The sequence below is a fragment of the Stegodyphus dumicola genome, chromosome 4 (genome assembly GCF_044657685.1).
Source record: "Stegodyphus dumicola isolate Sdum_Otavi_A_Nest chromosome 4, ASM4465768v1".
Taxonomy (NCBI): Eukaryota; Metazoa; Arthropoda; class Arachnida; order Araneae; family Eresidae; genus Stegodyphus; species Stegodyphus dumicola.
The window spans coordinates 232,457,000-232,529,088 of NC_140771.1; the positions used below are offsets into that span (position 1 = coordinate 232,457,000).

General features: G+C 33.8%; 1 pseudogene; it reads left to right on the plus strand.

Moving 5' to 3' along the window:
• The first annotated feature begins 29,400 nt into the window (after positions 1-29,400).
• Positions 29,401-30,353, plus strand: LOC118193768 (ran-binding protein 9-like; annotated as a pseudogene).
• Positions 30,354-72,089: the final 41,736 nt, after the last annotated feature.

A 72,089-nucleotide genomic window follows, 5' to 3' on the forward strand; every position in this document is an offset into this window, starting at 1 on the left:
AATAGACACGTCTGCCTCAAACAATTCAATAATGATCTAGATAAATTTATTATTATTGCTAGTACAAGATCCAATTTACCCACTACAACTTTTCTTGAATGGAAAGCTGCACTTATAAAAGAATTTCAATGTTTGCTTTTCAAGGCGCCTAATTTCAACTCTTTACACAATAAAAAACACCTGGAGGATCTCATTCAAAAATTGCAACATAACTTTATCATCACAAAGATTGACAAAGCAAGCAACAATTTTAGTATTCTTTGACAACACTTCTACTACAACCTTCTGCATAAAGAGTTAAATAACACTTGCACTTACCAAAAAATAACTTCCAGTACTCAGATTCTACTAAATAAATTTAAAGCACTACATAAAAGACTTAAAATACAACCCCAGAAATATAACAACAGGTTTGCAAATCTCTATGCCTTACCGAAATTTCATAAGTCTCCAATTAAATTCAGGTTCATAGCTAATAGTACTAAAAGTTATCTCAAAGAAATAGATTATCTCTTTGCGCAAAAACTTCGTATGATTCGTGAACTAATCAATAACTATGATTTTAAAGGTTTGCATTGCAACTGGATGATCTCTAGTAATGAACAAGTTATTAAAACTCTGAATTCCCTTCAAATAGAACATATCCAATGCTACGACTTTGAAAACCTTTATACATCTCTACCACTCGAAGAAATTTTTACAAGTTTACTTGCTCTTCCAGATTTATTTCCTCAAATTTCTACCATTCTCAGCAACGAAAAATGGCAGCTATTCCTTACCAGCGTTCTCTTCAATAATTTTATTCAGTTTGACAATTACATCTATAAACAAGTACAGGGAATACCTATGGGCGGGAATTTTTCAACTTCAGTTTGTGAATTATTCCTGTTCACTAAAGAACTAACCTATGTACGTTCACTCAGAACGGAAGAAAGTCTCTTTTTCCAACACATCTATAGATATATTGATGATGTCATAGCATTTAATAACTACAACAAAATAGAAAACGCTAATATCTACCCTGCTTGCTTAAAACTTAATAAAACCAATACAGAACAGCATGATATAGTCTACCTTGATTTACATATTATTGATTACCGTTTTATTAAAGTTTACGATAAAAGAAGAGAATTTAATTTTTCCACACTTAAACTCACTAACTGGAATTCAAATATTTCCAAAAGAGTAATAATCAACACAATTTATTCACAGCTACTTAGAATGAAAAGAATTTGCAATACTGCGGATCACTTACAAGAAGAAATACTATACTTCGTAACTATTTTAAAAAGTAACCAAATACCACATAAAATAATTAAAAATTCCCTGACCAAAGCTGGCATTAACCTTACCTAATTATAGATTTTTTGAGTTAGATAATGATTTTTTATACCTAAAGCTACGGACGGTTTAAGAAGGATGACTAATTCAGAGAATCTATTGTAAAAATGTACAGATAATTCTTGTTTATTCATTCTCTTTCCTCCAAAAAAATTTTGGCACTTTAATCTTAAATACTATTATGTACATATTTTTAAATTTAAATTTCTTTAGTGGCCAATTTTACTGCTTTTATTAACAAATCGGGCTTTTTTCATTTTTCATAGTAGCTTGATCGCCCGCTAGCTTGAAGAATTACGACTTTTTTAACATATTACTGTTTTTTCCTTTTTCTCATGCTTTAATGGCCAAGTTTTTATAGTTTTAGCTGAATTTGCCATTTTCACTTCGAAAAATTTTTTTCCATCCTTCTACAAGCCAAGCGCCATTTTTTGAGCTCTTCACGCGATTCACGAGGTTTCCGGCCCCCTCCGATAATAGGAGACGAGTTACAGATAACGAAAATCACTTCGCATTGGCTAAACGCCCACAACTCTTCGCTCCCCCCTACCTACGTCATCCAAAAATAAGACGCATAAAGTTAGCAGCCATTTTACTACATGTTTTCAGAGGGACAGCTTTACATCGCCAAGGTCAGTTTTTTGTTTCTTTTGTTACAACTTTTTCTTGGTCTTAGCAAGACCAGGTTGTTCTTTTCTCAATTTTTTTTTTTTTTTAAATTTTATATTGATTATTAACTACAGGTTTCCTTACAGTTTTATAAAATCTACAATTTAAAAATTAAATTGTTAATCTTTAAGCTTGCAGGCCCAGCCCGAATGTATTTGTATTTTTAGGACTAATAGCTCATCGCTATTTATTTTCGTTTTGATTTTAATTTTAGACTAGATTTAGAAAGTTTGATTTTGATTTACATATTTTAACACCTTAATGTGTCTTTCTAAGCGGACGCGTCGGGAAATTGGAACAGAGAATTGAGACTATTAAAATTTCCAAGACACTTTGTCAAAAAATTTTTTAGCGTAAAAGTTTCAATTGTCTGTTTCGGCGAAACGCGTAATGGGGTTAGCTTGATTCGACGTTCAAACAATGAAATTTCCCTTGAAAAGCCTGTTTGGATATCGAATTGGGCTAATTTACCATTTTCCGCTTACTTTTTAACTTTTTCTGTTATTTAATTTTATTGTATTTATGTTTTACATGTCTAATGATTTGCTTTTCATGTGTATTGATTTTTGAAAACGTCTTTAACCTTTTGGAGCGGCAGCTCTTGGTAACTTTTAGGCGAGCTTTCTACAATTTTTATATATATATATATATATATATATACAGTTTCGAATTCGTGCTGCTGTGAATGGATTTATGATACAGACAGATCAGAGAAGCTAAGTTTGGGTTGGGTTCCGTGATGGAACAAAACATATTATTTTTGAAATTCTAGGAAAAGAAAATTGAATTTTTTTCGCTAAGAAACTTAATTCCCAGTACACTAAAAATTGCATAAATTTTATTTTTTTAAGAAATAAAAAAAAAAAAAAAAAAAAAAAAAAAAAACCAGTGAACTTAATTAAGTTCATAGACATGGAATACTTAAGTATGCTTAAGTAAGATATGAGTAGGTCCGACAGTTATTGCAAATGCAAAACAGCTAAAGAAAATTAACATAAAAACAAGATATTAAAAGAAGTCATTAAACATTGAAATAAAAGACTTAAGCTATGAAAAGTGAAGGAAAATATTTTCCTTAAAAATGCCCAAATGACCCAATCCCAAATGTTTAAGATGTTGCAAGAAAGGTGCAAATGATAATAAGCATTAAAAATGAATGAAAAAATCTTCAGATTTAGAAATTCAGAAAATTAAGTTAAGAAAATAGAAAATCTGCTATTTATTTACTTTTCTTTACTCAGAGTTTTTTTTTCATAATCAGGTACTTTCGGCATACTTAAGGAAGCACACTAATTACACTCTTTGACTTTTGTCCCATTAAGGATACTATTTGAGATAATTTTATTTATTTAATAAATAAGTATTTTCCTCCAGAAAATCCGAAACAACTTTTATTCTTCAAAACAGATTTAGAAAGAGCAATGGTTTTGGAGATTAAAAATGCAAAATTGTGATTGCCTTGAAATGAAGTGGTAATTGACGTTTTTTTAAGCAGTTTGATTTGAACTAAAAAAATTAAAGTAGTTTGATTCAGAGTTTCTGTAAGTACACTGCAGGCCATTAAATTTAATACACCAGATACAGAAGCATGTAGAAATGGGTGGGACTCAGAATTTCGCCGTTAGTCATACAGTTATGGTCCCAGCGTATTAACTGTTCACTTCCGTCTCGATATTGAGGGAGAAGAACCGAGGGGGCATCCGAGGGTCTCCCATTCCTCTTCTCTTCCCACTGTCTTCTCGAGAGGACATTCCGCTAGTCGTGTATTTTGAGTGTCTCCTTGCCGCAGAGACACTATACGCTTACAAACATCTACATCTTCTCCAGAATTCGAAACCGGTCCCATTGGTCATCCTCACTAAATGCTCATCATCATCGGTAATTAGGCATCCTCACTAGGCACTGCACTACACCGGCTAGGCGGCAAATTGCTACACTGTGAAGGTGGCATGCAACAAACGTCAAATTTGCATGACAGGTATTACACACTGAGAAATGTAAATGATTAGCTCATGCATCCAAAGCAGGTATGAGTAATGTCATCTACATTGTATACAAATGAGAAGATTGCAAGCGGGATTCTCATTTGAACATTGTTGCTTTTATTAAGGTCACGCTTCGGGAAACCCTTCCAGCACGTGTCAGACTTCGACCGCGGCAAAATTGTAGCCTACCGGGACTGCGGTTTATCGTTCCACGACACTGCTGCTTGTGTGGTTCGGGATACTAATCAGGCGAATGTGGAATCGATAAGTCCAGGAGAGCGTTGCTGGATCTAAGCAGGCCAGCTTAGTAATCGTCGAGAGAGCAGACATATTGGCTTTTCGGTCTGGCGAGATCATGCAGTATTTAGATATACTGAGTTCAGGAATTTGTCTCGTATGCAGGAAGAGAAGTGTCTGCCCGGAGAGTACGTCGAAGACTGCAACATCATGAACTGTCAGCACGCGACCTTGTTGCTGGTTTCCTTGACGCTATGGCAAAGACGGACGCGCCTACAGCGAGGCGATAAACGACGACACTAGACGCAGTGATACTACGTCGTCTTTTCAGACAACTCCTGATCTTGCGTACAAATCATGATAGACATATCCGTGTGCGGAGGAGAGAGGAAGACAGCAACTGTCAGATTGTATTCGTCATTGTCATACGGGCTCAGCGCTTGCCGATATTATAAACACATGCCGGTCACCATATGGCAGCTAAGGTTTGAGAGTATCTGAAGCCACTTCAGCTAGTTCTATGGATCTAATTAAATTAGGTGCAACTGATTTTGCTTATACGAGTTATAGTGACCTGTCTATTTAACTCTGCTAAAATTCGCAGTACAGTTTTATTTTAAGAGGAACCACAGTCTCTATTTTAAAGTGCTAAGCTTGCAATCTTAGCTTACCTTTTGGACAGGACTTCTCCATAATTATCTAGACCGGCTAGGATTAAACATAAAATGATAGTAAAGATGCAAATTTAAAAAACAAATTGTTAGTCGATATTAAACTAAATTGCCCAAACCTGTCGTCAACGTAGTAGGTAATATGGACAACCACATTTCTGACTTGTTAACACGTCTAGCCTATCTTCTAAGTCTGCATGACACCAACTTTCAACAAGATAATGCATGGTCTCATGTTTCCCGTGCTGTTCTGATTTTCCTCGATATAGAGAGGGACCGGCTGTTGCACTGGCCAGCACGTTCTCCAAATGTGTCACTGAGAACATCTGGTCATGTGTTGTCGAGTGATTGACACACCACCACTCACCAGCTACTGCAGTTGACGAACTCTGGCATAGATTCGAAATCGCATGGAAAAAAATACGATATCTGACATTCAAGTCTAGCCAGATAACAACCAGATGGGAAAGCTCTATCTTCCCATTATACTATACATATATAATAAATAAGATTCAACTATTATTTGCTTTCCTTTTTGGTGTAGTACGTTTAATGGCAGTGTACTTTGATTCGAAATGATGATTATTTTAAAAATCTTCCATTACCTTAAACTCGCGGATAATATATGCCATATCTTCTGAAAAAAAAAAAAAAAGAAAAGAAAACTTTAAGAATTTTAAATGATATATCAAAGGCATATTGTAGTTAAGAAACTAAGCGTCTCATAACTGATAAAAATGTGCTCTATTAGCTAAAATATTCAAGGTTTAGAACATTACATTATTTTCAGTTAGAAAAAAGACTTGAGATCACTTGGCAAAAAGACACTGAAGGTGTAGAATCTGACTTAATTCACTATTCTGTTAATTTCGAATGTAAGCAAATATGTAATGTAAGCTCTATTAGGCTTAGTCGCACAACATTTAAATTGTTGAAAATTTTATGACTATTGCATGCAGATTAACTAAAGGCCTAAAAACCGTAACCGGAACATAAGAACAACATAATTCAATCACTTTTAAAGCAACAAATGCACAATTTACCAACATAAAAGAATAAAAAAAATGAGCTTCCCGAGCCGAGTAAGAAAGTGGGTATGTACATATATACTTTTGGTGCGGCCGATTTGAACCAGAAAGGGAGGTGCACAACTACATGTTATAGCAGTTCTATATAAAAAATTTAACATTCTGAGGTTACTCATTTTTGAGTTACGCGAGATACAAACATACTTAATTACGTAACGATCTCACGGAAAAAACCCTTATGAATCCATTTTAAATCCATTTTCTAATCCGTTTTGGGAAAAACCCCAAAACTGTCCTTAGGGACAGATGGCATTAAATCGCATTCGATAGCGGTCAAAATGGATCATAAAACGGAACTCGATAGCGGTAAAAATGAATATTTTTGTTGAAATATGGTGCGCGAAATTTTTCCTGATTACAGTACTTCCTTTACTTCGTACAAGGAAGTAAAAACAACGGGATATTTTTTGAACGTCAGAACTTAAAAAAAAAAAAGTTGATGTAACTTCGAATTTTATAATTATTTATAGAGGAATTTATACAGGATTTAGAATTATTTTTAGAATTATTTATACTTATAATGCATTAACGTTGCAGTTTAACGTGGCTACATTACACTTAGCTCCACAAAGCATTCGAATGCATTATTTTACGAAATAAAACTTGAAACTAAGTTCTGAAGCTAAAAATTATTCTCCAAAACCTGAAATGTAGGAAAGAAGTCAAAAACTACATGAAACACAATAGAGGCTTCATCCCTAAAGTGATTCAAGTCCATAAATTAGTAATTTATCAAAATAAAACTGAAATTCTTTCGGTCTTAATTTTGCCAATGATTTTCAAAGTAATAGTATTCCAATCGTCTTTATCAATTCAAAGGTATAGCTGATCGTCCGGACTGGAAAATGTTTAATTCAAAAATACGTTAAATTATTATTAAAATTTTATAGTTGTTCTAAATGTTTCCTAATACCTAAATCTATGTTCTGCTTCGGATACGGTTCGGTAGAATTTATCATTTATTTTTAAAAGTTCGGTAAAATTTTTCATTTATTTTTAAAAGTTAGGTAAAATTTTTTATTTGATTTCGAAAAAAATAATGGCTTAGGGAGATTAATGGTTTAAGTTGAGTTCAATTTTATTTTCCTCATTAAAAAAGTGCTTAAAGAAGAATTTTACTCATTATTTGGAAAAATGCGATGCTCTCCATTTTGTGATAACCTTTCCCACATTATTATGCATTACAGGAAATATGCATTTTTTTAATCAAGGTGCCCAGCAGTGTCTTAAGTACAAGAATTTTTCTTGCTCTTACTTTTAATGAATAACTTTTAAAAGTTCATATGCATATATATATATATATATATTCCAATATGCTAATAAATATATAAATAATTTCACGAATTTCGCATCTTAGAAGAATGTAGTTTTTAGCTTAGTTATCGTCTGTGTTGTCTGCGCTTTGGAGAAAATGGAGAGAAAAAGAAAAGCAACTAAAATCCAAGAAGTTGGTAGAAAGCATTAGTAGAGGAAGAAAGCACTAATGGAGTCGGAGAAAGCTTGCAGACCGTAAGGCTTTTAGGAAAAACAAAGTTCTGAATTAATTTCCGGAAGTGATTATTAATCTTTCGAATTCCTGAGACATCCTCGCTTCGAGAAACTATCAAGGGCATTCAATTTACATAATTATTAATTAATTAAGTACAACACGGTTGTTGATAATTTCAAAAGGCATCTTATTTGCAACTTTTGGAAATACATCCCAGGAGCGAGAAATATAGATTTAATGAAAAAAACTCCTCTCTAAGCACAAATGGGTGAATGAGAGAATTTTTACAAGAAAGCATATAGTCATAACAATGATCTATTAAAAAATTTCATTACCTATATTTGTCAATAATCGAGATGATAAATATATACTAAATATGTATTATCATTATGATAGCATTTCAGTAATTTTTTAGAGATATTAGGTTATTTCAGAAGCAGAAGATGTAAAAAATGAGCAATTACCTCTTCGGGACTCGAACCATGGACCTCTGGAATACGCGTCCAGTGTGCAGACCACTACACCACGAAGGCACGCTAAGAAGGCGGGAGAAATACCCCCTTTTAAAGGGCGAATAGGGATTAGGGTGAGCCAGTTGCCAAATCTTGGTAGTAGAGAATCATCATCCACCACCTTTTTAGTTCGGGCGCCACTATAGAGACATAAGGCTATTTTGGAAGCAAAGCAATACCCTCTCCGGGACTTGAACCACGGAACTTTCGAATACGCGTCGAGTGCGCTGACCACTACACTACGGAGGCATGCTAAGAAGGCAGGAGAAATACCTTATAACTTTAATAGAACTTTCCAAAAGAAATTCGACAGCTTGCGTTAAAACTCTGTTTATACAGGGTGTCTCAAAAGGTCATTGCCAAACTTAAAATTCTGGTTTGTCATACCATGACAAAGAAGATTTAAGCAGGAACTTGTGTCCGAAAATACGAACTCCGACTGCTAGAGGGCAATATTCGCAAGCGTTGAGGGGAAGAAAGAAATGCTGTCAAAAGAGGTGTTAATATGACTTTTATTAAAGAACTTAGTTAAATTATAGAAGATATTCAAAATTCCTTCCATTCACCACAATATATGTTTCATAACGTCGACGCATGGATTCACAAACCCTTTCAAGACGTGCAGGTTTGTCCCGGACACGTGCCTCCACTTCCGTGATCCTGGCGACGAAGTTCTCCACTCAAAGCAGGAAAAAAAAAAAAAAAAAAAAAAAAAAAGCAGGATCTCAAAGCAGAAACTGAATGTGGCACTTGCATGTTAATTTAATTTAAGGACTCCTTTCAACTCGATGACGCCTGACGCCTCGTTCATAGACCAGCGTTCTTTAGAACCACAGTGCGACTATACTTCCAACCAACCAGCTCTCACGAAAAATCTAAAATGGCCTAAACATCTACCAAAGGGACAGGGCATAGAAATATTTTCTGATGGCTCCAAAGTTTCAGAGCAAGTAGGTGCAGTTTATGTCGAGTTCAACAACAATACAGAAATTCACTCACCACGGTTCAGACTTAACGAACACGTCTCGGTTTTGCAGGCTGAATCCTTCACTTTAAAGGAGGCAGCTGTCTGGACAGGCAACACCAATTTTCCATCCATCAGCTTCTACACGGATAGCATAAGAGTCCTACAGGCTCTGAACAAGAATGGCTGGCAAGATTTCGAATTCTCATTAAAAGAAGCGCTTTTTATCCTGTTTTCTTCCAGACAAGTGTATCTTTTCTGGGTACGTAGTCGTCAAACCAACCCAAGGTAACGAAAGTGCAGACTCTTTAGATAAAAAAGCCAAAACTTACCCTTTCATCGGTTCAGAGGTTCCACTCTCCATAGTCGCTGGCAAACACAGGATCTTCTGCGCCTTTCATGTGCATCTGGCAAGCTCACTCGGCCAACTCAGACACCGGTCGACACACCTACTCAATCTTTGCCGTGGTATCCACCAAGATGCTCAAAACAGACTTCTATCTATACCAAGCTTTCACAAATCACGGAAGATTTCCCGCCTACCTCAGCAGGTTCTGCCATCAAAACGTCAAGTGCGCCTGCAGTGTTTCAGCTTCTTCAGCAGACGTATGACATTACATCCACTACTGTCTACCCATTTCTCCCATCAGAGCCTCCTTCCTCAGCTCCAGGGATCACATAGTCTCAAACACCGTCTTCAGGGTTACTATGGAGACAGCAAGGCGTCAGAATCATCATAGAATACGTCTATTCTAAGAGAAACATAATTGTAGCTTATAACCAGGTCTAGGCACCTGACGAAATATAAAAGCAGCAAGCCTCCATTCATGTATACATGTAAATATCTCTAAACTAACTAACCCTTTTTGCTAATTTTGTACTACTAACATACCCAAAATATTGTACGTTGGAACACCCAACAAAAGTAATACAGTAATGTTAAATCTGTTTATTAATAATAAAGTTGAAAAGATAAACAATCGAAAATCGGTTGCTGGTGCAACCATCAAGATGACATGATAGACCTGTATTGCTCATTGAGAGGTGAAGAAGGCGGAATAATAATAAATAAATACCGTCATAACATCATCATCGACATAAAATCAAAACTGATTTCTAAACTACCGTTTCGATCCTATGCCGGTGGATCCTACGCCTTACGATCTTACACATTATCGAATCTGTACTGCATTCCCTACTGCTTACTCTGGATCTGAAGCTTATCTAATTGTTTTGCAGCCAGTTCATTTTGTACGTTAGAGCAAAAGGGTCAACCGACATTGAGAAGATAGAGTATAAACTCATTTGTCTCCTGAAAATTTTACTTAAGAGAACGCTGTTGTTTTGATATTTAGAAAATTATTTTTATGTTCCATTAAATTAATTCCTTCTGCTCTTCCTTCATTTCTACAAGAATTTTAATCCATAAAACATAAAGGACATAGATTTTAATAACAACTTGTAAATAACTTTCATATCAATCACTTTTAATATCACTTTCATCAGCTTACGCTTCAAATAATTTATTAAATGATTGACGAAAGCTAGAATTTATTTCGTTAATTTCGGTAGGAATCTGCTACGGTTTAAGAAAAGTAACTGCTAGCAACTTACATTTGCGCTACGCTATCCTAAATTGCAGGTAGCTGGTAGCAATTTAGAATCGCGCGAAATTTTCGAGAAAACAATTTTTTCCACATGTTTTAAGATACGGCAATGTTTCTACTGCTGAATTCAATATGCAAGAACCGTGCAAAGAACTTTATGCTACACAATTGAAAATTTTGCAGAAATGGATGCTTTTTCATGAAGACTGAGGGAAGACAATCGACTATGAGGGGAGGGGTATACATGACCTTCTTTCCATATTTAGCTTAAGAAACACATCTCTCTTAAGTGCGTAACAGAAGCACAGGGTATTGTGATTCAAGTGATTTGATGCCTCCTATGATTCTGATGAAAGCTTTCAACATCCTTTTTACTCGCTGCTTTAAACTTAGTGGGGAATAAATTTTGTCGCGAGTTCAAGATGTGAAGTCTTAATGATGCATTGCTGTCTTTGGCATCACATAACTCCGAAAGCTTATCCATTATTTTCAAGCATTGGGAAAGGCCAGGAAGTTTTAGAAAATATTCGTGAAAGAATGTCATTTCAAATGGTAATATTAAAAGTTCCAAATTAGTTTAATGTTTGGTTTCAGAAATAGGAAAGGATCTTATGTTTAATTTTATTTATACTTTTTCTTTCTGTTTCTTCTTAAGAAGAGAAATACCATTTTTGTTTTTATCATTAAGAAATTTTCCACTCAGGTATCGAATCTGAACCACTTATATTCACTACTTTTACAAAGCTGTTCATGAGGTGTAATTTAATCTGTAGCAGATCACGATACAATTTTCATAATTAACAGATTGATGATATTATTCTTTGATATTATCCTTTAGAAAGGTTCATTCAAGTTGTATTTGACAGGTAGTTTTCAGGTGTAATTAATCTTATAATTATGCTAAACAATTTGCTTAATATATCTGCTGCACATTTTCGAAATAAACTACAATATTTTTATTAATCCAATTTAATTTAACGAGATTAGTAATTATTTTAAAAATGCAACGTACCAGCAAATATTTCACTAATATTTTTCATATTAAATCTCTGGTAGAAGATTTTCCACATTGTTACACATTTCTTTCACATTAATAGTTAAAGCTAATCACAATGACAAGAAATATTTTCCGTTATTAATAGTTACAATTTATGCTTAAGAGCTCATTGGAAATCAAGAAAGGAATTTCTTTTCTTCTTCTTAGTAATCCCCGTGATCTAAATCATATCAGATTCATGAGTACATTCGTTTTTATGACTTCCAACGCAAAATTAGGTCAGAAAGAAGTTTAAGATATTTAAACGAAGCTTAAAGTCATAAATAGGAGTAAACGTTTCTTTTTTGTAATCAAATTTCAGTATAAAAAAAATCTAAAAGGTTTCAGATTTTAAATTATACACAAAGGGGAATTTTTTAACATTTAGTGTGCTACCTTTATTTATTATTAGTCCAAAGGGGCTTTGTCCCTGAAGGACTATTGTTTTCGTTTTGCAATTTTGCGTTCGTTCACTATAAATGTCCGTTTCACTTTTCAAACTGTTGCCACCAAATCTTAGAGTCCTGCATTATATTTGAAGAAATTATATAATAAAAAATCTGCATAAATGTATGCCTATTTCTCGCACTGGGATAAAACAACCGTACATAGAGCCATCGAGTTTTGAATGACGTAATCCTACTGCATATATGGGCATGTGGAAGCCCAAATTTGAAATTCGGAATTTGTTTCATTATCAATATAATATTTTCTAAAACTCTAACGAATTTTTGATTAACAAACTCAAGGATTTCAAAGCGAGCAATGGCAACGTTGTACAGAAAAAATATTTTTATCTCCAGCGCGTGAAACTGCGTATCGGAAATTTTAAAGATACGTTCAGTTTAAAACTATTTTGCGATATTGCTTTTGAATTGAATTTTATGGTTTAAGTGCGATGAACGTGATATTTAATAAATAAAGGTAACAGACAAAATGTTAAAAAAACGCCCCTTTGGACGTAATTAAAAATTTGAAACCTTCCAGATTTTTATTTTATTTGTGTGTTTGTGTTTATTTATTATTTTATCTGTTCTTCACACTTAAACCATAAAATTCAGTTCAAGAGCAATATCGCAAAAAATAATTTTAAAATGAGCATATCTTTAGAATTTGCGATGCACAGTAATGAGATAATTTTTTTTTTTTTTTTTTTTTTTTTTGTACAATGTTGCCATTGCTCGCTTTGAAAACCTGGAGTTTGTTAATCAAAAATTCCTTAAAATTTTACAAGGTAAAATTTTATGTAATTGATAATAAAACAAATTCCAAATTTATGTAATTGATAATAAAACAAATTCCAAATTTCAAATTTTGGCTTCCAGGTACCCATATTCGCAGGAGTATTACGCTATTCAAAATTTGATGTCTTTAGTTACCGTTGTTTTATCCCAATGCGATAAACATACATTCATTCAGATTCTTCATTATTTAATTTCTTTAAATATAATACAGGTCGATAATATTTGGTGGCAACAATTTGAAAAGTGAATGAACGCAAAATACCAAAACGAAATTAATAATCCTTCTGGGAAAACTGCCCTTTTGGACTAATAAAAATTCAAAATATTCACACACTTTTAGAACGTAAATGAGTACTTAAAAAGTAAATTCTCGAGTGCTAGCACTCAAAAACTGTAAGTGATGTTATCAAAAGTATCAGTTCATATGTATAATTAGCGCACATAAAAATATTATGGATGAAAATATATGGGATGACACGAAAATATATGGGATGAAAACATTGCCGCTCATCTCTTTTGTATATGATATCACTAGCAAAAATGCAAAATAGAAGCATCTACAAACGCAATTTTGAACAAAAATCAGTAAAACCAAAAAGACAGAAATATATATGATCAAGCAATGAAAATCGATGTAAAACTTAATCCACCTTTTAAAGCACATAGGTTTTTTTTTTTTTTTTTTTTTTTTCCCTTAAATGATCATCATATATGCATAAAACAATTGAGCATCGGTACTTGTGATGAGGATTTGATTCTTTTCGGGAAAGGTTGACTTTATGGATTTTTTTCCCCTCTAATTATTTCCTTATATGTAACACAAACTAGAGCTTGTGCATGCCCAAAAAAAATTTTCACAAATTATTTTCCTTTTTGCAGAGAGCCTTAATAAGCTGTGCAATAAACATTAACTTATATATTTACGAAACACCCATTCTTACGTAAATCATACAACAATCTGATTTGAATTCTTATATAGTTTAATTAAAATCTTTTCACAATTCGTTACGTCCTAAAGTAATAAACTAATTTCACACTACAAAAACTGAACTTTCGTGAAGTTTTTATAATGCAGCTTTTTATGTAATATTACATAAACATACAGAATTCCAGAAAATATTTACATTGTTAATATAATAATTTATGAATATAATATTAGTAAATCACATAAAGGCGTAGAAAAGCAAACAAAAGGCATATCGAAAACGATTTTTACTTTTCGATTTCGAAACATAGGACTTTTAATTAGATATATTCCTGCTAAAAATTTCTACTTGTATCTAATTACGAAAAATATAATATCATAACTACACGACTTTCTTGTTCGGCCTATTAAGTTATGCACTTTTTTTGCTGCATATCATTTAAACTTATTTCTCCGAATTTCATTATCGATATATTTCTCATTCAATCAATTCAGTTCTCACTTCGCGACAGAGAAAAAACACATTAAAACTCGAAATATCTTCATTAAAGCTTGTAAAATACAGAAAAACCTAAAACACCAAATATAGTTAAAAAACCGTTAAAATTATTACAATTAAAATTATAGTTTAAATTGATTAAAATTAGGAAGAAAGACAGAATTTTCGTTGCATAAATCTTTTGGTCCCATTCGGCACAAAAACATTGAAATTGGTCTAGGTACCGACTTAATTCACTATGCTACTAAGTTTCAAATGTCAACAAAAGGCAGCGTCGTTAGTCTTAGGGGAACTTAAACAACTTTTGAATTGTTGATAATTCTACAACTATTCCATGAAGATTAACTAAAGGAATAAGAACCTTGACAGGAACATAAGAAAAATATAATTCAATCACTTTTTAAAGCAAAAAATGCGTAATTTACCAACATATAAAATTTAAAAACTTAGCTCACCGAGCCGAGTAACACAGTGGGTGTATATAATACGCATATATACACAAATTCATGTGCTTGTGGTGCGGCGGATTGCGACCAAAATGGGAGGTGCACATCTACATGTTATAGCATTCCTGTATACAAAATTTCAATGTTCTGAGGCTACTCGTTTTTGAGTTATGCGAGATACATACATACGTACGTACGAGCTTACGTACAGATGTCACGAGAAAAAATCTTTACTGAATCCATTTTAAATCTATTTCGCATTCTGTTTTTTGAAAAAGAGTCTTTTAATTTGTCAGTACGTACAGATGTAACGCAAAAACGTCGTTCAAATGGAATCGAGAAGGGTCAAAATGAATATTTTCGTTGAAATACTATGCTTGAAATTTTTCGTGATTCCCTGAAGTACTATACCCGAAATTTTTTGCATTTCACTTTATGAAGCTAGCAGTTAATTTATTCATCCCCCCCCCGTATATGCAGCGCTTCTGAAACAAATGCACTACTGTGTTTGAAATAAAATTTTTTCCTCTTTGTCTATTGTGAAAATGTATAAAATTAAATGTTAGATCAAAGAAATATCTGTAACCTTTCGCGATGTTCTGAATCAGCAAATAACAAGGCTACTTTCAGGTGTTATTTCCAACGTGAACGAAACTACTGCCTGTTTCCTCTCGTTGAAGAAAACTCTTTTCTCTCTTTGTTGTTCGATTGTATTGTTGCTTCAGTTTGTAAACAAAATATGAGCCTGGAAAGAGGGCTAAACTTTTTTATGAAAAACTAAAAGTTCATGCAAAGTGAACGATATTTTATTGAACTCAGTAGTTTTATATGACATTTAGTTTTTACACGTTTGTTCAATAACACAGTAAAAAAAAAAATGTTACTGAAATTTTGTTTTTGCATCTGAATCAAAATAGTCTCGAAAGTGAAATATGTTCCTTTAGTTAAAATAATCATGCATTTTACATTTAGCTTTACAATCAATACATAATGCTTTACAATCAATCAAAGTTTACATAATAAAACTGCTTTGCATTTTCTGTCATCGCGCAATAAATGCAAGCGAAATTATTTATCAGTATTATATAACAACAAAATTTTTTGCCTTTTTTTTTCTATAACATTTTATAAGTTATTTCTCCCGTCTTCTTGACATGCCTTCGTGGTGTGGTGGTCTGCACGCTGGAGGCGTATTCCAGAGGTCCGCGGTTCAATTCCAGACGAAGGCGTTTGCTCATTTTTCATCTCTCCTGCTATTAAAAAAATCCTAATGTACCTACAGTGGCGCCCGAACTAAAAGTGTGTTGGATGATGATTCTCCACACCCAGGATATGGCGACTGGGTCCTTTAAAACTCCAATCGTCCTTTAAAAGGGGGAATATTTCTCCCGTCTTCTTGACATGCCTTCGTGGTGTGGTGGTCTGCACACTGGGCGCGTATTCCAGAGGTCCGTGGTTCGATTCCCGGCGAAGGCGTTGCTAATTTTTCATCTTGCCTGCTTCCAAAAAAATTCCTAATGCCTCTACAGGGTGAATTATCGAGTGGTGCTGTCAAGGCTACATATTGAAACATTTGAAATTTATGGATTTATTATTATGCATAATGAGAAGCATTTGTATAGGCAAGCATTAATAAAGTCTTACTGTTTACATTAATGGTAGTAAACATTCATCAACAATTTTTAAACCATCGCACCTCTATCTCTCTATGTATATGTAAATGTATGACATATTAGATGTGTATTTATTTATACGTGTATATGAATATAAAAGTGAACACTGCCAAAAATTGCTTGACGTCACTTCTAATTCATATAATTGACGGCAACTCTATTCATCAGTTCTTTGTATATTATCCTGGCTATGGAATACGCAGTTGAAAAATAACTGAAGAGCATAAGCACCAAAGAATGTACACTTTTGAGGGTAATACATAATTATATGTATAATTTACATAGTATAAGCATCACTTATAAGTAGTAGGAAATTTAACAGCTATACGTTTATAAAATAGTTGATCACTTAAAGCATACAGTGCACAACTGATAATCACTTTGATGTACGTTTACTTAAGGCATTGTACTTTCCCGTTATGTTCACCTCCTGATTTCAAGAGTGGGTAAAATTAGTGTGCTTTGGGTACATTATCGAGTGTTATATGGGACAGTAACTAATTCACACATGTTCGAGTGCCATGTATTTAGTATATGTTTTATTTAATCTTCATTTTGGTAAATAGTATCTGCTGGCTGTGAGGATGTAAATATAAGCCATATAGATTTTTGGCGCAAAAGTTCTTGCTTTTTTATATTTCCACCACCTTTCTGTCGTAAAGACATTAGGTGTTTTTTTTTTTTTTTTTTTTTTTTTTTTTTAATGCAGGGGAGAGAGAAAGATAAAACGGAGGACGTGGACACTATCCCCTTATCAAACGGTTAATTAGTATAGCACCACGTCCACCACTATCGATAGCACCCTATCAAAATACATAATGACACCTGAAAGGTATTCAACGTGCACAATAAGATATACAAATTAACATGTTACAGAGTTACAGATTAATATTCAAGATACATTACTGGCACATTACTGATGCAAATATGACAGATGCAGAACTGATAAAAGGCTGATATAATACTAATATTAACACTGATTAATACTGCTACAGTGCTGATTCATTGGTATAACACTGAATATTATTACTGATTAAATGGGAATCTTTTTTGCACAAGTCGGTAAATAAATCCACGAAATAATACGTTACAGAGGCTGAAAATATTGCGAGTTAAAATCTTACAGATCAATGTTCTACTGTTACATTACTTGTACTATTGTACTATCTGTAGCACCTTTACTTCTGCTATCTATAGCACCCCTTCAAAATACGTAATGCCACCTGAAAGGTAATCAACGTGCACTACAAGGCATACAAAATAACATGTTACAGTATTACAGATTAATATTCAAGATACATTACTGATACAAATATGACAGATGCAGAACTCATAAAAGGCTGATATTAATAATAACCGGTACTGATATTAATACTGATTAATACTGCTACAGTACTGATTCATTGATGTAACACTGATTATTAATACTGATTAATACTGCTACAGTACTGATTCATTGATGTAACACTGATTATTAATACCGATTAATACTGCTACAGTACTGATTCATTGATATAACACTGATTATTAATACTGATTAATACTGCTGCAGTACTGATTCATTGATGTAACACTGATTATTAATACTGATTAATACTGCTACTGATTCATTGATATAACACTGATTATTAATACTGATTAATACTGCTACTGATTCATTGATATAACACTGATTATTAATACTGATTAATACTGCTACAGTACTGATTCATTGATGTAACACTGATTATTAATATTGATTAATACTGCTACAGTACTGATTCATTGATATAACACTGATTACTAACACTGATTAATACTGCTGCAGTACTGATTCATTGATGTAACACTGATTATTAATACTGATTAATACTGCTACTGATTCATTGATATAACACTGATTATTAATACTGATTAATACTGCTACTGATTCATTGATATAACACTGATTATTAATACTGATTAATACTGCTACTGATTCATTGATATAACACTAATTATTAATACTGATTAATACTGCTACATTACTGATTCATTGATATAACGCTGATTATTAATACTGATTAATACTGCTACAGTACTGATTCATTGATGTAACACTGATTATTAATACTGATTAATACTGCTACAGTACTGATTCATTGATATAACACTGATTATTAATACTGATTAATACTGCTGCAGTACTGATTCATTGATGTAACACTGATTATTAATACTGATTAATACTGCTACTGATTCATTGATATAACACTGATTATTAATACTGATTAATACTGCTACTGATTCATTGATATAACACTAATTATTAATACTGATTAATACTGCTACATTACTGATTCATCGATATAACACTGATTATTAATACTGATTAATACTGCTACAGTACTGATTCATTGATGTAACACTGATTATTAATACTTATTAATACTGCTACAGTACTGATTCATTGATATAACACTGATTATTAACACTGATTAATACTGCTGCAGTACTGATTCATTGATGTAACACTGATTATTAATACTGATTAATACTGCTACTGATTCATTGATATAACACTGATTATTAATACTGATTAATACTGCTACTGATTCATTGATATAACACTGATTATTAATACTGATTAATACTGCTACTGATTCATTGATATAACACTAATTATTAATACTGATTAATACTGCTACATTACTGATTCATTGATATAACACTGATTATTAATACTGATTAATACTGCTACAGTACTGATTCATTGATGTAACACTGATTATTAATACTGATTAATACTGCTACAGTACTGATTCATTGATTTAACACTGATTATTAACACTGATTAATACTGCTGCAGTACTAATTCATTGATGTAACACTGATTATTAATACTGATTAATACTGCTACTGATTCATTGATATAACACTGATTATTAATACTGATTAATACTGCTACTGATTCATTGATATAACACTGATTATTAATACTGATTAATACTGCTACTGATTCATTGATATAACACTAATTATTAATACTGATTAATACTGCTACATTACTGATTCATTGATATAACGCTGATTATTAATACTGATGAGCAATGCCCTCGCCAGGACTCGAACCACGAACCACTCGAATACGCGTCGAACATGCTGACCACTACACCACGAAGGCTTGCTAAGAAGACGGGAGAAGTACCTTATGTACTCCCTCGTTTAAAGGGTGACTGGAGTTTTTAGGGGACCCATTCGCCAAATCCTGGTAGTGAAGAATCATCATTCATTACTTTTTAGTTCAGGCCCCACTGTAGAGACATTAGGTACTTTTATTGAAAGCAGAAGAGATAAAAAATGAGCATAGGTCTCGAAAACTAAGAACTAAAAACCTTTTTTATCTCCAGCGCGTGAGATTGTGTATCGGAAATTCTAAAGATATGCTCATTTTAAAATTATTTTGCGACATTGCTGTTGAACTGAATTTTATGGTTTAAGTGCAAAGAACATAATATTTAATAAATCAAGGTAACACACAAAACGTTAAAAAAGCCCACTTGGGCGTAATATAAAATCTGAAAGCATTCAGATTTGTTATTTATTTGTTTTTAGCATTTCAAATGGACAGCTTGATCACCGAATGCTTTATTATGAGACTGACTGGAAGTTAAGATATTTTTGTTTATACTTATTTTTTGCCAATGGCAACATTTCTATAATATTTATATGTCTCTCATTCTATTCTTTTAACAAACGCGTTGTATATTTTTGATTGACGCTAAATACGTGTATACTCTTCTTTTTAAACATAAATTCGGAACCCAAATCAGATTTCTCTTGCTTTAATACAACTTGTGATATTTTATTTTGGAGACATTAGTAAAATTTTCCGCTAAAAGAAGAGCTGCGTTTCAAAATAAGATAAAACATTTATAATTCTCTTTAAGAAATTAGTTAAATTTATGCGCAGGGGAAGGTTTAAGTATAACTTCTTATAATTTTGAAAACATTTTTACATATTCGTCATTTGTTCTCAAGAAAGCTTTTTAAACGTATAAAACTGTAAAAGATTCTTCTATAGAAATATCGAGTTGAAAAAAATATGTACTTAAAACGGAAGCAAAGGTTCTCAAGCATATTAGTTTTCACTACTCTCAAATGACAGAACAGGAAAACTCAGAGTAGTTCCACCGGAAACACTGAAAACAAACTTCCTTTTTCTCCCCCCCCTTTTTTTTTTTCCTTTGGTATTGTATTTGTGGTTTAGTTACAGTATAGAATTCAAAAGATAGATTAAATGATAGTAACTTGGATTTCCAAGTTAGTGTTTGCAGCCTAATGTAATCTAATTCTAATGGGGAAAAAGTAAAATATAATATATTATAAAACATCAGATTTTATCATAGTTAAAATATATATATTAATCAAAAAGGCGAGTAATTTGCATCGCATAAAATTAAGCAAGAAAATTTAAAAAAAAAAAAAAAAAAAGGAACAAAGGTCTGAAAGCTTTCAGATTTCACAATACGCCCAAAGGGGCGTTTCCCTAACGTTTTGTGTGTTAATTTATTTATTATATATCATGTTCTTCGCACTTAAACCATAAAATTCAATGCAAGAGCAATATCGCATGAAAATTTAAAATGAGCATATCTTTAGAATTTCTGATACACAGTCTCGCGCGCTGGAGATAAAAATGCTTTTTTTTCCCGTATGGTATTGCCATTGCTCGCTTTGAAATGGTTGAGTTTGTTCATCAAAAATTCGTTAAAGTTTTACAAAATATGAAATAGATAATAAAACAAATTTCAAATTCCAAATTCGGGCTTCCAGATGCCCATATTTTGTGGAAGTTTACGTTATTCAAAATTTGATAGCTCCAACTACAGTTGTTTTATCACAATGCGAGAAACATGCATACATTTCAGAAGTCAAACAACAAAAATCAGCGTTAATTTACAAAATTTTCACAGGACTGCGGTTTTGCAGCTGAAGATGATGGTTCGGTAAAACCATCGAAACTAGTCCTGTGAAAATTTTGTAAATTAACGCTGATTTTTGTTGTTTGACTTCTGAATTAGTATTTATTCGGCGTGTTATTGTGTCTTAATTATGCATACATTTATTCAGATTCTTCATTATTTAGATTCCTCAAATGTAACACAGGGCGATAATATTTGATGGCCAAAGCGAATCGACATTTATAGTGAACCTACACAATATGCCAAAACGAAATTAATAGTCTCTCTGGGCAAATTGCTCCTTTGAACTAATAAAATGCACCCTAAAAACCTTAAAAACAAAGAACTAAGTATACATGGATTGTACACTGCGAAAACAAAATGGGACAGTCTTATATCTCCTGTTCCACTAGGGCTTTTGACGAAATTCAGCTTGCATTTTTCATGTCTCGAAAGCTCGACTTAAGATGTGCATTAGATTTATATATAGCATTGTTTTAATATAGGTATTTTGGCACAAAATCGGTCTTTTTCTGAAATGACATGCCATTTTTTGAATATTTCCATTCTACGACTCAAATTATGCCAAACTGTCAAATTTTATAAAAATCACACGAGTAGTTTTTAAAAAATTAGCGTTCAAAAAGTTCAATAAGTTTGCGTTTTTTTCCCCAATTTCGCTTCTAATTGGTTTTCAGTTTTTTTTCCGAAGTAGGCTTAGCTTTTCCAGAGAATTTATTATTTAAGAAACCTCTATGAAATTTTTTCGTTTTCTTGGAATTAAAAGTTTAGTCAAGCATAATCGAGGACCGCTCATTTTTAAAGTATTCTTTCAATGACTATTTGGTTTAAAGTATATTTACATTGTGATCTGTATTTATATTTGATTTTGAATTTTGGATTTGTATATAATGATTTTAGATCTTTTTTTTTTTTTTTTTTTTTTCCCGAATGGCCATTTCACATAATGTAAAATTTATGGTTTTTCTGTGCAGTCAATTTGAAACTATATTTGTTTTATTCTTGTTTTCCAATTTTTCGGAGGCGTGTAGGGAAAATCTTGGTACATGTGACATTCACTTTTTTCGGTTTTACATGAGTTTTAATGTAATGGAAATTTGCTTCTTTTTTTGATTTTTAATCTCAAATCAACCAGGATAACGAAAAAGTTTTTGAAGCATATTAATCAACTTTCATGAAGCTTTAATTCATTTTCCCTTGATGAGTTCTGAATTGGAGTTTCAATGAAAAAGAGATTAACTTTTATATTTTTATTGTCTTGTATATATTTTACCTTTTGCAAATTTTGGGTATCATTTTTCAACGAAAATATCAATTTTCACATCTCTCGAATCCATTTGATACGTACGTGCGTATGTAAGTGCCTCGTATTACTCAAAAACGAGTAGCCATAGAGCATTGAAATGTTTTACATGGGACTGCTACAACATCTAGTTGTGCACCTCCCTTTTCAGCAGCAATTGACCCCACCAAACATGTATACGTATATATATTTCCACTCTGTTACTCGGCTCGGTGACCTCAGTTATTTTACTCTTATATGTTATTAAATTGTCATGTCTTAATTATATTGGTAAGTTATGTTACATTATGTTGGTGTTATGTTTCGGTTAAAGGTTTTACGCTTTTAATTAATCTCATACACTAGTAGTAGAATTATCAATAATTTAAAAGTTTAAGTGGTGCTAGGCCTAATGATGCCTCTATTTGTTTACATTTGAAACTCTTAGTAGAATAGTGAAATTTATCATTTGTTGTCAAGTCATTTGTTGCACCAACTTCAGTGTCCTTCTACCCAGTAAGATCAAAAGTTAACTTTCAACTATGGAGCGCCGAAAATTTCGTCCTCCTTCTCGGTGTGTGAATTGTTTGTGTTTGAGTAGAAAGTCTAATTTTAACAGTAAAAATTGTTTTTTAGCTGTTTTTACTGTATTTGGTGTTTTAGGTTTTATCTATTTTAACATTTTTAATGAAGATATTTTGAGTATTTGTTTGTATCTTTTTCCTTGCCGCGAAGTGAGAGCTAAATTGATTGAATGAAAAATATATCTCTAATAAAATTCGAGGAAATAAGTTTAAATGAACTGCAGCAAAAACATGTATAATTTAATATGCCTGTAGAGACATTAGGACTAATTGGAAGACAGAGAGATGAAAAATTAGCAACTGCCTTCGCCAGGAATCGAACCACGGACCTCTGGAATACCGGCCCAGCGTGCTACCGTTACACCACAAAGGCATGCTAGGGAAGTGGGAGAAATACCTTATATATACTCCCCTTTTTAAAGGGCGACTAGGGTTTTAGGGGACCTAGTCACCAAATCCTGAGTGCGAAGAATCATCATCCACAACCCTTTTAGTTCGGGCGCCACTTGTAGAGACATTAGGTATTTTTTGAAGGCCGGAAAGAGGAAATTTAGCAACCGCCTTCGCCGGGAATCGAACCACGGACCTCTGGAATACCGGCCCAGCGTGTTACCGTTACACCACGAAGGCACGCTAGGGAAGTGGGAGAAATACCTTATAAGCCGTACAAGGGAGTCACTTGGTGTACGCGTGATATATTTATTTATTTATTTGAATGACGCCAAGCACACCAGGTGTAGAAAGTAAATGTATCAAGAATACTTTAGTAAGGTCTGTGCACATGAGATAAACATGCATATATGTCTATATGCACATGAGATAAAACATAAAGAAAACTTCATGGCAGGTAGTTTGCAGGGATTCGAACTTACGAGTAGCAGGGTGAATAAGGTAATTGAATATTGAGTTAATCTAAGTGTTTTCAGCCTAATGTAATCGTCCTCTAGTTGATCCAGTTATTTTAGCCAAAGGAGAAATAATTTATAAAGCAAAATTTAGTTTAAAGCATAACATTTATAATAAAGAGCAATCAGTAAATCAATTCTGGAAATGAATTAACTTGATTCGTCCATCAATAACAATGTGAAACTGTGAGGAATCAGAAATGTGAAACATCAATAAAAAATTATGAGGGGAATTTTTAAGAAAATTTTCTTTGACTATTTTACGAAAAATAAGATAATAAATTTTTTAGTGCACGTGAAATTCAACACACCAATTATAATTGTTGTATATTCCGAAGAAATACATGTGGACTATCAGAATGGATTATGTTTTCCTGTATAAATCTGAATCTTAGTTCTTAATGAATACTTTGTAAATTCGACTATTTACAAAGCCCATTTAGCGTCTTTTACTAAACAATGTGGCTAGAACATTCAAAGAAGTATCTTAAGAGATTTATTATCGAAGGGCAGCAAAGATTGTGTATAATATAATAGGTCGTACAAAGAAGTCATGTGTTGTACGCATCAGATTTTTTTTTAAACTGCTGTAATTCGCTATTAATTTTTATGTCAGAAAATAATTAGACTTTCCGGTTTTCTCAAGTAAAGGATCCATCAAGTCGGCGTTAATCCAAATTAGTTGCAAGAAATGTTCCTTCAAATCACATTTCATTAGCCTGATTCGAAATAGTTAGAAACAATTCTTAGTACTTGTCAAAGCAGCGTTTCCTACTGCGTTTTAATAAGCTTCAATTGGAATTTCAAATTTCATATGAAGAGTGGAAACCAGATGCTGTGACCTGTGGAAACAAACGAACCCATAAGCTAGTGGGAACCCCGCTGTTCTAAGATTTATTATGATACAGACGTTGTTTTCTCCTTTACGTTTTCATCCATATTACTCGCGGGAAGTTTTAAAACTTGGAAAACATAATATCTTGAAATATGTAACCGAATTTAATATATTTCTACCAGGTGAACTCTTTGAAGAAATTTTCCTCCAATCGAATATATCAAAGATTCGTAATTTTAACTCTCCAACTTCCCAGAATTCTTATTCTGTTTCTTCGAAAGTTTGAGAAGCAAATATTTTCCCATACGTTCAAATTGTTCTGAGTGGCTAAATTTTTTTTTCTGTTCTACCTTTAAGACAGAAGTATTCAACTGACCTCTTCGATAAAATAAATTTAAAGTTCTTCGATTGATGCAAATTTTTCGAGAGACGAAAGAAGAAGTAGAAAAGGCAAGTAATTGGATAAAGTCGAAGAAATTGGATTTTGCGTTCGCTTCCGCATTCGAATAAATTTTGACTTGACTCGGTCTGGAAACTTCACTCAGCTTTAACGGTGGATTGGTACTTTCTAATGTTTTCCATGTCAAGGGTAGAAAAAGACGAAAAGGAAAAAGGGGATTTGGAAAAACTGTAATTCAGATGTCTTTAATTCGAACAGTATTTCAACTCTTATTATAGAACTTGATTTTTATTACTCAAGACTTTGGAGAAAAGTCTGTTACATAAGAAAGGATTTGATGGTGAATCCTTATAAGCCCTTTTTGATTGATGATAAAGATTTGATTGATAATAAGCTTTAACCTTGTTTCTTGACTTCTCTCATTTTAATCATTTTTTAACGTGCTTTAAGAACAAGTTCAATAATTCCATATGACAAAGCAAGCAACCGTCATATAATTAATAAGGAAAAGAAAAAAAATGTTTGATGCTAGTCTACTTTCTGCAACTATCATGTAGTTTAACAGTATGCAGTTATCCAGAAATGCCACTACCCTATTCTTGTACTTTTCCATTGACTTTATTATCAGTCGATAAAAGTGCTTCTTGTCGCCCAAACGGTATAGTGGTTAGAAGAGCCTACAACGGTACCGAAGGGCCAGGGTTCGAATCCTGGAGAATACTGGATGTTTGTATATGTATAATGTCGGTGCGGCATGGCGGCTATTTAAATATACGGCAAGCCGCAAGTACTCTCGTGTGGATTGGTGGGAGTGGAGAGGGGTGGGAGATCCTCGGATTCTCCCCTCGGAGTGCTCTCCTTCAACTCTCCTTCCTCGGAGTGCTCTGGCAACTATTGTCCCATGTAATATGGACAAGACAACAACAACAAAAGTGCTTCCAGTTGTCCTTTAAATTTCTGCATTGCTCAAGAAATATAAGATGCGTATTTAGGTGATGTACGAAAATAACCCATAAAAACTGATGCCAGTCAATTCAACCACCAGAAATATAGCCCATAACAAATTACGGATGTTTCATCTGTGTAGGAAAGAACATGCGTAGTTAATCATTAATATGCATGCCTTCTCCGAGATTCGACCCTTCGGTACTAACTAACTAACTAAATTTGTACCTGCTCAATAGCAAACAAACTTAATAGCACTACAGGGACTGAAAATCAGCCAGAAGCCACCTTATGGGTGGTTAGAACTCGCTTGTTGGGCTCAGGGTCCCACACCCCCGAGACACCAACACTTTTAATGAACTCTCAACGAACATCGAGCCCACCGCTAAACACGACCAAGTCAAGACCACCGTCTCGGCCGGGCCGAGACCACGGTGGGGTGGGCGATGACAACTTAGGGTCGATGACCGGCCGTTATATTGGGCTACCTGCCAGCACTACACGGGATGCCCCTCTCCTAAGGCTTTTACATGGAATACCAAGGACAGCAGGGACCAGACGCTCAATGGCCCAGTTTGCTATTTGGCTACCAATACCCTGGTGGAAGGGACTTACACCTCCCGGCCCATGAAGAGCAAGTATGGACCATCGGGACCCATCGGGACATGGACCATCGGGAACCCCATGGACCATCGGGAACCGCCAAGTTCATAAATTTTATACCCCCGTGGCCCAGACTGCCTAGGTACAGATCCTAGCCAGTAGCTTCGCAGAGTTCTCTACGTCGACCCCCGGGGGGGACCCTTCGGTACGGCACTCAGCCACGCCGGTCAGCGTAAACCGGTTGGCGTCGCTGACTGCTGTATCGAAGGGCCAGGGTTCGAATCCTGGAGAACGCATGGATGTTTGAAAATGTATAATGTCTGTGCGGCAGGGGATATTCTAAATGAGCGGTGAGCCGAATGTCCTCTTGAGAAATTGAGGGTAGGGAAGAGGGATGAAACACCCTCAGACCCATGATGCCGGGATGCTGTCGATCAAAATTGGTGGCAAAACTGAGTTAAATAGCACTTTCACTTGTTAGGTGCTCAAGGCTGTTGCCAACGACAGACGTAATCTTGTCATGAGGAATTTCGTGGTATTAGCTGACTATAGGTGACTATAAACAAGTGAGCATTAGCAACATCAACGACATAATTTGCTTATTTTGAGTTGTTATTTTTAGAGAGAACATCACAGTTTAAGAAACAGAGCAAAGATCCTCCTTCTTCAGAGTGAGAATTGCTCATTTTTAATATTCCTCTTATGCACAACTGTGGCATCTATGTAAATTGAAATTTGCTGAAAACACACAAATTCATAATTAAATAATTCACATTTTTACATCAAGTTATTAAATACATTGAGAGCCATTTTATGCTTTGCGATAGCTAATTAAACAAATAAACTTGAAATACATTAACATATTATAAATCTATATTATTATTAAAACATTTAACATTTCATACAAAATAACAAGACCTATTTTTGAAATCAAGCTACAAAAATTAATACTTAACAGAGTTATTGAAATGTGTGCAAAAACGCATTTTCTTAAAATAAGAGTTATTAGCTGCATAAATCTTACTAATATGTGCAATGCTATGCTTAATATCAGTAGGCTATTAAAAGTTTAAATGCGCATGTTACAGTATTGAAAATAGAAATCTGAAAATTTATAGCATTAACCAAAACCATAATTAAAGTCAATTAAAAATATTTTTATACAGTAAACTTTTATTTAAAATAAATATGACAATTAACGCACTACAAAGAAAAAATAATTTATCATGCAGCTTAAAGGGTATGGCAACCTGCCTGCTACAACTCAACGCTGCCAGTGTGGTAATTCATAACAAAGAAAAACAAAATAATGTTTATTCTATTGTTAATATAGATACCAAACAAATTGATATTATTAACAATCTGTTTATGTTATCATAAATGCTTGTTCAGCTACGCTTTATTTATTATTGTTCAAAACGGCTTATTATACAAATTAAATTATTTTTGTTATTATTATTATTGAAAGCAGCGAGTAATTAATTATCTGTCTAAAATTGTACTGCCATTGGATTTATTACCTGTATTTATTACGAATAGCAACCTGCAATGTTGCACGAATATGGAGTTTGTATGTCAAAATTCTGAGCAACATCAAGTTATCCAGTGTGATGAGGTGCAAGTGATGAAGATGCTCTGTGAGTCAACATATTTCTGTAATAATTTTAACGGATATATGTATCGTCTGCTGAAATTGAGCAGCTGATCTCCGTATAATCCACGCCTTAAATTTGGAAATTGACAGTTCAAGTTTGACTGGGAACAGTGAACCACAAACCAAGTCACCAAACTGCACCAGCGAAGACGCATTTATGTCGGAGAATAAAGCTTTCTGTGGAACTCGATGTATAAATGGTTATGGCGCTGGGATTGCGGTTGCAACAGGCAACAGAACTGTGAGGGCTCGGTTGATCAGGAGGATGAAGGTTTTGCAGAGCTCTACTACAACACTTCACTCGGTGGTACAAAGCCTCGTTCTGAAAATAGGTTGCTTTGCTATCAGCACCGGATTAAAATTTCTGGTGCTTGGTTTTTACCGCAATTGCCTTTGGTCGGATATTTTAATATACATCACCATTCTGGTCATTGCACTTATTCCTGACGTACTCACCACGAATGTAGCGATGTGTCTCACCGAAACAGCCCTCCGTACGGCATCGAAGAATTGTCTAGTCAAGAACTTGGACGCAGTAGAGGCCTTGGTTTTCACAAGTGTAATCTACTGTGATAAAACGGGGATAATCTCTGAGAAGTTGATGCCATGGGGAGTCACCTGAAAGCAGTTTAATGCTCAAATCTTGATTATTGCGAATTACTCCCGGATAAGTTAAGTTGGTTGTGGACTCTATCAAACGGCGATTCTTAAGATAGACAAATAAAGAAAATCTTTATAAAAAGTCAGCGCCAATAATAGGACTTGAAAGAGTAGCAATAATGAATGGCCATTGGAAGTTGCGATGCTTCAGATCATCCTGAACCCTGAAGTGAGGGCAAATGGCGACTATGAGTGAACACATAGGATGAAATGAGTCTCAAATTACTTCTCTAAATTAGCAAGTGGGTCGCCTTAAATTACTATATCCAATGGTTAATGAAAGCGAAACACCTCTTCCACGATCATGGAGTCCTAAGGATAAATTTACATATATTGGTCTTTCTCAAAATAACCTTAGAGTGCATTACAAAGAGTCTGGTAAAAATCACAAATATGCCGCCAGTGTTCGTGCTACCCACTCAATACCTGCTGCTTGTGGATTATATTATTCTGAAGTAAAAATAGTGAGCAAAGGCAGTGATGGATATATGGGGGTTGGTCTTTCTGCCCAAGGTGTGAATATGAATAGGTTACCAGGCTGGAACAAACAATCATATGGCTACCACCGGCGACGATGGTCATAGTTTTTGCTCCAGTGGCACTGAACAACCATATTGTCCAAAGTTCACTACGGGACATGTAATTGGTTGTGGTGTGAATTTCATAGACAATACCTGTTTTTATACCAGAAATGGTCATCATTTAGGAATAGCATTTACAGATCTCGCACCAAACCTGTATTCTACTGTTGGTCTTCAGACACCCGGTGAAGTTGTTGATGAAAACTTTGATCAATCACCTTTTGTTTTTGATATCGAGGATATGATGAAGGAATTAAAAAGGCGCACAGGTCTTAACTATTGAACGATTTCCCGTGGTTGATAAACAAAGTGAATGGCAAACTACTCGTCATAGGATCGTTCAAACATACTTTGTTCATCATGGTTATTGTGCAGCAGCTGAAGTATTTGCTCAAAGTGCAGGACAAGCCTTCACAGACGATATTAAATCAATCAAAAATAGACAACAGGTTCAGAAACTTGTACTGGCTGGACGCATGGGCGAAGCAATTCAAACAACTCAGAATCTTTATCTTGGACTTTTGGAACAAAATCCAAACTTATTGTTTATGTTGAAATGTTTACGATTTCCATGAAACTTTGTGATAAATTACTTATTCAAAATTTTTTATCTTCCCTCGTATATGCGTACAAAATTTTAAAATAATTAGAAGGGCTGCTCATAATTCATTTACGTTTAACTCAAGCATTGAAAACATGGAATTTAGATTCAATTTATTTGAAATAATTGCTTAAAGTATTTTTTCTGAAGCCTGCAGTGAATCAATAGTCAATAAGATAGGCAAATAAAATACACATGTATGTTTTTCTTAGTATTGGTGCAACACTTTTATAGTACAGTGTTACGTACCAGGAATGCGTTGCTATGCATTAATATTCCGCATTGCCTAATCTTGCATTGTATTCTTTTCAAAAGCAAAAAAGAGTTATATAGACTTCAAGCTCATACACGCAAATAAAGACAGAGCAATAAAAGACAGAAGAATAGAAATGCGTAACCCTTTCCTTTCCAAAGTAAAATATACCCCGTGCCTGCAAATTTAAAAAACTACCGTTATTGAAGGAGGTATGTGTATGTATAAGGGAACGTGTTTACATAGCTCTAGGGATCCGAGTGATTGTCCGTATTGAACTGGGGCAATACAGCCATCGAGATACGTGACTCTGCATTCTGATATCGCGAACAACGGTCCGGCAAAGTCCATTGAAACACCGTTCTGAATAAGAACGACATATAAAGGCAAGTTAGAGATCTGCGATTTTAAAAAGCCTGGTCTGAAGTTCCACAACTCATTACCGAATTTTTCATTAAGATTTTAATATTGGATCTTCCGCTCTTGTTTATTTGAACTCAAAAAAAAAAAAAAAAAAAAAAAAAAAAATTAAAAAACAAAATCTGAAATGTTTCAGATTTTAAATTACGTCCAAAGGGGCGTTTTTTAACATTTTGTGTGTTACCTTTCTTTATTAAATATCATGTTCCTCGCACTTAAACCATAAGATCCAGTGCAACAGCAATATCGCAAAATAGTTTTAAAACGAGCATATCTTTAGAATTTCCGATACAGAGACTCACGCGCTGGAGATAAAAATGTTTTTTTCTGCACAACGTTGCCATTGCTCGCTTTGAAATCCTTGAGTTTGTTAATCAAAAATTCGTCAAAGTTTTAAAAAATAGGAAATCGATCATAAAACAAATTTCAAATTTCAAATTTGGTCTTCCACATGCTCATATTCGTTGGAGGATTACGTTATTCAAAATTCGATGACTCTATGTACCGTTGTTTTATCACAATACGAGAAATATACATACATTTATGCAGATTTTTCATTATTTAATTTCTTCAAATATAATGCAGGACTCTAACATTTTGTGGCAACAGTTTGAAAAGTGAACCGACATTTATGAGTCCGACGCAAAATGCCAAAACGAAACTAATAGTCCTTCGGGATTCAAATCCCTTTGGACTAAAAACTGTAGTTAGCTCTGTTCCGGAAATTAAATTATCTGTGCATGCATACCACTGTCTGTCAAGTTAGTGTAGATGGGAGTCAAGTTAGTGTAGTTAGTGTTAGATGGGAATGAAGCGTTACAGAAAAGTAAAATGACTGGGTAAAACATTGGTAAATTGTCAGAAGCAAATACAAATTGGCCCTTATTCAACTTCTGGAGATTTAACAAATATATGTAAAGGGAATAAGACTGATTATAAGCCTAAAACTAACTAATCAACAAACGGCTCAGAATTGTGTTCTGCGCTAGATAACAAACTCTCGCTGGTATTTGAGAAAAAACCCGTATGCATGAGGAACTCAGTACCGCCCAACCGGTATAGTTGTTAGCGTCGCTGACTGCCGTGTCGAAATGCCCAGGTTCGAATCCCGGAGAAGGCATGAATGTTTGTAAATGTTTAGTGCCTGTTCGGCATGGGGCACTCTAAATATGCGGTAAGCCGTCCTCGAGAGTTTGAAGCTAGGGGAAGAGGGGGAAGCTATCCACCATAGTTGGAGCGGAAATGAGCCAAATCGCACTGTCACTTGTAAGGTGCTCAAGGTTGTTGCCAACGACAGTCGTAAACTTGCGCTCTTTGACCAGACGATTTTCGTGGGCTTGGGCTGACTATACGCCAGCAACTGCATTAGTCAACAGCGCCAAGACAACGAGAAATTCAAAATAGTCCAACTAAGGAGTCAATATTGAAATTTAACTTGGAAATTTCATGAAAGCCAGGAAGAAATTAAGAATAATCCTACTCTTAAAATATGCAATTATGATTTGAATGATCTCACAAATAGCAACAGACGTATGTCAGGTATTTTCTTCTCTTCTTCTAGTATGCCATCGAGGTGTAATTGGAAGCATACTTGACGCGTATTCGAGATGTCCAGGGTTCGAGTCCCTGCGAGTGCATTGCACATTTTTCAAGTCTCCTGCTTCAAATAACCTAATGAGTCTACAACGTATGTTATCTAATTTTATTATTATTATTATTATTATTATTTGCTTTGTTGTTGTAACTTATCTCACTTGTCTTGGTAGTGCCTTCCCATACTAACTAACTATTAAAAAAATGGTGCTTGCTTTATAAGAATTTACAAAGAAAGATTGAGGAAATGGGCTGCTGAAATTTTCCAAATGGTCTAGAGTTTACCTATTACAGTACATCGTGCAATCCAGCATCCAGTATTTATTAAAATCAATAGTCTAGGACATAGAGAGATTACAATATAGTCGCAATATAATTTGAAGTTCCAAAATTAAATTGTTTTGGTGTAACAAAATCAACAGATAAACATAATTAGTATAAAGATAAACATAATGACATAACTATAATAAATATTGGGAGCACAATGTTATAATGAACTGTAATAGTAATTCTAAGGAGGTAAGTGTTTATGGTGTTATTTCAGTTATAAAAAAATATTACAGTTTATAAAGTTCACAAGTTGAGTCACTTTATACATATTCACAGGATGTTAAAATTCACTAAATTTATGCAGCATAAGTACTTAAACTTGATAAAGATTTAGGCCGTAAGAAAAGCGTCGTCTATATAGAGCTTTCATGTTTATTCTTTTATCTTATTCGTAACGTCAGTACTAGACAGTTTCATTTGAAAATACCTATGAAGACATTTCCGCTCTTAGCAGGGAAATTTGTTATTAAGAAAGCCATAAATATATTAATCTTAACACGATTTTCATGATCTCCTTTTTTTCTTCATATTCAGTTTTCTTTAAATTGTAAAATACTTTTATTACGATTCATGACTTATTGTCATAAATAAACTAACGGACTAAACGGACATGTTTATTTACGTATGGGTTTAAACAGCATCGAAGTAATATTGAGATCACTGTATATAAAGCCATGTTACGACTGGGTAGTATTTTACAATAAAAGAATTTCAGATTTTTTATCCAGACCCAGAAACAGAGGACACAAATAAGGTTTGACTCTACTCATTAACCCAAACTCAAACACTCAAACTGACGCCTTTTTAAAATTTGTTTGGTTATGTTTACTTATTTGAGTTTTAAAGTAATAGAAATAATTGAAAAAACATTTCACAGAATATCAATATATAACTAACTCTAGTTGAAATAAGCTTGTTTTTAATGCGAAACATTTGATAATGAAAGAATAAATTTTACTTAAATTTTAATAAAATTAAATTGAATAAAAAATAAAAAAAGTATCTGAAAACTTTCAGATTTTATATTACACCCAGAGGGGCGTTTTTTAACATTTTGTGTGTTACCTTTACTTATTAAATATCATGTTCTTTGCGCTTAAATCATAAAATTCATTCAACAGGAATATCACAAAATATTTAAAAAGGCATATCTTTAGAATTTCCGATACACAGTCTCGCGTGCTAGAGATAAAAAATTATTTTGTTTTCGTACGGTGTTGCCATTACTCGCTTTGAAATCGTAGAATTTGTTAGTGAAAAATTCTTTAATATTTGACAAAATATGGTGTGGTGTATTTAATTATGGCAAAGCACACTAGGGCTATCTGCCTAAGGGGAGGGATGCCTTTCGTGGAGGACTTTCTAAGGGAAACTGGCTCGTATACACGTTACACATGGGGAAAACCACGAAAACGCCCATGCAGCCAGCCCGTTCGAGGGATTCGAACCTCGGACCGAACTACCAGTGTTCAGCGTCTTTACCGCTCGGCCGCTGGTGACAAAATATGAAATAGATAATAAAACGAATTCCAAATTCGGGCTTCCGGATGCCCAGATTCGAATGGAGGACTACGTTATTCAAAATTTGATGTCTCTGGGTACGTTGCTTTTCAAGGTGCGAGAACCATACATACATTCATGCACATTCTTCATTATTTAATTTCTTAAAATATAATGCAGGGTTCTAGAACTTGTTGGCAACAATTTGAAAAGTGAACCGACATTTATAGTGAACCGACGCAAAATGCCAAAAACGAAATTAATAGCTCTTCTGTGGTAAAGCCTTCTGGGCTAATGAAAACCATGACAGAACACAGAACTGGTTTTTAAATAGCTATTGTTGTTGCTCAGATCCACGTAAAAGTTAATTAAATAACAGTACATCTTCAACTGAATAATAATTAGCAGTATACCTTCACCTAACATCCCGCACGAAATATCGTAAATATCGTATCGTATCATCAAATATTTCACTCCCAATGGGGCCATATATTGGCTAAAATTTATCTTATAAATTATATCTATTCTCTTGTTTTCAGAGTATATGTATATTCAGAGTATGCTATACGAAGTATCTGAAAATATATGCAGAGTTTTACAAGGTTTTGTTTGATTAGCAAAAGCAGTTTGTTTGGCTTGTTTCAGATCCGCAATACCCTCATTCCAGAATTAATATCCTAACACACACAGAGATAGCAATGTACTTGGTTAGAAACACATTCACCGGCAGATGATGTAATGCATATGCAAATACGGTTGGTATAATGCTGTCCTATATAATGCGAAATCCCACATGAACTACCATTCCATCTTCCCTCCTTATAGTGCTTTCTCTTAATAGCTCAGCCGTTCTAGTCTTTAAAGTGGATATGCAATGCATTCAGATCTCTTGAATGCTACTACCCGCTTCATATTCGTTATATAGAAAGTGAATGTGTGGTTATGGATTAACACAAAGGCAAATTGGTATATCCGGAGGTACTACTTGCAGGATTTCATAGAAGTAGGAAAAAATTATTGCATTTAATGATCTTTCAGAGTGACTGTAGCCAACTTAGAAGCCTATAAGTTGTTTTTCTCCCTCCTTCCTGCATTCCTACTGATGTAACAGTAGCACACTCGGCGCGCATTCGAGAGATCCGGGTTCGAGTCCAGGCGAGGGCATTGCTCATTTTTCATGTCTTCTGCATCAAAAAATCTATTAACTCTAGAGTGGCGCCCGAACTAAAAGGTGGTGAATGATGATTCCTCATCACCAGAATCTGGAGACTGAGTTCTCTAACTCCCAGTCGCCCTTTAAAAGGGGAAGTGTATAAGGTCGTTAGAATAAGCACCCGAGCGATTTAATTCATAAAAAATTATCACAGAGGGAAGTATATAGGGTGACAGGTGAATGCAGGGCCCGGACACCCGGACGATTTAATATGACAAATGGGTATCGTCCAGTACCCGCACCTATTTAGAACAACACAACCCTGGCGGCTTCCTGAGAGGGCTGCATCGGAAATATATTAATGGAGAATATGAGGTATTGAAGTGGCCAAACAAGGGCGTGTGCATATATGCTTCAGTATACAATTAATAAAAAGTTTCATACACAGATACATTGGTGGTATAGGTACATTGGATACATATGTACAGTGGATGGACAAAAATATGGAAACACCATGTGAAATGCATGTTTGAAAAGAAAGATTGATTTTAATGAAATATGTAGGTGGCGCTGGCGTTTTTGACTACTGACGCAACCTATACAACTTCGTAAATGTGCTAAACAGTTCGGTTGTTGTCGGAGTACTGTTATGTGAGGTTCCCATTGCATTATGTCAGAGTTAACAGACCTCGAACGTGGGCAAATTGTTGGAGCACGTATGGTAGGTGCTTCCGTAAGCAAGGTAGCCGAGGTGTTTAGTGTGTCAAGAGGTACTGTATCGAAGATTTATTCCGCATATTTGAAAAGCGGAAAAACATCATCTGCTAAATCACAGCGCGGACGAAAGTGTGTCCTGAGTGATCGCGACAGACGATCATTAAGGGCAATTGTGACGAAAAATAAGAAGACCGCAGCTGCAAAAGTTACTGTTGAAATGAATGTTGTGTTACTGAACCCTGTGAGTACCAAAACAATTAGAAGGGAGCTTCTTAAACAGGGAATTGCTGGCCGTGCTGCAATTGAGAAGCTACTCATCAGTGATCCTAATGCCCGTAACAGGAAAAGGTGGTGTTTAGGTCATAAAGCCTGGACTATAGAGCAGTGGAAGCGAGTAATATGGTCTGACGAGTCTTCTTTCACATTGTTGCCCACTTCTGGCCGAGTTTACGTCTGGAGAACGCCATCTCAAGCCTATAATACAGACTGCAGCCATATCGGGGTTCTCTGCTAGCCCCATGATAACTGTATCAGGGCACATGACTGCCAAGACTTATGTGAACATTTTGGCCGATCAAGTTCATCCCATGGTACAAACTTTGTTCCCCGATGGTGATGGTGTCTTCCAAGACGACAAAGCCCCTGTTCACCCAGCTCACATTGTCCAGGACTGGTTTTCTGAGCACGAGGAGGAGTTGTCCCATCTCCCCTGGCCATCACAGTCACCACACCTGAATATTATCGAACCTTTGTGGTCTACATTGGAACGGAAAGTGCGTTCTCGTTATCCACCGCCAACATCGTTATCTGAACTTGCCACCGTTTTGCAGGAAGAATGGTATAATATTCCCTTGGCAAACATACAGGAACTGTATTTATCCATTCCGAGAAGACTGCAAGCTGTTTTGGATGCCAACGGGTTTCCTACACCATATTGAGCAAAGAAACGTGTTTTTTTCTAAAGGTGTTTCCATATTTTTGTCCAACCCCTGTATATTGGTCTAAGTGGTTAATGAGATAGGCAAACAATAAACACTTGTACATTAAAAGAAATGCTACACTGATAATGCAACTGGCGCATTAATGCAGAGCATGACAATTAATGAATACACGTAATCGTGTGTCATTCTGCATGACTATACATAAACTACTAGAAATGATATGCATAAACACATACGAATGATGGCGATAAATGAAAACACATAATCATGCATTATTCTACTGGGCTATGCACACATCAATAAAAATGATACATACGTTGACAGAAATGATACATTGAGAATGAAAATTATGTATCAGTGTGAACGATGACAATTAATGGTTACACATATTCGTGTATTACCTTACTTGGCTGTACATATATATTAGTACAAATGATACACTTAAACACTTATACATTAATGGAAATGAAATACTGAAAATGGCACTTGTACATTATACGATAGATGAAGAATAATGGTAACACGTAATCGTGTATCATCCTAAGTGGCTATACGTACAGTAATAGAAATGATACACTTATACATTAATATACATTTATAACATGGTAAATGATGCATTTATACATTAATAGGAATGGTACACTGACAATGAAATTTTCACATTAATACGAAAGATGACGATTAATGATAACACATAATCATGTATTATCCTACTGCGCTATGCGTACATGAATAGAAATAAGACGATTTAAACACCTGTAAGTTGACAGATATGTTGCACTGAGTGTAATGCTTGTGCATCATTGCGAGAGATGACAATTAACATATACACATAATTGTGTAGCTTCCTACGTGGCTATACATACATTAGTAGAAGTGCTACACTTAAACATTAATACTAGAAACTACACACTGAAGATGGTACTTGTGGATAAATATGAAACATGACCATTAATAAAAATACATGAACATAAATTATCCTACATGGCTATGTATACATTATTAGAAATGAAACCTTAATGCATACATAGCCATGTAGGATAATTTATGTTCATGTCAGCGAAGTATATAAGGTATTTTCCCCTCCTTTCAGTAACAGCACATTTTTCACGTCTTCCAGCTTTAAAAAAAGTAACCTCTTTAAACTCTATAGTGGTGTCAGAACTAAAAGGTGGTGAGTGATGATTCTTCCCGACCAGGATTTGGCGATTGGGTTCCTTAATCTCTAGTTGCCCTTTAACAGGGGAGTTTATTCCTCCTTTATGCATGCTTTCGTGGCGTAATGGTTAGCACACTCGGCGCGTATTCCAGAGGTCCAGGTTCGAGTGTCGGAGATGGCATTGCTCATTTTTCTCATCTCCTGCTTCAAGATAACCCAATGTATCTACAAGCCTTCCAGAAATTCAGCTCATATCAGATGATTTTGAATTTTTTCTTGAACAGACTAAATCTTCTTTATTAACATTCTCTTTCATTGCTCGAACTTGTAGACTAGAACATTCTGAGGTGTGGTTAAGACCAGTTTTTTATTAAAGTTTGAATGAGGTTTTAAATTTATGAAAGCTTTCTGAAAGATAGCAAAATTTCTTATCTTTACATGGCTTATAACAGAATAAAAATGGTTCAGCTACAGTTCCTAAAAGAGATATTTTTGCAATTGTGTGAAGGTACTAGCAGATTAGAGAAGAATTTACAAGATGAAATAAACACGCAAACTGTCATACTTATTTAAGGAATTGTAGAGATCTCTTGCTTAAGTAAACTCGAAATTTTTGCCATTTTTTTTTAAGCAAAAGGTTTCAAACTTTTTTTTACATGAAAGTACAGAATTTTTTTCTGAACAAAATTCTGGTTCTAGGTTAAGGAGACATGCATGAACACTATAGTCATTAAATGAAAACATGCTAAAAGTCAAGTCCTGTACGTACGATGATGTTTGATGATGATAGATGAGGTTTTGCAAGGGTCATCCCATCCGTTTCTTGAATTGCAAATAAGGAACAAAAGTCTTGTTTTAGTGGTAAGTATAATTAATTTTTACCACACCGAAAGTTAAGCATAAAGGTTTATGTATATATACATTATTAAGGAAAAGATATTTGAAATTACAGTCCAGTTTTATAACAGTCTTCTATTTAAAAAACAATTTTAATTTAAACTTAAATTTTAATTTTAACAATTTAAACACAGCTACAACGTTTTACGGCAAGTAAGTTTTGGCCATTTTGCATTTGTTCTAGCTGTTCAAGATTTACAATCCACATACGCTTCTAGGTACACAAATCCCACATTTCATTTTTTAGCCCAAAGAGCGTTAGCCCAGATGGGCTATTAATTTCATTTTGCCATTTTATGGCGGTTCACTATAAACGAGCTTTCACTTTTCAAATTGTTGCCACCAAATATTAGAGCCCTGCATTATATTTAAAGAAATTAAATAATGAAGAATCTGAATGAACGTATGTATCTTTCTCGCATTGTGAAACAACGACGGTACTGTGACGTTACAGCTACTAGCATCCCCCGCGGGCACAGGTGCAGAAACTGTAGATAAGCTAAATGACGTTTCGTACCAACCAGACTCGGAATGTTTGCGAATGCCTAGAAATTCCGTAGGAGAATTGCCCAAGACACCTAGTAGTGTAAATTTACCAAGGAAAGTAGAAGAATCCCCAGTTTATCATTTATCTATACTAGTGCCTGATACTGAACGGTCAAAGTGGGATTAAATATAGCTACTTCATGAATGATGTAAATCCAACTTGTAATGTAGTAGTTTTTTCTGATGTTAAAGCCAAATTAAATGTACATGTTTATTTTGAGGTGAAATGTAGTAGTTCTCATCCAGGTGTTGGGTTACCATTGAGAGTTTATCATAAACGGAAAATTAAAAATCTGCAAGGTTTCCCTTTTCAGCCTGGCTAGATATATAATTAATATTAAACTTAGGAATGTATGTTCCATTTTTCAGAAAACTATACGTTCTTTATTTGTATGAGTATAATTTAGTTCTCAGCATTATGTTGATTATATGTTTTTTTACTGGCCTCAGTATAGTTCTTGTTATGTTTATCCTTGGTACTTCGCCCAGTGTTGTTGTAAAATGTATTAATGCTAATAACTGCTAATTAGTTTACTTTGAAAACTTGCTGTGGTAGCTACCGGGAATTGGAGTTCTGAAAACCCCCGCCCCCCCGGGGAGAAAAGGGGTTGTGACGTTACAGCTACTAGCGACCCCCGCGGGCACAGGTGCTGAATTATAATTTCCTGTTTTGTTCGCGGACGAAATGGACCATACCTGCAAAAGCAGGACTGCAGATAAAACCCCCTGGGAGTTTCCGGACACAAGGAACTAATTATGTTTCTCTTCGCAGATAACAAAACGAGTGAAATCTTTGTGTAAGAGTTCTTCATGTGATTTTAAGGTGACAGGACGCCTCTTTTACGTTCTAAACCACGCCAGTGGTTTCTGTAGAACAATAGTTTTTTTTTTTTTTTTTTTTTTATGCTGTAACTACAGTAAAAAGGACGCTTTTTTGCTTCCAATCAGCGTTAGCGGATATTGTATGATTTAGGGCTGTAATGATCAGTTTATTTTTATGTTTTAATCAAGAAATCTATTTTAGCTTATCAAATAAATAATTTAAAAGACAACCTGTCCTTCTTTCACCCGACACGGGTGTCCTGACGTTACAGTACTTAGAAACATCAAATTTTTAATACCATAGTCCTCCATTCGAATATGGATATTTGGAAGCTCAAATTTGTTTTATTATCTATTTCATATTTTGTAAAACATTAAAGAATTTATTTTTATGTTTTAATCAAGAAATCTATTTTAGCTTATCAAATAAATAATTTAAAAGACAACCTGTCCTTCTTTCACCCGACACGGGTGTCCTGACGTTACAGTACTTAGAAACATCAAATTTTTAATACCATAGTCCTCCATTCGAATATGGATATCTGGAAGCTCAAATTTGTTTTATTATCTATTTCATATTTTGTAAAACATTAAAGAATTTTTGATTTACAAACTCAACGATTTCAAAGACAGCAATGGCAACATTGTAGAAAAAATAAACATTTTGATCTCCAGCGTGTGACACTGTGTATCTAAAATTCTAAAGATATGCTCTTTTTAAATTGTTAATTGTTTTTATATATTGCTGTTGAATTGAATCTCATAGTTTAGGTGCCAAGAACATGGTATTTAGCAAGTAAGGGTAACACACAAAATGTTGAAAAACCGTCTCTTTGGGCGTAATATAAAAATCTAAAAGATTTAGACTTTTTTTTATTTATTTATTTTTCCTGGAAAGTTAAACACATCTTTAAGATTGCCCCTTTTAAGCTCTTCTGGGAAATTGCCCCTTAGTGCTAATAGGACACCGCATCTTTTTAGAAAAGTCTAGAAGAGCTTGTAAGGTTGTTGTAAAGCTCTCAGGAAATTAAAAGGTATTTATTGTTGGTGACGTATTGGTGACGTTGGTGACGTATTGACGGCTAGCAATCAAATATCACGAAAATTACGGATATGAAAAACTAGATGAAAATTTTTTATTAAGCAGATGCAGACAGAAACTTATACAGAATTTTATTCATTAGAGTCTTTAAAGTTTCTACATTGTAACTATGCCGCTGCATTTAATTTATGACGCAACAAGCAGTTCCTGACAGTTGACAAATTATCAGCAACAGCATACAGAATTTCTGAATTTATTTAAGTGAAGCATACTACTATAATGTCAAAAAAAGTGAAATTATTTATTTACAAATGCTTTAAATTTGATTCGTAGACAGCCTGAATATCTCCTGAGAGAAGCATAAAAAGACATCTATATTTTTTATGCCTTATTCAGAGAGCGCGACTTTTATAACGTCTCCTGGGCTGTCTGTAAGATATCTCACAGTCGTGATACGAATTTTTGTTATTGCTGATCCAGTTTAGAGATCAGTGCCTTACTGCAAGTCATAAAATGTACCTTCAGAACGCATAAATCTCTTTTAATTCTGCTTGCAATGCTCCTGCATCTGTCAAGGATGCCTAGCCATAACATGTGAGATGTCTTGGAAGCACTGTGATGACCCAGAAGTGTAAAAAGAGAGTAAAGACGAAGGTTTGAATAACACAGTTATTTAGACAGAACATAATTGTATGCAATATATAGACTGTAAGTACTCTGATACTTAATTAATGCAAGATTATTTCTTGAAACATTTAAACTGTTATTCTCTCTTTTTTTTCCCTTAAAAAGATCCATGCTGTTTATGGAAATATTTATATTATATTATATGTTTATGGAAATATAATATTATGGTAATATTTATTTGAAATTTAAATATTTCCATAAATACAGCTTTTCTCCTAGAACGTAAAACAATAGATCTATATACTTAAAGAAAAATGTTTGTTTGTGTGTTTGTTTGTTTGTTTGCGATTAAAATCGCGAAAATTTTCGACTGTCATATTTCAACGAAAATACCCATTTTGAGCGCTATCGAACGCAATTTAATGATGTTTTTGCCTGATATGCGTACGTAAGAATAGAGCAAAGGACTCTTTTTCCCAAAAGGACGTACGAAAAGGATTTAAAATAGATTCAGAAGATAAATCCATCTGTACGTACGTACTTTACGTAGTATGTATCTCACATAACTCAAAAACGAGTAGCCTCAGAACGTTATAATTTCGTATATAGGACTGCTCCAGCATATAGTTGTGCATCTCCCTTTTTGGTTGCAATCAGCCGCACCAAAAGTATATAACATTCTTTATTATTATATATATATAATATATAACATAATAATAAAGAATAATGTGTTAGCCATAGTAAGTGCTTCTTTTACGGAAATGGAATAAATATCATAATCACATTACATTGTTCTTTTTCTCCCTCTGTGGAAGAAAGGAAAGTTGAATTATGTGTTTCAAGCCTACGCAAGTAAAAATTATTTTATTACATTAGTTACAGGAATCGTTTTTCTTGGGGCAAGCATCAGTTAAGGGGAAAAAATATAATTGTTTCATTATACATTGTTTTATTTTATTTAAAATACGGATAGGTGCTTAGGCAAATTAAAATAATTTGCTTAGTTTTATATAAATAAAGGCGTTTTGAATTTCGTTTAGTAGAAACACAAATTACGATATTTCTTTTAATTATATGGTATTTGCTGATTATCGATATTTATCATATTATATGATATTTGGATTATCATTGCTGATTTTTAATATTATTGCTGATTACCGATTACCATAGCTTTATCGATTATCGTTGCAAATTATCGAGTATTATTGCTGATTATCGATATTTATGATTTTACATATATGTAACTAATACTTATTACATTTTATATTATCTATACTGGTAAGTAATATTGAAGATCTTATCTGAATTGGCAAAACTTTTAAAAATGAGCTCAAATTTCATTTGAAGCAAATGTACACTTTAGAAAAGTATTAAATGCTGCGAATCAAATTGGATATCTGTACGTAAAGACATTACAACCTTATAATAAGCAAATAGCACAATAAACAGAAAAGATGACTTAATATTAATTTCGACAAATCTTTCTATTTAATACTCGTATATCATATGATATTTGGATTATCATTGCTGATTATCGATTTTTATTGCTGATTATCAATTATTATTGCTGATTATCGATATTTATGATATTATCTGATATTATGTTATATATATCGATACTTATGATATTATGTGATATCGATATTTATATATTTGCTGATTATTATAACTCGATTAACCGGATTTCTTGAAACCGTTTCGTTGAAAAATTAATGTTCTATTGTACTTTCACTTCAGATCATTTCATTACAAAATAGCATACATTTTTTAATATTCATTTAGAAATTTTTTTAATATTTATTAGAAAGATTTGTCGAAATTAATATTAAGTTATCTTTTCTGTTTATTGTGCTATTTGCTTACTATAAGGTTGTCCTGTCTTTACGTACAGATATCCAATTGGATTCGCAGCATTTAATACTTTTCTAAAGTGTACATTTGCTTAAGATGAAATTTGAGCTCATTTTTAAAAGTTTTGACATTTCAAATAAGATCTTCAATATTACTTACCAGTATAGATAATATTTACCGGAAAATAATATTTACCAATATTATTCACATATACGTAGTTTTATTATTGACGTCACTGTCTAGTTATATTTTAATCCCTCTTTTCTCCTAAGTATTCATATAATAGTATTTTATTTTTATTTCGCGCTATGTTATTTCAACTTAAACATATTTCAATTATTTTCAAATCATTTTTCAAGATTTTGGGAAATACATTAAGATTTTAAATATAGTATTAACAAATTGGCCAAAGTTCATGACAGAAGAAGTCGTATGTTAGACATCAAGAAAGTTCAAGAGACCCAGCTAGGTTTTGAAAAAATTGCAAGTCCGTATTCGCATCCTTTTAAAAATAACAAAATAATTTTAACATAGAAATTAATGAAAATTTTGCTTTTTTATATAATTAATGTACTTTCATATAAATAAAAGTAAATAAGTATTAGTTACATATATGTAAAAGTAATTAATATAGTTACGTATAACTAAAAGAAAATAAGTAGTTGCATATAAATAAAAGTAAACAGCTTGAAGCTTTGAAGTTGCTGATCCATATCCAGAAGATATGATTCATTCGATATCTAGATGTGATTCATATGCAGAAATGAATGGTCTGAGATGCAGGAAATTCGAGCTATAATACAAAACAAATGAGAATTCTTCTTTCAGCCAGAACATCCTTTTTTATCGCCGTCTTATTTTACATTCATAATTATTCACTGGTCGTAACAGAAGTAACTAGAAACGAGAGAAGACGTAGTAAGCTAGAGTAAATTGATGAAAAAAAAAACACATTTTTATTAAAAAAAAAGCATTAATTTAAAAAATATTACAAGTGATTTTCGTTATTTTACATTTATGTTATTTTTCTGGAAAGAATCAAATAAATGGTATGAAATTATACGCGCTGTAGGTAAAATTATATTTTGAGATACAAGAAAAAAAAAAAAAAAATGTTCTTTTTTTCAGACTTTTGTTTAAAAAATAATCAGGTTTTTCTTATACAATTATCATCAGATTGAAATCGAACACCTTGATGATTAATGATACCTAAAATGATTAAATTAATTCAACACGAAGAGGTTAAACAGGATTACCAGTTATACTTTATTTTTCCTAAAGATTGCACAGCTGTATCTACAAATCTTACGAATCTTCAAAGAACATCTGAAATTCTGCAATTCGAATCTTTCTCGCCATTCATGTCGTTTGAATTCTGAGCTAAGAAATCAAGAAACGTTCTAACTCATGAAAGGATTACTTTTATAGTAGCTTAGCAGAAGTGTTTATTACAAAAAAATAACACGATTGTTGCAATAGAGTGTTATCTGAATCACCAAGATAATCTCCAACATATTTCATTATGGCATTCACTAAAATCTACAAAAAGTTTTAGCACGGCATTTTGAAATGAAGTCTTAGGTTGTAGGGTCATTAGGTTATTTCGAAGCAGGAGAGATGAAAAATTAACAATGCCTTCTCCGGGACTCGAACCAGGAACCTCTCGAATACACGTCGAGCGTGCTGACCGCTACACCATGAAGGCATGCTAAGAAGGCGGTAGAAATACCTTATATACTCCCTCTTTTAAAGGGCGACAGAGGATTAAGGGACCCAGTCGCCCAAATCCTGGTGGTGAAGAATTATCAGTCACCACCTTTTAGTTCGGGCGCCACGCGCCACTGTAGAGATATTATGTTATTTCGAAGCAGGAGAGATGAAAAATGAGCAATGCCCTCGCCGGGACTAAAACCACGGACATCTCGAACACGCATCGAGCGTGCTGCCCACTACACCATGAAGGCATGCTAAGAAAGCGGGAAGGTTTGTTACCGTAAAATTGAAGATCTTGATTAAAATTAAAAAATCAGTTGTAAATTTGGAAAATTTCGCACTGCATTATATACAATTAGTAGGGATCAGGCAGTCGTTCATAAAACAGTGTTATGTTAGGCTACAGGATTTTTGTGAAAGGTGCATTAAGTGTACAAGATACATACGACATAAAATCCAAAACTACGATAGATAAAGAAAACGTACAAATAAGTAAAGGAAGAAACTTATCCAGAGACATGCGAGAAAATATCATAAACAATTTCAACAGTTACAGCGGTTTCACCAACTTCAGTATGCCGTATTTTGACAGAAACTTTGTAGAATAGAGATTTTTTTTAGGTCTGTCTCGCGGTGAAAAGATGATTTCATGATGAAAGTGAAAGATGTAAAAGTCTTGAATGTCTTAATAAAAGTCTTGAATAACCATAATTGAACAGAGTGGTTTATAGACTTTGAACTAGCATTAAAATGGTTGTCAACCAAGTATAGAAGCCATTCTCCACGCGACGCCAAACATTTTGACATAATCAATCGCAGGGGACGTAAATGATATCTGCTTAGCATTACCAACGAATCATAAAAAATATTATCCACAAAAAAGTATGAAGGCATGAGTGTTTGTAAAAATTACCCAGAAAATTAAACAGAAACCATTTGTTTTGCTGAATTATGGGCGGTTCATTTCGAACGCTAGTGCCCGCTTGTGTTACAGCGTGGCCTTCGAGAAAGGCCACGGTTACAGCCGGAAACATTTGTACCACAAGATTTTCGCCCTGCGTTGTCTTCACCGCGACGTTTCCGTCCGCAATGTTTTTCGGCGGACACCTGGACGAAGGAAGGTTACGACAAATTTGCTGACCAACTGTAAGCTGAGAGTTACCCCATAAAGTCTATACATGAATCCACTCGACTTCAAATGCTTTCCAAATTGAAAGAGCACCTGTATAATCTCTTTTCTCATTCACTATAAAAATTTCTTTAACGGTCATTCAGGCTATCCCAGAACTGAATAAAAGCTGTAAACGACTTATTTCTTTTTGGATTGCCTCTGTAGCCCTTATTCTTTAAAGTATAATTTGAATTATTTATTATGAATTAATAAGAATGTGGATTATAATTCGTTATTCCGAATCGGAATAGTATTACTGTGGACAAGGTTGTTCTTACAAAGGCCATTATACGGGGTTGCCCTAAAGTACCCTTTCTTGACCCAACTCTGTGGAACCTAGTGGCTAACTCAGTATTTACTGTTTCGAAAGCGTCGTAAAGATTAGGCTTATTGCTTGCTCATTTGTGCTTGCAGAAAGAAATGATGTAACAAGCACAACGCAAGGGCTAAATATCTTCGCTGAATGGGCCTGGGGACACAAACCTACAGTTTCTGTTGACGAAATTTCAAGCACTAGTGTTGGCACGAAAAGTGCCCTAAATAAAAATCCAGTTTCAGTTTTCAAGGCAGGCAAATAAAATTTTTCCAGCAACTGAAATATGTCTGGCTGATTATGAATAGAAGGCTGTCATGAGCGTCACATGTTAAAGACATCAGACAGGGGGCGAGCACTCTCACAGTAAATGTGCAGCGAAAATGCTGGGAAATCCACGACCTTACTCAAATGAGGGGTGCCTACAAAACTGCTTAAATTGTGGTACAGACATGTAGGGATTATTTTAATTTAGTAATAGCTATTTTTAATTTTGAAGCCCTTTCCTTTAAATTTTTGTTTACCACCTACAACTCCCCGGCAAAATGATATTTCAGTATCCAGTTTTATGTAAATGAAGTAGAAGCAGTATTTAATTGGAAGTTCAGTCACTTCCGTAGAAGAGAGCAAAAGTTCTCAGTAGAGCGTGATCTGCATTCGGGCCACGTCGTTGGTTTAAAACTATCTTACTACGTACGGCAATAGTTTTAAGTGCCTATTACAATTCGTCGGTGAGTATGGACCAACTCGGTTAGTTACTTTTGTATAGATTCGGCTAAAGTTTATAAGGTATTTCTCCCGCCTTCCTAGCGTGCCTTCGTGGTGTAGTGGTTCTGTACGCTGGGCCGGTATTGAAGAGGTCCATGGTTCGATTCCCGGCGAAGGCGATTGCTCATTTTTCATCTCTCTTGCTTCCAAAAAAATCCTAATGTCTCTACAGTTGCGCCCGAACTAAAAGGGTGTTGGATGAGGATTCTCCACCCCCAGGATTTGGCAATTGGGTCCCATAAAAACCCTAGTCGCTCTTTAAAAAAGGGAGTATATAAGGTATTTCTCCCACTTTCCTAGCGTGCCTTCGAGGTGTAGTGGTTCTGCATGCTGGGCCGGTATTCCAGAGGTCTGTGGTTCGATTCCCGGCGAAGGCTGCTGCTAATTTTTCATCTTTAGTACTTTACCAATAACCTAATGTCTCTACAAGTTTAGCTAGTTAGAATTAGTTTAGTTCATTATTTTCTATATTAAGTTAAAGCCCAAGTGGAAGCCTTCTTAAAAGTCCGCGAGGGATCCATTTGTGATATTTCTTTGAGTGAATAAAAGAATATAATAACCCTTCTTTTGACTCATATTTTATAGTTGCAAGAAGACCAGCGAATAGTCGCTAGACACTGCACTAAAGTTCTAGTAGTCAAGGACACGTAAATTAACTAGAACTTTATAGACAGTAACGGATAAAGCCGCTCTATACGGCTGATCCATATGGTGCACGAAATGAAACTTAGCACAGTTTTCAGTTCATCATTATAAGAAAATACTATTAATAACCTAAATGCATTTTTAAGTGATAAGTGACGGTGGACGTGGGAACTGTCCCTTTGCCGTAAAGATTAATCAGTACAGCACTACGTCCACCCTTATCCAAAGTTGGCTAGAGAGGAGCCTCACGAGAGCTATACATTTACATGTATGCTATACTTTGTACTTGGCATTACTTGGTAATATATTAACAAATAAAACTGTTCACAAATTCTATCTGTGTTTACATTGTTGGGAGTGACTTTACATAAAGCTGCGTATTGGAACATTATAATTGCTCCGGCAATTATGCGAATGTGCTTGTGAGGGTTAACCTGCTGGGGCGTAAACATTTATACACTACAAGTGTTCAGAAGGCAGCTATAACTAAATTTCTGCAATACACGTATGATTTATGCTATTACCTGCATTTTTAAGCAGGCTTTGTAAAATTAGCTTATAAGGTATTTTCTCTTTCCTCGAAGCATGCCTTAATGGTATAACGGTAAAACACTCGGAGGGTATTCGAGAGGTCCAGGGTTCGAGTCCCGGCGAGGACACAGCATATGTTTCACTCTCCAGCATCAAAATAACCTAATGATTCTACAGTGGTGACCAAACTAAAAGGAGGTGAATGATGATCCTTTAGCACCAGAATTTAACGACTGGGTCCCCTAATCCCTAGTCTCCCATTTAAAGGGGAAGTATATAAGATATTTTCTCCCTCCTTGAAGCACATCTTCGTGCTATAACGGTAGCACACTCGGCGCGGATTCGGGAGGTCCAGGCTTCGAGTCCCGGAGAGGATATTGCACATTTTTCACGTCTGCAGCATCAAAATAACCTAATGACTCTACAAGCTAATTTGGTAATGTAAATTAAATCCAAAGAATAAATTCAGAACAGAAATAAACAATCCTTCTATTTACATTAACTTTTGTATTTTGATAGGAGTCGGTATGAAAAAGAAGAGATAGAGCTGAACACTTAACTCCTTTTTTGCAGTTTAGAAATTTGATTATTTAACAATATGTATTCCAGTAAGCACAACGAGATACATTCCGATGACCTCATTGATCACGTGACTTATGTATACCTTTTATAAACGTACAATGCAGATGACCTCAGAGATCACGTGACTTATGTACAGCTAATGCAAACAAGCAAGGTCATTCTTCCTCTTCCTCTTCTCTTGCGGAATGTATCTCATTAAATTAGGTACTGTTGGGGATTAAATATAATTTCTAAATACTATGGCATCATTGCCGTCGTCTCAGCTGCATTTTCATTATTTGTGATAATGGTTTTTCCGTTATTTCGCAACGAAACCCAACTGAACTACTTTGCATAATCATCTGACCTGTTTGTACATTTAAAATTGGAAAAAAACACAACAGTATCAAACTTACAGAAAGCGTGTTAAGATGTAAAATAACTGTCGAGATATACATGATTTAAAAACCGAAGAAGAAACTAAATTGGATGGCCACATAAACCAAATGAATGAAATAATTTTAAGCAGAGTACAGTGTTCTAAGCCTTAACTATTATTAAAATACTTATGGCGTCTCTCTCCACGTCCAAAATGATATTTGTGAATAGTAATAGTTTAGTTTTCAAAAGAAAAGCAATCGATATTTAGTAGGCACAAGAACAACATTTAGTGAACCAAACTGAATGTGGTTTGCTAGAGTTCATTAAATGCAGCAGTCTTTAATTTTGGACAATGTCCCTCAGGCACTGTATCCTCATCCTCTTTTCAGGCTCCGCAAAATTGCTACAGATTTGGTTCCTTGCAATCACAGTTGTCGGAATACGTCGAGAACTTTCTTTTTTTAACCCTCTTACCCTAATCTATTTGCAGAGACTTAAAAAAAAGCGCTGCTTGATAGCATCCCTTGTAATCAGGAAAGAAAGCAAAAACATGAAATAAAAGAAAACCAAAAAACGAAGTTCTGATTGCTTCTAAAGACCGCGCAAAGAGAACAACGAAAGAATTGGAAAATCTCGTCCTTTTGAAGTTCACCGATCGGAGTTGCAGCCTAATTAGGGTTTAAATTGTCCTGGAATATTATATCCGGAGGATGATACGCCCGACGTCCAAATTGTCGAAGAAAAAGAATAATAAAATAAAATAAGAATTAAAAGAAGGATTTCCGATCAACACAGTTTAAAATAGCAGAATAAAAGCAAATGAAATGCATTTATTTTGGACGGTTGAAAAATGTTTAAAGTGTATCTTATGCCAGCATAGTTTGAGTTATTATCGGAGAGGGTATTTACGAAAACAGATGACTATTTCAAAACGCTTTTGGCAGCTTAAATTCCTCCTTAAAGCAAAAAACTTTGGCACGATTCTTTTCCATCTATTAAAAGTACTTTACTAAAAAAAAAATATGCTGCTTTTTAGCCAAAAAGGCATTAGCCCAGAAGGGCTATTCATCTCCCTTTGGCATTTCGCGATAAAACTTTAAATGTCGGTTCACTTTTCTAAATAATTGTTGCCACCAAATATTATCACCCTGTATTATATTTAAAGAAATTAAATACTAGACAATCTGCATGAATGTATGTTTATTTCTCGCATTGTGATAAAACAACGGTACCTAGAGCCATCCAATTTTGAATGGCGTAATTCTATTGCGAATATGGGCATCTGGAAGCCTAAATTTGAAATTTGTTTTATTATCGATTTCGTATTTTGTAAGACTTTAACAAATGTTTGATTAACAGACTGAAGGCTTTCAAAGCGAGCAATGGCAACGTTGTACAGAAAAAATATTTTTAGCTCCAGCGCGTGAGACTGTGTATTGTATCGGAAATTATAAAGATATGCTCAATTTGAAATTATTTTGCGATATTGCTCTTGAACTGAATTTTATGGTTTCAGTGCGAAGAACATGATATTTAATAAATAAAGGTAACATACAAAATGTTTAAAAACACGCCCTCTTGGATGTAATTTAAAATCTGAAGCTTTTCAGATTTTCTTCTTTTTTTTAAATTTTTATTTATATTTTTTTTCTTTTTCTAAATTATTTTCTAGTGCATTTATATCTAAAAGTTTTAGATTGTTAGCTTCTAAACAAGTAAAACATTGTGTAAAAGATTATGATTGAGCCTTAAGTTCTTATTATTTTTGTACCTTAAACACTTTCTGTGTGTTCAAAACACTTTTCACTGGAAAAGAACAGCACATTTCATGCCAGACTATTAACAACTTCTTGTCTGATGAAATGTTGCCACATTTTAGAAAATTTCCCAAATGTCGAAAGAAGACTACGTCCCAATTTTCCAAACAAAGTTTGTAGTAATGCTAGTCTAAGATTCCAGAAAAGGACAAAAGTATCCTTTATTCCTTTCGAAACGTACGATGATGCATTATCATGATATATTTTAATGTGTCTAGTACTTTGAGTATAATGGAGAATTCAATGCAGAAACTCAACGTACTGTTTAAAAGGACAATCTATTGAGTATCAAGATGAATTGTTTTAATCATGTTTTCTTTAACAAAGGAAAAAATATCATTATTTTTATTATTTTTAACTATTAAGGAGCGTTAGATCGGAAGAGCTATTAGTCTCAAAACGGAATTTTGCGTTGAATCACTATAAAAGTCTGGATCACCTTTCAGATTGTCGCCACCAAATATTATCGCTCAGTAAATTAAATAACGAAGAATTTGCATGGATTTGGAATTTTTCGCATTGTGTAAAAAAGAAAAAGGTACCTAGAGCCGTCAAATTTTCAATAAACGTAGTCCTCTACCCGAATATGATTAAGTGAAAACCCGAATTTTGAATTGCGAATTTGTTTTCTATTATGTATTTCATATTTTGTAATGCTTTAACGAATTTTTGATTAACAAACTCAATAATTTCAAAGCTAGAAATGGCAACACTCTATGGGAAAATTTTTTTATCTATAGCGCGCGAGACTTTTTTTCAGAAATTCTAAAAGTGGGTTGTTTTTAAATATTTTATAATGTATTTCAAATTCTGTAAAACCTTAACGTGAAGTTTTTATCAACAAACTGAACGGGTTTAATGCGAGCAATGGCAACAGTATATGAAAAAAAAAATATCTCCAGCGCGCGAGTCTGTCTATCGGAAATTCTAAAGATAGGCTGTTTTTAAATAGTTTTAGCCTGAAGGAACATTAGCCCAAAAGCTGTCGAAACGTGTTTGTGTATGTAAATGAAACAACACTCTTTTGAACGTAATATAAAATTTGAAAAAACTTTGAGATTATTATTATTATTATTATTATTTGTGCTGAAGATACTGAATTTTCATCTTCATATATCTACATTCGAGTCATTCTGAGTTATTGTGAATTCAAGAAATCCACATCCTAATAATTAAAGCTTGAATTTTATCATCTGTTATTATTGTTGATGCCTAGATTTATCAAACTGTTCGAATTAACTAGATTTATCAAACTGTTCAAATTAATGATTATCTTTTCTTTTTCTCTATCTTAATTGCTCAAGAAATGTATTTTCGATCGGTAAATGCATGCGAATAAATAGCAAAATTCGTGCACCTTTCGTGCAAAGTTTTCTTTATCCAATGTTCCAAAAGAAGTGATTCAGTTTCTTAAACCCGTTTATGAATGATTTAATAGCTTGAAATGATAATTAACAGCTGCAAGATTTTCAGAACCACAGATATAAGACGATCATTTTCTTTCAAGTATATATTTCGTTCTGACTATATTACATCTATATTACATTGACCTATATTACATCGTTTCTGACTACATAAGCAACTGCAGATCGAATTCTAGATTGTGGATTGTTTTAAATATGCCATAGCAAATGATTATCTGCTGAAATTCGCTAATGTAAAAAATGCTTTAAAAAATGCAAAAAAAAAGGGGAATTTTTTTTTAGTCCAAAGGAACTTGAGTCCTGAAGGACTATTACTTTCGTTTTGGCATTTTGCGTCGGACGGATAAATGTCGGTTCACTTTTCAAACTGTTGCCATAAAATGTTAGAGTCCTGCATTATATATGAAGAAATTAAATAATGAAAATCTGCGTAAATGTATGTATATTTCTCACATTGTCATAAAATAACGGTACATAGAGTCATCGAATTTTGAATAACGTAATCCTCCAACGAATATGAGCATGTGGAAGACCAAATTTGAAATTTGAAATTTGTTTTATGATCGATTTCCTATTTTTTAAAACTTTGACGAATTTTTGATTAACAAACTCAAGGATTTCAAAGCGAGCAATGGCAACGTTGTGCAGAAAAAACATTTTTATCTCCAGCGCGTGAGTCTCTGTATCGGAAATTCTAAAGATATGCTCGTTTTAAAACTATTTTGCGATACTGCTGTTGCACTGGATCTTATGGTTTAAGTGCGAGGAACATGATATTTAATAAAGAAAGGTAACACACAAAATGTTAAAAAACGCCCCTTTGGATGTAATTTAAAATCTGAAACATTTCAGTTTTTTTTTTTTTTTTTTTTTTTTAAGATCATATAGTTAGAGCCATTATCTTATTTATTTATTTATTTATTTATTTATTTTTTTTTTTTGGATTTTAAACTTCTAGTTGTAATTTACTGGAGATGATAGAACTTACTGACTTATATATGCAAAATATATTTTTTTTTTTTTTCTGTAAAACTACAATTATTTTCATCATATAAGATAGCAGAACATTAAATCGTAAAAGAATACACCCTTTGTAAGCTAATAGTTTATTTCAGCAGTAAAAAGAGGCTTTCTTTTTTTTTTTTTTTTTTTAATTGCAGTTAACTGTTTGAAAATAATTTGTTGAGTCATTTGGATATCTGAAGCATGAAAAATGAGCAATGTCCTCACTAGGACCTGAACCTCAGCTTCTCGAATACGCGCCGAGTGTGCTACTATTACACCCTGAAGGCACTCTGGAAGGAGGGAGAAAATATCTTATATACTCCCCCTTTTAAAGTATAATTGGTGATTAGGAAACCCAGTCGAAAAATGCTGGTGGTGATGAATTATTGTCCACCACGTTTTTAGTTCCGCGCCACTGTAGGACTTTTTATGCTGGAGAAGTGAGAAATGTACAATACCCTCTTCTGGACCTCTCTAATACGCGCCGCGTTCCAGAATGCTACCGTGACATCACAAAAGCATGCTGGAAAGAGTGAGAAAATACCTTATATACTCCTCCTTTTAAAGAGCGACTGAGTATTTAGGCCCTCAGTCGCTAGATCCTGATGGTGACGAATTATCACCTACTATCTTTTCGTTCGTAATCTTTGCGGTTGCGCCACTGTAGATTCGTCAGTGTTTCTGAAGCAGGAGACATGAAAAATTAGCAATGCCTTCTCCGGGTATCAAACATCCACGTCTTACAGTCGTCGAAGGTCTACTATATACTCGCTGAAACAATCAGCGACACAGCCTTCAGGTTATCAGGCTGTAACTGTGGAAACCGCTCCACTGCAAAGCACAAGAGTACAGCTCCCGACTCTGCTTAGTCGTTCTCGGATATCCCCGTACGCTACAACTCACGATGCACTTGACGACACACAAAGCACAGGTCCCGACTGTTCGGTTCAGTTGTTCCCGGAGCTAAAGACACTCTCTGGACAATGCACTAACTGCGATACGCTAGCTGCCGGCTGTCAACTCGATCGACTCCGCACGGACTGACTAACTCGAGACAAACTATCTCGCACTGACGAGACACACACACTCTATGCGTACCAGTAGGGTTTATATAGTTTTTGGCTTGTGTTCGAGAACATTCTGGGCTAAACCGGTAAGAATTCGTTTCAGAAGGTTCTCCATCCGTCCATGGCATATCGCCAATTTTGTCGCCAAATTTCGCCAAATGGGTGATTTCTCGCCAAATGTGGCAACTCTGCTTTCCCCTGCCATATTATGGCAGCCCTAAACCTGCTTTGTGTGGAAGCTATCTTACCGCGTCTGGACATTTCGTAACAATATATTTTTAGAAAAATAGCAGTTTATTAATGAGATACACTTTAGTAAAAATAGACAAAGTTTAAATTGTTAAACAATCCTTTAAAACATTTAAATTATCATATTTCTTTCCCCTCTAGGAATACCTTATTAAGGGGAAGGGATGGTCAGTAATAAACAGCATTGGAAATGAAAGAATTTTTATTTTAATCATTAAAACCGCGTTCACCCAATGCTCAAATATAGATTTATTGATTTTAGGAATAGGAAAAAAAAAATGAAATTCGAGAGAACAAGATTTCGAATTTTACCATTTCTATCAAGGAAAATTCAAAACCCCGCGAATCTGTATCAACGTTTTATTCGACACAAATATATTTTAAAAAAATATGTCTTGGAAGCTTAACAGGTTTACCTTTCTTTAGGAATATGGGCATATGTTCCTAAAAATTGGGATATTTTAATAGTATGAAGACTTTAAATCACTTAATAAAAAATTAAATAAAAAATAGGAAAATAAATCACATTTTTGTGTCATGCAGTGTTTTCCAAAAGAAGAAATTTTTAAGGTTAATAAATTTTATACCCATATGAACACATCAAAATTGGCAAATATTTAAAACTACACTAAGATAAGTAAATAAATAAGAAAATTTAAACATTATACGTTATTTCTCCCTTCTTCTTAGCATGCCTTCGTGGTGTATTGACCAGCACGCTTGACGCGTATTCGAGAGGTCCGTGGTTCGAGTCCCGGCCAGAGCATTGCTCATTTCTTGTCTTTCCTGCTTCGAAACAACCTAATGTCTCGAGAACAATATTAATGAATTTACAAGAAATAAAGAAAACATTTTCTTTTTGATATTTTCCCCGTACTCGGCTAGTTACACGCATTTCACTAAAGCGTGTCACGTGTCCAAAGTTGGGCAGACTGAAAGTCTATTTTATATAAATCAGATTCTCCCAATGGCAGGCACTTGCCTGTAAAGTCATTGCTACTACTATGGCGAGAAGTGGTGGCTCATTTTATTGTGGAGGCACCTAATAGGCGGTCACCGTTACCTCCTATGAAGGGGCAGACAATTTTACATCCATGACTTCTCTGGGATTCGAACCCGGGCCCTTTGACATCGCACTCAACCACTGAATGCTGTAATGTATCTGTACATGTTTATATCTTTTATTTATGGTACCTAATTTATACTAAGGATCACGCGTACCTCATTGGCATGCTTCTTGTAAACTTAACTATCATGACAACGTATATGTATGGATGTATATACCAATATGAGTGAGAGTATGTATACTTTTATTTGTTTCGGAATATTTATGTATGTAAGTGTGTATATATCTGTATATGAGTTTGTATTTATATGTATATACATATATTTTGATTGCACTCTTCTTCAAGTGCCTTGTATGCACATGTATATCTCTTTTTTGCATTTTATAAATGTCGTCTGCTCAGCCGGGGCTTCCCAGTGCTGCGGCCCTGGTGTAGCTATTGGTTGACTCCCGTCGAGTTGGTAACCAATTCTGCATGGATATATCTATACCTGGGTCGGAAGCCAACTCAGCGGTTTACCTCCCCTAACCACTATACCGTCTGGGCGGCATTTGAATCATATCTCAAGTTAATGTACGAAAAGCAATAGATGTGCAGTTCTTTTAAAATGGTATGTGTTTCTAGCTTCCTTTCTCTAACTGTCATCGTAGGAGTTCTAAGCTATATTATTTTAATTTTAGGGGTATTAGAATTTTAGTTTAATATTAGTATTATTTTTAGGTGTATGTAATTGTTGTTTTCAAACTAATTATTATTGTTGTGTCTACTCAATAACAACAACAATAATAAACTAATAAACTAATTATGAAAACAATAATAAACTAATTATTATTGTTTTCAAACTAATTATTATTGTTGGATCGCTTGCCTGCTCTATGATCAAGCCCACGAAATTCATCGTGCCAAGGAGGCAAGATTGTGCTTGCCGTTGGCAACAACCTGGGCACCATACAGGTGACAGTAAGACTTTGCCCCGTTCCGCCCCTAATTTTGAAGGAGAGCATCCCGGGGGGAGGATGGGGCGAGGGTCTCTCATCTCTCTTACCCTACCACCAACCTCTTGAGAGGATTTTCAGCTCACTATATATTTTAGTTCTCCTTTGCCTCAGCATACATTTACAAACACTACGCATTTACAAACATCCATGCCTTCCCGAGATTCGAACGTGGGTTCTTCGGTAGGGCAGTCAGAGTCATTTACCCTTACCCTGGTTGGATGGCGTTTCAAGCTATTTATGTAACAAAACTGAAAATTTCAACAAATCAGAGTATTAATTCAGAAGTCAAACAACAAAAATCAGCGTTAATTTACAAAATTTTCATGAATGAAATCATTTCATTTGCGGTTTTGCAGCTGAAGATGATGGTTCGGTAAAACCATCGAAACTAGTCCTGTGAAAATTTTGTAAATTAACGCTGATTTTTGTTGTTTGACTTCTGAATTAGTATTTATTCGGCGTGTTATTGTGTCTTAATTAAATCAGAGTATTTTTCTTATAGTATATGCGAAAACTTTAACAAAAAATAATTTGTTTTTTATCCTATCTTAATGCATCATACGGAATTAGAATATATATGAAAATCTTGAATCTTGGGAAAAAAAAAAAAAAATGCAAGAAATAAATTAAATTAAGTTCCAGAAACGTTCTTCCTGATAATTAAATATATGAAATAAATTAGTATCTTCAGTAATCAAGTTAATAATAATAAATTAAAGTAGCTCAAATATGAAAAAAAGAAATATCGAAATACTTAATTATATATGTGTTCAAAATAATCCTCTATTTCAGATAACTTCTATAAATCACATTATTCGTTGATCTGCGATGCGATAAAACATTATTACCATATTTATGATTTCGATGAAGTAATTAAGAGAAACCTCTTCAATGGACTGTGAATTAGATGTATCGCCGTACAATTATCTGATTTTCAGGAAATCAAACAGCCTTAGTAATAGTAAGATTTCATTTCTAAGCGCAATTAAGATTTATTAATTACAGCTCAGAACAACGGGAACAAAATTCGCTAAATGTTCTTAATAATTTATGGCATGAGACATTAGTAAATGTTTTACACCTTTACTTGAGTCATATTTTAACTCTTAAAAAAGTTGTCGGTATTCACTTTAATTACACACGTGATGAAATTCTCTGGCATGATCTATAGCGACATGTGGAAATAGTGCTTAGGAAGTTGCGAAGTGTTAAATAGATACAGAGTAGGGAAAAAAATCGTTTGCAAGAATACTGGATCACATTTAATTGGGTAGTAAATCAACATTTTCCCGTGTCTTCTCCCCGAGTTTCTTGTTATTTATGAGCATGAAAAACCTAAGTTATTTAAAATATCACAAATCTTTCGCCATTAAGCTTCAGAATGGAGAAAGGAAGATTTTGTAATGAGTATGATACAAAAACCTGTTATTTTCATGTTAATTACAAAGACCGTTCTCTTTCTGAGACGAATTTTCATTCTATTTACAGAAGTATTTTATCTAAAATTTTTGTGTTTTAAATGTTCCGTTTTGATAACAATAATCTATATTCTTCACTATCTTTCAACACCGTAATTTTCAAGTCAGTAAGCCTTTTGTAGCATCCGAAGAGGTATTTTATTCGATTCCTCTTGAACAGCTTTATAAAGTTCAAGGAGAGTTGAAGGTCAGCAACAATTGCTTTTTAAAATTTCAAAAATGCAAACATCCATGGTCATTGTATCAGGAAATTTAATAGGGATATGAGTGAAAGATACAGTCTTGATGTTAGTTTCTTGTTCATTTTCCCCAGGGAATTAACAGTGTATTTTGACGTGTTATAAGGTATTTCTCCCACTTTCCTAGCGTGCTTTCGTGGTGTAGTGGTTCTGCACGATGGGCCGGTATTCCAGAGGTCCGTAGTTCGATTCCTGGCGACGAAGGCGTTTGCTATTTTTCATCTCTCTTGCTTCCAAAAAATCCTAATTCTCTTCATGCAGCACTTGTGATTGATGGCAATGTGGATAAAGGTATTTCATATTTGAAAATTGTTTATACAATATGTTCCTAATAATATGCAGAGTTGATCTTAATACTGTTACGAAATGTACAGGCGCGGTAAGATAGCTTTCCCGGAAAGCAGTTTTAGGGTTGCCATAAAATGTCAAAAAGAAGGCAGGGTTGCCACATTTGGCGAGAAATCGCCCATATGGCGACAAAAGTGGCGATATGCCACGGACGGATGGAGAACCTTCTGGAACGAATTCTTACCGTTTTAGCCCAGAATGTTCTCGAACACAAGCCGAAAGCTATATAAACACCGCTGGTTCGCAGTCAGTTAGTGTATGTGCCTCGTCTAGCGCGAGCTGATAGTCAGTCACTGAGTGAGTGTCTCGAAGTCTAGCGCCGATTTGGTAGTCGAGTGCATCGAAGAGTCTCTTAGTGTACCGCGGTTAGTGCATCGTCGAGAGAGTGTGTTAAGCTCCGGGAACTACTGAACCGAAGAGTCGGGATTCTTACCGGTTTAGCCCAGAATGTTCTCGAACACAAACCGAAAGCTATATAAACCCTGCTGGTCCGCAATCAGTGAGTGTCTCAAAGTGTTCCTTGTCGAGAGGGCGAGTGTGTGTGTCTCGTCTAGCGAGTCAGTTCGTACGGAGTCGATCGTGTTGACAGCCGGGCAGTGAGTGCCGAGTGTGTCGTTGAGTGCACCGAAGGAGTCTGTTAGTGTATCGCGGTTAGTGCATCGTCGAGAGAGCGTGCTGAGCTCCTGGAACGACTGAACCGAAGAGTCGGGAGCTTTGTTCGTGTGTCGTCGAGTGCATCGCGAGTTGTAGCGTGGAGAGTCTCGAGAGTACGTGGAGTTCCGAGAACGACCAAGCAGAGTCGGGAGCTGTACTCTGGTGCTTTGCAGTGAAGCTGTCTCCACTGTGATAGCTTGATAACATGAAAGCTGTGTCGCTGATTGTGTCAGCGTGTTTATAACAATTCGACGAATGTGAATGAGATTTTGGAGTTTTCCTGCTTAATACCGTCCAATAAAGTGTGTTTCGATACTTCATCAAGTGTCGTCGTTATTCACTCCAAATCCATAGGAACCCCATACGAACGTGAAGGAAGAAAATAACGTAACAACTGGTGTCGGGAAAGAAAAACGCAACAATACTTTTTTTGCCGCTATATGAAATATCAGCAACAATCGTAAATCGCTTTGAAAAACTCTATTTATTGGGTTGAAACATAAGTAATGGCCTTTTATGTTGTGTTTAAAATTACGCAGTAAAAATAAAGCACATTGGCATAATGCTCTGTGTTATTCGAAAGAGAATCTTTCCCTCTACAAGATGGCGTATTTGAATTTTTTTGTTTGAGGTAATTTTTGTTATTTTTCAGATCATTAAAATTCAGTATCAAGTCAACAAAAATAAACATTTTCGACACCTTTTTCTTTTTGCGTTTAATCGAGGCACTAATGCTGCAGCAGCTGTTCGAGAGATTTGTGAAGCGTATGGAGAAGGTGCAATGAGTGAACGAATTACAAGAATTTGGTTTGCCAAATTCAAAAATGGAAATTTCGATCTCGAAGACGCTTCTCGTTGGGGACAACCAAATGAGTTTGATGAAGAACGTTTGAATCAACTTCTGCACGAAGACAACCGCTCGAAAATGATAATTTATACTTTCGAAATCATAGTTGCAGTTAAAAAATCTGATGTGTACACCACATGACTTCCTTGTACGGAATATTAAATTATACGCATTTTTTCTTGCATTTTATTTAAATTTATTGGATTGAATTAAACCTACTTCGCAGACAGCGCATAAACCACAATGGAATAAATGTATTCTTTAAAACTCACTTTGTTTACCATAGCGACACTCTGGCGCTAGGTTTACTTAACAGTATTATATTTCGTTCATATTATAACTCAGACTGCACAAAACTTTTATCGTTTAAAGAATTATCTAATCGTTGCCACATGTTCTATTCAAATACTATAATAAAGCTAGAACGATGTATAAAAGAAATTAAGCAACCAAAACAAAAAAGCAACAGTTTTTCCCAGACGATTGAGTATTTCTCATTCAATTAATTCAGTTTTCACTTCGCGACAAGGCAAAAATACATAAAAACTCAAAATATATGTATTAAAAATTACGAAGTAAATCTTAAACGCTTATTTCCTCGAAAAAATTCTAGAAAGGATTAAGCAGATTTAAATAATAAATTAAGGCGTTATCTTTGTTGTTGCGAAGCTAAGTTTCTCTAGATTGGCAACAAATCCGCTACTCAGCTGTTTCAAATGTAAACAAGAGCAATGGCCGCAATTAAATTAGGCTTAGCGGCACTTAAACAATTTTAAAATTTTTGATAAGTCTAAAAATATTGCATACAGATTTACTAAAGGCATAAAACCTTTAACCGGAAGATAAAAACAACATAATTCAATCATTTTTAAAGCAAAAAATGTACGATTTACAAACATATAAGAGTAAAGAAACTGAGATCACTAAACCGGGTAACAGAGTGGATATATTTATAAATATATTTATATACGTTTGGCGAGGCCGATTGAAACCATAATACGAGGTGCACATCTACATGTTATAGTAGTCTTATATACAAAATTTCAACGTTCTGAGGCTACTCGTTTTTGAGCTATGCGAGATACGTACGTACGCACGTACGTACATACGTTCGTACAGACGCCACGAAAAATTCTCTTCAAAATTCATTTTAGAGCAGTTTTTTAGTTTTTTTGGAGGAAAAGAGTCTTTTATTCTGTCCTTACGTACAGATATCACGCAAAAACGTCGTTAAATTGCATTCGAAAGCGGTCAAAGTCGTTGAAATATGGTCAAATTTTCGTTGAAATATGCTGCCTGAAGCTTTTCTTGATTACAATACTTCCTTTTTACTTCGTACAAGGAAGTAAAAACAGTTTCCAAGCACATGATTTTCTTTTGGAGCAAAGCAAAGTCTTCTAAAAAATGTGCGAACATTATCTGCAATGTGATTAATTAAGTCTATGAGTCATTTAAGGGAGGAGTCTGATAATATATATATAAATATATGGTTTTAAAGATGCAGATACCTATAATCAGACGCATCCAGTAAAATGTTAATCGAGTAATAAACACGCACAAAATTATTATCGTAGAAGGAGCCCTTTTGCTTATTCAAAGACTTACTTTTGCTGAATTTCTACAAAAAAAAAAAAAAAAAAAAAAAAGTAATACTGTGTTGATCAAGAAGCTAAATTCTTAAAATATAACTTAATTCTTCGTCTCACAGGCTGGATTTTTTTTTTTTCATTTACTAATCTAATTAATAGATGGTCAGGTTATGAGATTACACTTTACAGTGCTTCTGCTTAGTTAGCTATTTTATTGTCTGGAATAATTACGGTTTTACTTCAGCCTGAGTAATCACTACACAAACCAAGGAATAATGTCAAATTTCTATTATTCTTAAGTTAACAGTTAAATATTTCTGTTATTCTGTGAAATTAAACATTAGTTAGGAATTTCAATGCAAAATTAATTGATAATTAACCTCAAAAACTAAAAAGAACATTAAAATTCAAGATTATTTAAATGCCAATTATTTATTTAAGGAAAAAAGGAATTAACTGTTATTCAAGCGCAATACTTTTCGGTTTATTAAAATTTTTCCAAAAATTGCAAAGTTTGATTTTATTAGTAAAACAAATGCAGAGTTCACCTTTTTTAAGTTAAGAAACAGTATTAATATTCATTTGTCTAAACAATAGAACATGTTAATATTTCAATAAAAACAAAATTTTAAATAAATGACATTTTATTTTAAAATGAATTAAGTGCATGAAGCTAAATTTGTAAGCTTATTTTTATTACTTCCTTGTACGAAGTAAAGAAAATATTGTAATCGCGAAAAATTTCGCATATCATATTTCAAAGAAAATATCCATTTCAACTGCCCTTGAACGATGTTTTTGCGTGACATCTGTACGTAAAGACAGAATAAAGGACTCTTTTCCTCAAAACGGGTTGCAAAAAGGATTTAAAATGCATTCAGAAGAAATTTTTTCTTGACGTCTGTAAGTACGTGCGTATGTATCTTGCATAACTCAAAGAGTAGCCCTAGAACGTTGAAACTTTGCATATAGGATTGCTATAACATATAGTTGTGCGCCTCCCTTTTCGTTTCCATTGGCTGCGCCAGTTAGATATATAATAGCGGGCAAGCCCGCCAGATGAGCGGGCTGCATCCAAAGCAAAATTTATAAGCTCTATGTACACCCGAAAAGCAAATGAATAAAAATATTTCAGTATGAATAAAATCTGTTCATTCTTTCTAAGCAACCAGTTCGTAAATAATACTTTTATTGCCAAAACAGGAAACAAAAAATCTGACACTTCAGGTTAATATGTATGACGTAACGATTTAAATTTAATGTAATGTAACAATTAAGTAATTTCGAAGCAGGAAAGATGAAAACTGAGCAAACGCCTTCGCCGGGAATCGAACCCCGGACCTCCGGAATACGCGCATAACGTGCAGACCACCACACCACGAAGGCATGCCAAGAAGGCAAGAGAAGTATTTTATATACCCCCCTTTTAAAGGTCGACTGGGGCTTTTAGGTGACCCATTTGCCAAATCCTGGGTGAGGAGAATCATAATCCACCACCCTTTTATTTCGGACGTAATGTAATTTCGATAAAAAAAATGAGCAACCGCCTTCACCGGGAATCGAACCACGGACCTCTGGAATAGGCCCCCAGCGTGCAGAACACCACGAAGGCATGCCAAGAAGGCGGGAGAAATACCTTATACAATATTTTCTCAATATCAATAAAAGAATTAACATGACATTAATATATCGTGTCAATTATGAAAAAAAAAGTTGCTATTTATTTAAAATGCTGACATTATTTAAAACTTTTCGACATACAATGACGTCACATGTTATCGCGTGTTTTCTTCAATGTCAGAATATGACCTTATAAAATAATAATACTTGTATGTTTAATGATTGGTAATGCTATTTTAATTTCATTTTGTAAAACTTATAAAATTTTTATTAACAAACTCTACAATTTGAAAGAGAACGATGGTAAAACTTTTTGAAATAACACAGATTTGTATCTGCAGAGCGCAAGACTATTGCCACACGGAAAAATGAGTGCAATAATTAGCGTTTTTAGAGTTTTTAATTAATATCTCTGCTTATTAAAGTCGTTCGAAGATAATAATGGTCGAAATGCCTTCTCACGCATTTTTGAAATCGGAAATATAACCCTTAACGTTCACTGCTATTTTTATTTCATATTTTGTAAAACATCGAAATTTTGCTAAGAAAAGCTATGATTTGAAAACTAGCAATGGCAACACTTTTCGAAATGAAGCAGATTTTTATCTCCAGCCCTCGAGACTGTTGCCACTCGGAAAAATAACAGAGAAAATTAGCATTTTCGTAGTTTTTAATTAATATCTCCGCTAATCAAAGTAGTACGAAGTAAACTTCCAGTTTTGTGAGCTGAAAAATCTGCCTTCTTTGCCCGCTGGTCGATTGCTTGTTTGAAATAATTGATTGAACTCTAGTTTTCGATCGAAATTCTAATTTTAACTATAGAAATTATTTTTTTTAATTGTTCTAACTTCATGTTTTATGTTTTTCTCTATCTTCCAATTTTTAATGAAGATTTTTTACGTTTTTATGTATTTTTGCCTTGCCGTGAAGTGAGAACTGAATTAATTGAAAGATAAACATATCTCTAATGAAATTCAAGGAAATAAGTTTAAATGAAATGCAGCAAGAAATATATAATTTAATAGGCCGCACCAGGAAGTCGTGTGGTGGCCACATCAAATTTTTTTTATTGCGTTTAAATTAAACTAAGGATTTAATTTAAAATCATACATTTTTTTAGTGTAATGTAGTTGAACTAATACATTATTTTTTATTTAATGTAAAATGGTGAAAATTAATAATATCAAATAAATATAATTAAAATTTTCCATTTACGAATGCATGCCTTCTTATATTGTTTCCATCATTAAAATGCAAAAACATGTAGCTAACAACAACATTAATTTCACTTGTCGCAGAGAAAGATAAATAAACAATTAAATAAATAAAATGATAAAAATAAGGTAAAAAAATCTGAAAGCTTTCAGATTGTACATTACCCCCAAAGGGGCGTTTTCTGAATGTTTTGTGTGTTACTTTTATTTATTAAATATCACGTTCTTCGAACTTAAACTATAAAATTCAATTAACAGCAATATCGCATAATAATTTTAAAATGAGCATATCTTTAGAATTTCCGATTCACAGTCTCACGCGCTGGAGATAAAAAAAAATAATTCTTTCTTCCGTAGTGTTGCCATTTTGCTTGCTTTGAAATCATTAAGTTTGTGAATCAAAAATTTTTAATGTCTGACAAAATATGAAACATAAATAAAAAAACAAATTCCAGATTCCAAATTTGGGCTTCCAGAGGTCCATATTCGAGTGGAGACGTACGTTATTCAAAATTGGATGGCTCTAGGTACCGTTGTCTTATCACAATGCGAGATACATACGTACATTTATGCAGTTTCTTCATTATTTAATTTCTTTAAATGTAATATAGGGCTCTAATATTTGATGTCAACAATTTATAAAATGATTCGCCGTTTGTAGTGAATTAACGCAAAATGCCAGAAAGAAATTAATAGCCCTTCTGGGATAAGGCCTTTTGGGCTAATGATTCAGATACCTGGAGTTTGAGATATATGGATTTCGGAAAACTGGAATTCTATTGTGCATGTATCATTTGTTAGCCTTTTATGCAAGATACTCAGTACGATTATTATTTTAAAAGAATAATTATCATTGCAATGCTCTTTCTCCTTTACCATTCGGAAGATTCATTTTACAGAATGTGCGGAATAAAAGTTTCCTATAGCCGCCATTTGCGTGAGAGCTTTTCATTTACGATTTTTTCTTTAGTTCGTCTCGGAATTAATGTTTCTTTTCAACATTTTACTATGCAAGAAAATACTCAGAAACATGAGAAGACTTCTTGATGGTGTTGACGTCGCGGAGAGAGACAAAAAGCTCCCTCGTTTCGTCACCAGAATCTTCTTTCAGAAATGACTGTGCTGGGCAGCTTGCCGATCTTCGATTTTTCCTTTCCCTTTAAAAGGCTTAAAAAGCATTGTTCCAAGTCTGTCAAAAGGATTTTATTTTTTGAAGGATAGTTGAAACTCAAAATAAAAAGATGTTTCTAATGTATTCCAGTCTCATTTTTCTTTCAACCAAAGTTTCTTTTTCTCCACGTTATAAAAAACGACAGCGAAACTGAATAAGACTCTAAAAAACTGTTAATTCTTTCCTTATTACAATAACAATGCTAATTTTTTTAAATTATTTAAATTAATATAGGAAATATTGAATAAAACAATAAAATCTGAAAACTTTCAGATTTTACATTACGGGCAAATGGGTTTGTTTTTCCTTTTAAATAAAGTTTTGTGTGTTACATTTATTTATCAAATATCATGTTCTTCCCATTTAAATCACATAAAATTAAATTCCACAGCAATGTCACAAATATTTAAAATTTTCCAATCAGAATATCTTTAGAATCTTTAGAATTTCCAATAGACAGTCTCAGATGGAGATGAAAATGTTTTTCTATTTTTCTCTCCGTTACAGTATTATCATTCCTCGCTTTGGATTCTCTTTGAGTTCGTTAATCAAAAATCCGTTAAAGTTTTACAAAATTAGAAGCAGATAATAAAAAAAAAATTCAAAATTCAAAAATCGGGTGCCCAGGTACCCATGTTTGGGTGGGAGATTCAAAATTTGATGGTTCTAGGTACCGTCGTTTTTTTATAATGCGAGAAACAAACTTACATTCATGCAGATTCTTCATTATTTAATTTATTTAAATGTAATACAGGATGCTATTATTTTGTGGCAACAATTTAAAAAGTGTTAAATGAAATTTATCATGAAATAAAATCTTAAAATGAAGTTTTTTTAGACAAATAGCCCTTGTGGGCTAGTAACACTATGTTATACCCGCAATTTTAAGAAATTCCTGAAAATGGTCACAAGTTTTTGTCGTAAACTATAGGCTTATATTAAATGCTTTCGCTACATTAGATAGAACACATGCAAAGAAATGTACCTAAAAATATTCGTAATGAATAAAATGAATAATACATTTAATAAAAAATACAAGAAATAAAATCTCCACCCAATATGTTCCAGATAATTTTGCTCTTCTATAAAGATGGTCATCTTAAGAAAAGTAACTGTCTGTAACCAGTATTGAATTATGTTTTCAGAAATACTGTTTGCCTCAAAAGTAATTATCAGCAGGATGTGGTCACAAAGAGAAAAAAACAGTCGATTTAAAATTCTTTATTTTTGAAAGTTTACAAATCCAGAATGTTAGGTAACACATTAAATCAAAGAGAACCTGCCCGAAATTTTGCTTAAAATGTTCTTAAAACTTTCATTATTTGCGCAAACATTATCGAAACATGAGAACATAATTCAATTACTTTTTGAGCAAAAAATGCTCAGTTTACTAACATATAAGAATAGAAAAATAGAACGACCCAGCAGGGCGAGAGAGTGGGTATTGTTTTTGAGTTATGCGAGACACATACAAGAAACCTTCTGAATCCATTTTAAATCTATTGTACAAACCGATTTTGAAAAAAAAAATGCAGTCCTTTATTTTATTCATAAATATAGATGTCATGCAAAAAAATCGTTCAAATGGGTTCGAGAGTAATCCAAATGGATATTTTCGTTGAAATATGATACCCAAAATTGTTCGCGATTACAATACATCCTTTACTTCGTACAAGGAAGAAAAAGGTTATCTAGCTGGATTTACAAACAGAGAATTAAAAAAAAATTAATTGAATTTTTTTTATAACTTGTAAATTCAAAATAATAGTTTAATAAATTGTTAATAATATTTGTTTTATATTAGCTCGATTTTTTTGTTCTTTATTCCAGTCATTATTCTTTGATCAGAAACTAGACAAAAGATTAATTCTGAGTTTTGATTTTATTTTACTAAAGTTCTTTATGAGAAATCGGATTTGAGTCGTAGTCTCAAATGTCTCGATGAAAAACTTCACATCAGATTTTAAATTGGATATATCATATATTTTCTGAAAGAGCAATGAAGTAAAACGAAAAAGTCCAGAAACGCACAGCAGGTATTAAGCTACAAAGGTATTAAAACAACTACAAAGGAATTAAAATTTTGTGAAATTAGAACTTTGATACTTAATGTTTCATTCAATTGAAAGATTTTAATTATCAATTAAAATTTTCACCAAGATCACGTTCGTTATTTGAAAAGGGAACTCGGAAGTTCTCCGAGAAATAAATTAATGAAAGATAGTTTCAAAGCTCGTAATCTAACATTTAAAAGCAATTATTTCTGCCCACATTTAATTCTGCTGCAATTTATTAACGTTACACTTTTGTTCCAAAAATATTTTCCACTACTTAACTGAAATTTCTTAAAACAATTATATTTTCGTAAAATTTATGTCTATTTATTGCAAGTATTTCGTTTTAATACATGAATTTTCGAAATCAGGTCTCTGAGATAATTAGTTATCAGCTACGACTTACTTTGAGGTACTTTTTATAAGAGAGAGAATGTTTTAAAAATTAATCTCATTATCATCAGATTCCTTTTATCGATAACTGAAGTGAAAGCAAAAATTTTGATGAAGAATTACAATTTACAAACATGGCTAAAATTATGACTTCGTTTAAGACATGAATAAAATAACAATTATTACTTTATATATTACTGTAAAGTATATTATATTAATTTATATCTGAGATAAAATGTATATATATAAATCTGAAAGCTTTCAGATTTTACATTAACGTTTTGTGTGTTACTTTTATCTATTAAATATCATGTTCTTCGCACTTAAACCATAAAGCTCAATTCAACAGTATTATCGCAAAATAATTTTAAAATGAGCATGTCTTTAGAATTTCCGATACGCAGTCTCGCGCGCTGGAGATAATTTTTTTTTTTTTTTTTTTTTCTTTTTTTTTTCAGGAAAGTTTTGCCCTTGCTCGCTTTGAAATCGTTTGCGTTTGTTAATCAAAAATTTGTTAAAAAGTTACAAATTATGAAATCGATAATAAAACAAATTTCACATTCCTAATTAGGCCTTCCAGATGCCCATATTCGGTGGAGCATTACGTTATTCAAAACTAAGGAAGTTTGAGCGTCTGAATTTCATCTTTTCCTACATACGATTTTCATTTAATAAATATCTCGGACCTATCTTTAACTTGATTATTTAAATTAGTTAAATATGCCAGTAATAAAATACCAGTAAAAGATTTTGAATTGTTGGCTCTCATCGTCTTGGAAACATACTTTCAGAGCGAGGATGTTTAACACTAGAAGTGCCAACGGCAGTCAAATTGACTGCTCAACGAATTAATGTATATATTCAAATATAAATGCTTTATAATGCTTTTAAGAACATTAATTACAGTTGTTGAAGAACTTTAAAGAATGACAGATTATTTTAATAAAAAATAGAGGATATTTTATTATAAATTTCAGCTTACCCTTAATAAAACACATTTTACAGCTTTTCGCAGTTTTTACAAAACACAACTTTTTCAATATTGGAAGTGCATTTTCCACGCACATAATATGAACATTTTTTACACACATCACTTGTTTTGTTGTTGTTACAAAGTCCAATCTGGCATTGATGTTGTAACAGCTTTAATATCGTTATTAATCTCTCGTGCATTTGAAATAGTTGAATAATAAATAATGTACAGATTACTGGCAATATTAAAATGCAGACTCGAGTGCCTCGTGCGACTCTCACACGAAGAATGTAATTTATTTTTAAATGTTAGAATATGTTTTCTCTTCTTGTTTGTATGTCGCCATTTTTTGAGTGTTAAATAAAAGTTATTACTGTGTTCCATCATTGGAGTTGCTTCATTTCGCCAAAGAAGTATCACAATGTCTTTTCTTCGAGAATCTATTGCTAGATTTGGAAATTTCCTGGGACAATTTTGCGGTTTTTCTTCTGTTTAAATAAATCTCTCTTAATTCCTCTGATGATTGAAATAGGAAGTCGTGCCTTGTAATATTTTTATCACTCAATTTATGGTAGATAATGTAGGCATTCGTTCCTACTAAATGCAGCATATTATAGAAAACATGCAAAGGCCATCTACGTGAAGCAGCGCGAACAGAATATTTACGTGTCATCTTGTCAACGATATCAACTCCACATTTGGTTTTGTTGTAGAACTCTACTGTTTTTGGAAGCTTTTTCTTATTTGTGAGTCTATATTTACACTTTTGGATGTAAGGTTTTTAGTAGTAGGACATTTTTATTCCTTTTTCCCTGATAGGCAGTGAGCGTAGTTTCACCATTCTTTAGCAAAACTGTTTCAAATAGCAGGGTTTTTGATTTCCTTACTTCATGCGGAATTTCTTGTAGATGTCTTCTTACTGTGCCGACAAAACTTGTGTTTTTCATTTTAAGTCTTCTAGCTAATAATAGTGAGGAAAAATAATTGTCCGTTGTCAAATTTCGACCTGAATTCAGATAATGGCTTAGAAGACGCATTACTACATTTTTAGGAAGACTTTCAATTTGACTTCTCGATGCAGTTTTTCCAAGATATGGAAAAGCATTGCACATATACTTCGAGTCTACATCGACTAACATCCAAAATTTGATACCGAATTTATCCGGTTTATTCGGCATATACTGTATAAACTTACACCTGACTTTGGATGGAAATAACTGCTCATTCACAACTAGATTTTCTCCTGGATTATAGGAAATCGCACACTTCTGTATAAATTTATTCCAAATATCGGAAAAAAGTGCAAACTTATCACTTTCTAAAGTCTGAGTCCTAGTTGACTTCAAGTCAAATCTTAGATATTTCATAATGTCTCGAAAACGATTGCGAGACATTGTTTCTCGGAAAATAACGTAATTCTTCTGTAAAATAATGTAATTCCTTCTGTAAATAATCAGTGAATGAAAGGAATGTATATGTACGCCAGATGTTTTTCCAAGAAAAATATTTTCTGAGCGAGAATACCATATAAATCTACCCAGTATTACTAGCAGTCATTATGACTGTTCG